Here is a 72,089-nt window from a genome sequence, read left to right as displayed (position 1 = left end):
TATTTTGTGCACTGTTAAAATTAATCCTACAAAATAAATCCCTCCGACTGTGTAGTGTGGAGTCTTATTCGATTCTTGATGCTCATGTGCAGAAAGTGATAATTACTATTAAAGCAGGTATATGGTGATATGAGAAAGTGTTGAGAAATGTTCAATAATGGACAAACAAATGTGCATGACAAAGATTGGTCATGACGTCCATCACTTGTCACAGTTTGGGTGGGAGGTTTTTGATCATCCACCCTATAGTCCAGACCTTGCTCCAAGTGTTTTTCACCTTTTCGCCAAGCTCAAAGTGTGCGATTCAATTGTTGCGTGTTTTGTAGCTCCCCTCTAAAGAGCCTGGTGAGCTATTCAATTGCTTTGCACGTCCAGCCCCTTATCGAGGACTTCTATTTACACCCTCCTGGAGTGCGAGCAGAAATCCACATAAAGTAGGGCTTCAGGATGGGGCACAAGTGCCAGGCGTGCCCAGCACATAGCACAGGGAAAACAGCTTAACACAGCTAATCCTGTGTATAAAGGCACAAGAAAGTTGTCATTGTAATAATTAGGGGGGATATTCAACTGGTAGCTCTTTAGATGGGATGTACAATATACACTAACAATGGAAGAATTCCTGGACGGAAAATGCTTTGGAAGTGATGATGAGTTGAAGCTTGCAGTCAACAACTGGTTCAATGGACTGGAGGCAGCCAGTGCAGCAAAGGGACTCTAAAGCTTGTGGACAGATATGATAAAAGTTTAAATGAATGAAGTGATTATGTGGAGAAATAGACAACGGTACTTTGTGCTTAAAGAAACAAAAAAAATAAACAAAAATTGTTTTATTTTATTTTTTCTACAGATCAACGGTCTTTTCTTTCTGGATTACTCTCATAGATATATAAGTGTTCACTCTGAATAATTGCCACGGGAAACTGCTATCCTTTTACCAGTCTGTAGTAATCTCTCTGTATTGAAAAGATGTCATTATGGAGCATAGTAACCAATATGCTTTGCAACAACTGTATCTGCCAACAATGTAGCATATTATCAGCAAAGTAATTACTACCTCTCTCGGGTACATTATAGCCATGTTGCAAAACCTGTGGGATAATAGCTGTCAAAGCTTCAAATAGTATCACATGCTATTTATTGCATTCTATGTGTTTTAAACATATGCTAATATTATTTAAAACAATCAAACAGACCCACGCATCTGTGAAAACAAACGCATTCCAGACTGCGAGCCGACTGCACATGCATCCAAATCGCAAAACATTATGTGCGCATTTACCACATGATGTGTCTTAAGTCGCAAGTGGGTGCATGCAGAGATTAAAGTGAAGTAAGCCTTTCTGGGTGGCGACTTGGCGGTATGTATTAAGATGTTTCCGATTGGAGTGTCATGTGAGTGTAGCGTGCACTTATTTAAACCTCCATGTGATTCTGAGATATGTGTAAGAGTAAGGGAAGCCTGTTTCTGATACATCTCTTGCACTTAGCATTGGACTAGTGAAAGTACTAATGATGACGGTTGTGTGTGTGGATGCTAGAACAGTGGGCGCGATAGGTTTGCACTTTCAGGCGCACAGATTAGCGACTTACTTTGGTTGATTGTCATATTAGCAATGCCATGGCCATAGGGAAAAGATGCTGCAGAATCGGCTGACTTGGAAATCACCCTCTATATTTTTAGCAAAAATGTATGAATGACACCCCTTTATTGTATGCCAATAAAATCTAATTATTAATCATAACGGGGTTCCAATCTCTCAGTACACTAAGTAACACACTCGTCGTTTTTTCCTTCTTAATTTGTAACTATTATACACTGTTTCTCTCCATTTTCTCTCATCTTTACCCCTTACAATTGGGCTTCCACTCTACTTCACTGAGACTCCCCTCCTCAAAGTGACTAATGATCTACTTTTGACTAGGTCAAAGTGTAACTTCTGCCTGCTCCTGTCTACCCTCTGATCTTCAACATCCTTCACTCCCTTGGTCTTTGCCTCATTGTCCTTTTCTGGTTAAAATCCTATCTCACATTCCTTCAGCATCTCAACCTCTAGTTCCTGCTCCTCTTCTCTCCCTCTATTGGCCTCTGTCTGGGTCACACAAGGGTCTGTTCTTGGCCTATTACATTTATCTCTTTACACCTCCTCTCTTGGTCAAATCATTTGTTTCTTTAGTCTCCAATATCATCTCTATGCTAATCACACTCTAATCTATCAATCCTCCTCTGACCTTTGTTTCTCTCTTCTCTTCTGTGTCTAAATGCTAATCTGTCATGTCTATTTTCTGGCTGAATGCTACAGCAAACCCATTATCACCATAACTGATCTCAATATTGTATCATGACCCCACCTCTTAGGATTAATGCTGTTGCCATCTCAGCAGTTGCTCATGCTCACTGCCTGGGGGGGGCATCATTGATTTGCTCTCAATTTAACTCTCTACGTTACGTTCCAATACTGTCACCTCCACCTTTGTTACATTGCTAAGATTTGCTCTTTCTTCTCTCTGGTTCCCACTATGAACATTGTCCATCTTTGTTTCCTAACCCTAACCCTCCCTTAGGGGTGCCTAACCCTAACCTCCCCCCCAAGTGCCTAAACCCCCTGTAAGTGCCTAAACCTAGCCCCCCTTCCCTGCAGCCTAAACCTAAGTCTCTGGGGGGTGCCTATCTCAAACCTCACCCTGGGGTGCATAACCCTAACCCCCCCTTCCCCTGGCCTAGCCCTAACCCTCCCAGGGGGGTGCCTAACCCTAAGTTCCCCCACGGGAGCCCCTAACCTAACCTTCCCCTCGTGGCTGTCCACGCCCGGCACCCGGCTAACGTACGATTGGGATGCTGGGCGTCAGGCTCCCGGCCTAGGTAAAATGACAGGCATCAGGAATTCAATGCCTATCATTAGACCCTTGCCAGGATTAGACAGTCAGGATGCTGACGGTCAGCATTTAAACTGTTGGCATTCCAACTGTATACCCTCTCTTACTCACCTTTTCACATTTGTTTACCCCTCATCAGCACCTCTTTAATGCTACACTGTCATTCCATCTACCACTATCATATACATTTCCTTTCCAACCCCATCCTTATACTAATCCCTCCTCCTCCTCCTCCTCCTCCATCTGCCCCTTCTACCCATATCCTTCCACATATTATATCCGTTTCCTTCCAAGCCTGTCATGAACTTTAGCTCTCACAAGCATGGCTATTTCTGGAGGTGGGAGGATTGCTGGAGTTTTTAAGCACTCATATCTCAGTCACAGCATCTCCATTTTTGAAGCGGCTGAGTCTAGTGCCTCATTGCTCACTGGCATATTTATATTTTATTGTTTATATTTTGTTGATGCTGCAGAATCAGTGGTACCTTATAAATATACAGTGCATCTGGAAAGTATTCACAGAGCTTCACTTTTTCCACATTTTGTTATGTTACAGCCTTATTCCAAAATGGAATAAATTCATTTTTGTCCTCAAAATTCTACACACGATACTCCATAATGACAACATGTAAAAAGTTTTTTTGAGATTTTTGCAAATTTCATTAAAAAAAAAGAAATCACATGTACATAAGTATTCACAGCCTTTGCTCAATTGCAGCAACTACAGCCTCAAGTCTTTTTGAATATGATGCCACAAACTTGGCACACCTATCTTTGGGCAGTTTCGCCCATTCCTCTTTGCAGCACCTCTCAAGCTCCATCAGGTTGGATGGGAAGCCTCGGTGCACAGTCATTTTCAGATCTCTCCAGAGATGTTCAATCGGATTCAAGTCTGGGCTCTGGCTCGGCCACTCAAGGACATTCACAGAGTTGTCCTGAAGCCTCTCCTTTGATATCTTGGCTGTGTGCTTAGGGTCGTTGTCCTGCTGAAAGATGAACCGTCGCCCCAGTCTGAGGTCAAGAGCGCTCTGGAGCAGGTTTCATCCAGGATGTCTCTGTACATTGTTGCATTCATCTTTCCCTCTATCCTGACTAGTCTCCCAGTTCCTGCCGCTGAAAAACATCCCCACAGCATGTTGCTGCCACTACCATGCTTCACTGTAGGGATGGTATTGGCCTGGTGATGAGCAGTGCCTGGTTTCTTCCAAACATAATGCCTGGCATTCACACCAAAGAGTTCAATCTTTGTCTCATAAGACCAGAGAATTTTGTTTCTCATTGTCTGAGAGTACTTCAGGTGCATTTTGGCAAACTCCAAGCGGGCTGCCATGTGCTTTTTTACCAAGGAGTGGCTTCCGTCTGGCCACTCTACCATACAGGCCTGATTGGTGGATTGCTGCAGAGATGGTTGTCCTTCTGAAAGGTTTTCCTCTCTCCACAGAGGAATGCTGTAGCTCTGACAAATTGACCATTGGACTCTTGGTCACCTCCCTGACTAGGGCCCTTCTTCCCCAATTGCTCAGTTTAGACGGAAGGCAAACTCTAGGAAGGCGGTTCCGAACTTCTTCCATTTACGGATGATGGAGGCCACTGTGCTCATTGGGAACTTCAAAGCAGCAGATATTTTTCTGTACCCTTCCCTAGATTTGTGTCTTGAGACAATCCTGTCTCTGAGGTCTACAGACAATTCCTTGGACTTTATGCTTGGTTTGTGCTCTGACATGCACTGTCAAGTGTGGGACCTTATATAGACAAGTGGATGCCTTTCAAAATCATGTCCAATCAACTGATTTTACCACAGTTGGCCTCCAATTAAGCTGTAGGAACATCTCAAGGATGATCAGTGGAAACAGGATGCACCTGAGCTCAATTTTGAGCTTCATGGCAAAGGCTGTGAATACTTATGTACATGTTATTTCATTTTTTTTTTTTATTAAATTTGCAAAGATCTCATAAAAACTTTTTACACGTTGTCATTATGGGGTATCGTGTATAGAATTTTGTGGACAAAAATGAATTTATTCCATTTTGGAATAAGGATGTAACATAACAAAATGTGCAAAAAGTGAAGCGCTGTGAATACTTTCCGGATGCACTGTACTATGATCAATGATGAAGAACATCTACTGCCAGTTGGATCATTTCTGTACATTTCATATGTGAACTTGTACATAGGCAGTCTAACCTGATGTACATTAGTATCAATTACTGTAAATGAAATGCTTCACTTCAACATCAAGAAACATTATGAGATTTTGTGAACACCCACTTTGAAGAAATTTGGGCTACACCCAAAGCTGTCTATGGCCATGTTCAGTTGCAATGCAATAACATATATGGCATTAGTTCCAATACTTGGGGAAGAAGGTTCAGGGAAAGCTGTCTTCAAGCAGAATTGCTGTATACCTTAAAGACCAGCAGTATTTTTGTCCCCTAGTGACCAAACTAAAGTGTATAAATTAGAGATGTGCGTCGACCCACGTGTTTTGGTTTTGGTTTTGGATCTGTATCTCCCCTGGTTTTGGATCTGGATTGGTTTTGCCAAAACCTCACTTCCGTGTTTTGTTTTCGTGTTTTGGTTCTGGATTTTTTTTCTTAAAAAATAAAAACAAACTGCTAAAATCACATAAAATGTACAGTACAGTATTAATAACCTCAATAACATTTATTTCCACTCGTTTCCAGTCAATTTTGGTTACCTCACAGCTCACAATATTGATTTTTTCATCTAGTTAAAGGGCCAAAAGGTTGCATTCAGCTTGCTGGCTCAAAACTGAATTATATAATTATTAATAGAGTTGAAGACTGTGCAAAGATGATGGTTGGTATACCCTTGATGATTGAAAGCATGGGCCTTCATAGAGGACAAGGAAGTTGACGGCCTTGCATTATCATGATGACTGCTGGCGGCAGCTACAACATGTGGTACTTGGCCTTGCTCTCCTGTCATGTGAAAGCCCTCCATATTTTCTGCGGTCTTGAAGCAGTGTCACAAGCACCAATAGTGTAGTCAAGGTGCGGTTACAAAATTCACACATGTGCAGTCGTGCGCACACAGAAAAAAAATATACAAAAGACACATTTTTTTTTTTTTGGGTCCAGAACTTGGGCCCAGAGCACAGATTGGTGATGACTGGAGTCAGGCAGCACTAGGTTGCGTTTGCTGTATCTTGTGTGGCTGAGCCTAACAAGCACACATACAGAAAATAAATAGACAAAATACACTGTTTTTTTGGGGGGGGTCTCGGGTCCAGAACTTGGGCCCAGAGCACAGATTGATGACGACTGGAGTCGTGCAGCACTAGGTTGCATTGCCGACTTGCTAGATCTTGTGCGGCTAAGCCTAACATGCACAGACACACAGACAATTATTAGAAAAAAAAACAATTGAGTTTTATTTTTTTTCAGCTCCAGAAGTTGGGCCCAGAGCACAGATTGATCACGACTGTAATCGGGCAGCACTAGGTTGCAACTTACGTTGCTGGCTGGATCTTGTGCTGTACTGCAGTTAAGCCTAACACGCACACACACACACACACACACAGAAAAATATAAAAGACACTGTGATTGATTTTTTTTTTGACTATATATAGATATTTTTTTTGTTTTTGAGTCCAGAACTTGTGCCCAGATGGACACAGCACCAGCCCAGATGTATCTGCAGTTCTGCACCAGCCCAGATGGACACAGCAGACATGAAAAACACCAGCCCAGGACACAGCAGACAGCAGAGAGAGCCGGACGCTATTTGCGCTCGCTCATTCAGAAAAAGGGGCTGGCTATTTAAATTGAGCGCTCGCTCTTTGCGGTCTGTTGACGCCTCTATGTCTGAGTGAGCGAACGAAATATGCGCTTGCTATTTTGTAAAGACGCCCCCTGGCCGCTCGCATCATACGTCATCTCCACTATTTATTAGATTAATCGAGTACATCGAAAGGCATCTGAACTGCTCGCAGTGCTTGTGGTTGGATTTTCCTACCGCAATCATGCGAACAGTTCAGGCTAAGAAACAAACAAGTGACGTGGTCGATGACGCTGCTTTGTTAATTATGCACACCCTTAAAACACCCGTTTTGACCTTTTGGCACGCCTGCGTTCGGATCACCACTCCCCATTTTCAAGCACCTTCTCCTGTTATCACCCACATACACCTCATTCTGTCACTCAAATTAGCAGGCATTCGCTATTTTGCGAGCACACAATTTCCGACCGCAATGAATGGTTCGCGCATGCGTATTACGACCCATACGCATGCGCAGTTGTGCGAACATCGCTCGGACCGAACGAGCGTCCGCTTACGAGCGGCTCTGAATCAGGCCCAGAGAGCCCAGATGGATCAGCAACAGCCCAGACGGACACAGCAGACAGCACAGTGAGAGCTGTCACAGGCACCAGCCCAGAATGGATCAACAGTCACCAGCCCAGGACACAGCAGACAGCACCAGCACCTGTCCTAGCCCTACACTACCCACCCTCCCTGTTCAGTCTCCACAGCCGGAGTGAAATGGCATCCGTCGCGTGGTCTCTTATATACTACATTGATCATAGAGACGAAAGCTCGCTAACTGTGATATTTCGTCTCTATGGTTTTGCCTCGATTTGAGAGATCCGAGTAAGGCGGGAACATCTGAGCCAGCTTGGATCCTCCTCGGATCTGCTAAATTCGGGTGGCTTCAGATCTCAGGAAACCGAACCCACTCATCTCTAGTTTAAATCACTCTGAGCTTCTCTTAAACAACACACATTTTTAGCATACAAGTTTAGGAGCAGTCTGTTGCTACCTAGAGGATATTAATTTAATGTTTAGCATCCTATAACACAGACACTTGTTTGAAAGCAAAGCTTATTTGCTTTTTGCATAGATTTCTAATCAATATAAATAGTTGGTACTGTGCTATTGTTTTGCACAATACACCATAGCTGAATGAACACAAATCAAAAGCACACTGAATTATATATAAATACAAATGCAATGTATTGCTGTAATTACCAAAAGGACATTTTTTAGTAATCAGTAGTAATTACATATTTTTTATCTATAGCATTAAAAATATAAAAATTAAAGTACATGAAGAAAACTTAATTTTATGTCTTCCAAATTACATTAGGGTTTCCACATGTGACCATTATATTATTTGGAGATATGAATTGTTATTGTTTCAAATATATGAGCTCTTATTTGTGTATCCATAAATGGAAAAAAATATGTTGAATAGATCCTATTCACCTTAGATGCCGTATTTAGGGGTAAATTAACTAAGATTCAAGATTGTCCTGAATGTTGATGAGTTTAATCTCGCTGGAACTCGCCAAAACTCGGGTGATTTTTTCACTTTGTAACTCTCAAATTTACCAACAGCCGATTTGTGTAAAATAGAGTTGGCCGATGGTGAAGCAGAACAAGATATCTCCCCCCGAGTAGCACGTTTTGAAGGAGATTTCTCACCCGAGATTGCAGAGTTTTCTAACTCTCCTGAGCAAGCAGCCTACACATATCAGTGAGATATGTGTAAGCTGCTTGTGTGTTGTACCTGTAAAAAACGGGTTAATTGTTTTAAAAAAAAATTATGTAGGGTCTCCCCCAAAAGCATAACCAGCCCCAGACTTTTCAGCCAGTCCTGTTTCCAAAAATTATGGGGAACAAAACGAGTAGGGTTCCACTGTAATTTAGGAACCAGCACCTGGCTGCAGGGCCAGTCCTGGTTTTAAATATAGGAGGATTAAAATTGCGTAGTGGTCCCCCTATATGTAAAACCAGCACCGGACCCAAACCAAACAGGGTGTAATGCCACAGCCAGGAGACCCTATTACCGGGTTTCCAGGGCCAAAAGCATTCTCACCTCAAGCCGGTCAGGCCAAGCCGATGATCTCAGGGGAGGTGGGTCCCCCCTCTCCCGAAACCCTAGGCTTGGTCTGAAGCCCGGGGCTCTTCCCTGCACCCCTGGGCTGTGGGTACGGGGGTAATAAAGTGTTAAATAGAAGTAAACTATTGTATTTTACAGTGGAACCACAGGTGCCAGCATGCCTGGCCTTTAGCACTTGTGGAACTACAAGTGCCAGCAGGCTGCCGGCACTTGTACCTCCACTGTAAAATAAATAGTTAATTAAAGACACAACACACACACCGTAGATAGTATACATTTATTACACACATACCTCAATCACCCAAACTTACTTGTACCAGCCATTCGGACCACATCTCCAAGATAGAAATCCATGTGAAAGTACCTCTAAAAAAGATCCTATACTCACCTACATCCTGGCGCTGCTCTCCATAGCATCCAGGGTCTTGTCAAAACAACAAACCGACTTAAGCGAACCATGACGAACAGGTGTAAGTATATGCTGTTACACCTCGCAAAATGACAGATGACCAAAATCATCTTTAATTTCTCATGGGCTGCTAGCCAATCAGCGGCTGCTCATTCCCTGGGACCCACATGGAAAAACCAGGACTGGTCCTGGAGCCTGGTGCTGGTTCCTAAACTACGGTGGAACCCTACTCGTTTTGTTCCCCATAATTTTCGGAACCAGGATTGGCTGACAAGTACGGGGCTGGTTATGCTTTTGGGGGGGGGGGGCTATGTCAATTTTAAAAAAATTAACCCTATTTTAACTATTTACAGGCAGAAACATACACAAAACACAATGATTTGTGTATGTCTCTGTCAAAATCGCAGCTCAGGAGGTTGAGAGTTTAAAAAGTCAGTTTGGCAGAGACTTTGCTCCAATCTCAGCCGAGCTTGGTAGATTTGAGACATGTATATTTCAGGTGAAAAGTACTTCCAAGTTGGCACGATGGTGAGTTGATTCGAGTTTGCAATCTCATCCAAGTTTGCCTTTAGTAAATTTGCGAGATAAAAATCATGCCTAAACTCACCTGAGATTGTCATCTCAACCAATCTCGAATGTTAGTAAATTTACCCCTTAGGATCTAATAGCAGTTAATGATGTTGTAGTTCTCCTGTGGCTAAAATTAACCCTCTGTATGCCGTGTTACAGTGATATAAGAGGGCAAGGGGCGTCTGTAGCTGCACTCAGTGTACTGCCCATGCACACTGCATCTGCAGTTAAGATACAACACAGTCTATTGCCACTGGTGCTTACAGAGAGCTGCCTTATATACCACTTTCAAAGTGAAGTCTGTCTGTGGTTAGGCTGCCTGCAGCTGCAATCGGTATACCTCTGTTTGGCCGGCTTGATTGAAAGCTGTGTGGAGCGTGCTCAGAGCTGCTTTCCTTGGCTGCAAAACCCTCTGTCCTGCTGTGAGTGGGGGAGTCACCAGCAGCTTCAATCAGACTACTGCTTCTGCATCCAATAATACCTGCAAAATGTTGGAATGTCCTGATCCATCTCACTTATTTCAGGTAAAATAAAATATGTAGGCAGGTCCTTTCGATCTACAAGTAACTTTGAATCTTTGTTACATACATCCTTCCGTCTGTCAGAGGGAGGAGTCATGGAATATTTAAGTATTATATGTTGCAGGTCCTCGGTGCAGAGATGAAAACACTGAGGATCTATTCCATATGGAAGTTTGAAGTTACACAAGCTACATGAAAGTTTATTTAAGGTGAATGCCTTGCTGGAATATTCTAGCATACATAGGCTTTGGGTCTCAGTAGGGACACAGACGTGTAACGAAGTTATGTACCCAATCACCTCATGCAGTGGTTCCACAGAATGAAGCTATACCTAATTGTACTTTATGAGATGTAATTGAATATGGAATGTACATTGTAAAAAAAAAAAAAATGACTGATTGTGAAACTTTATTTATGATAGTGATCCAAACACCTTTCTGTCTTGATATAGATAAGCAGAGGGATGTGATCTAAAGTTTTCTGCCAGGCAACCATGTTTCTCATCTTTCAGTCTTTCAGCTTTCTAATCACAGCCCAAATCAATTGTTCATACATATGACCATTAAGTAACCATAGAGGTTTATTAACAATAGGAAGAAGACCCATAAATCTGGCAAAAATTGTGTTTTCAACCTATTTAACAAGCCCCATAGTGGGCAAGAGCTATTTTTAATTACAATTTTTTATTCTTTATTGAAATTGTTACTGGAACCCCACATCCCGGATTGCAGTACACTGTGCATGTGTGACCCAGCATTGTTGAGTCATACGTGAGTAGAGAGGAGCAGGGGTTTATTTACTATGCAGTAGCTTCCATGTTCTGCTATTTTTAGGCACAAAATGTAAAATGCAGTGCTATTGATAGTATTACTCTGGCTGCAGCTTTTTGAAGCCACTGCTTAGTACATAATGCCCTTGAACTGAGCAGCGAAGTGGTAAGAGTACGTACTCCTACCGCTGCCAGACAGTATTGTTGGTGGCTGTTAAATGTGATAGAAGATCCTGTAATTGCTGTAAACGATGACAAAATAAAATCTATTCTATTGCTGCATTATTAGAGCTCATACAGCATAAGAAGCCATGCGATTATTACTTTCTGTTTCATTTGCACAAATTATTAAATTTTAGAAAGTAAACTAAAATCATTTTATATGTGCTTTTATTTCTTAATTCCGTAAATGTGCTCTAGGTTTACTCACAATGCATGGGCATTACAATCAGGTTAAAGAACTTAGTGATAAAAATAGATTAAATATATACTGCAATAAAGCACATGGCATAAAGCCTATCTTCCCAACAAATAGCTGCAAATTATTATCCAAATGTGTTCATATCCTATCATTGCATGCATGTATTAGCTGCAAACTCAAATCCCATTCCATGACAAAATGAAATGTGTTTTGCCCTTGGAATATATTGTTATAGAATATCACTTACATCATGTTCATTAGCGTTAACACTAAAATGCCACTGGTTATGTAATGTAAGCTGTGTTGTGACACCAAATTCTCTTTAGACTAAGTTACAGCATAATAGAATAAAAGGCTCACCACTTAAAGTAAAATTACTGTGCAAATGGACTAAGTTCATAGTAGGAAGAATATATTTTAACTGATCACAGAGGCTTAAAAACTCACACAACAATATTAATAAAAAAGAAAGAAAGAGAAACCAACCATCTGTCTGATTCCATAACAGCAGTATGATCACTCTCCTGAGCTGAGTATGGTTTTTTTTATTAAGAAATCAAATTTAGGTTTAGGAAGTTATGACTAAAAGAATATATTCTTTAAAGTAAAATACACATGATACACTATTTAATGTATAGTCTTCCCCAGTAGAGTGCAGCTAAATATGATTATTTACATTGTAATATACTGCATTATAGTATAACATGTAGACAATATTAACTGTCAACTTTAAATACATTTAAATATTTGTGTAGGACAAAACAGATAGCATATTCACCCATGTACATCAGGAGATATGGCTTGATAGTGTTAGTATGTTGCATTTACCATCTAAAATTCAATTAAATACAGATGCATATACAAAATAAAATTCTAATTATGTTGTTTTCCCCTTTAAAAATCAAACTAGTAATGTTCATTGCTCGGACCGCATGCAATAATAATAATGCAAATAGATCATATAAATAATCTTCATTTAGTATTAGTGGGAGGGATCAAGATACATGGGTGTGGATTAACAGATAGACAGTAAAAAGGTCGACAGTGTCTAGATAGACACCAGATGTTAGACAGTCAATAAGTCGACTGGGACAAAAGATCCACAGGGACAAAAGGCGACACACTAAAGGTAGACCTGTAAGAAGTTCGACAGGTAGAAATAATCGACAGTGTCAAAAGGTTGACATGAAAATTGTTGACACAAAAATGGTCAACACATGAATTTTTTACATTTTTTAGCCCTATTCCTATCCCTAACCCTCCCCCCTAACCCTCCCTCCTGGTGCCTAACCCTTACCCTTCGGGGTAAGTGCCTAACGCTAACCCTCCAATAAGAGCCTAACCCTAAAATAAAAAAGGATGTGTTGACCATTTTTATGTTGACCCTTTGACCCTGTCGACCATTTGTACATCTCAATCTTCCTACATATCTACCTTTAGTGTGTAGACCTTTTGTCCCTGTGGATGTTTTGTCCCAGTCGACCTATTGACTGTCTAACATCTGGTGTCTATCTAGACATTGTCAACCTTTTTAGGCCATCAGAAGTGACTTCCAGTATTCATCAGTGTGTACTTTACTTCGCAGCAAACATTGAACACCTGCATTATATAAAGTACCCTTCCTGACAAGCACATTTGTGTCTGCTTTGTGGTCTGTATGAGCTGCATTTATGTGAACTCTCCATTAAAGTACTCTACCTATGCTTATACACTGGCTAATTGAATCCTGCCCTAAGCATAAGGAGTTGTACCTACATGTGGATGGAAGTCACGCTGTTTCTGAGCTAAGGGCCTGATTCAGAGCTGCTCGTAAGCGGCCGCTCGTTCGCTCCGAGCGATGTTCGCACAACTGCGCATGCGTATGGGTTGTAATACGCATGCGCGAACCAGTCATTGCGGTCGGAAATTGTGTGCTCGCAAAATAGCGAATGCCTGCTAATTTGAGTGACAGAATGAGGCGTTTGTGGGTGGTAACAGGGGAAGGTGCTTGAAAACGGGGAGTGGAGATCTGAACGCAGGCGTGCCAAATGGTCAAAACGGGCGTTTTAAGGGTCTGCATAATTAACAAAGCAGCGTCATCGACCACGTCACTTGGTTGTTTTTTAGCCTGAACTGCTCGCATGATTGCGGTAGGAAAATGCTACCACAAGCACTGCGAGCAGTTCATACGCCTTTCGATGTACTCGATTAATCTAATAAATAGCGGAGATGACGTAGGATGCAAGCGGCCAGGGGGCGTTTTATAAAAAATAGCGAGCGCATGTTTTGTTCGCTCGTTCAGACATAGAGGCGTCAACACACCGCAAAGAGCGAGCGCTCTATTTAAATATCTGGCCCCTTTTTCTGAACGAGCGAGCGCAAATAGTGTCCGGCTCTGAATCAGGCCCTAAATCAGTTCTTCAAAAAAGAGTAGGAAAAGCATAATACAACAAGAAAAGAAAGACTACAAGAAACACTTGGAAATTGTGATCTGTGCTGGCGGGGGTGTTACTAACTACTGACAGACAGGGAAATGGTAAATGTACAATAGATGTGCAGAAATCTTATGTTTAAAGTTGTTCCCTGCAGGGGTTATGTTAAATACTTTCTGTAAAATATATGCAACCAGATGCCGGGTGTCCACACTTATGCATAGCAAATTTACATGTATGTACATAGATTCTGATTCGCATAATAAAATGTAATGATGGGAGTGTACTGTGAAGATCCAGCATTTACCTCTGATTGTAATGAGATGAAAGGTGGAACTCAATAACCGACTGTGATATGAAACCAGAGAGCAAAGTATGTAAATATACAATGGCAGCAGATTTACCAGAATAACTGGTAGATAACAACTTTATTAAAATTGCAGGTGTTATTTTATTTCTATAAAAAATAGTAAAATGGTGAATTCAATAGTTTTGCGCTGTCGCAGCTCCCGTCTAAAGTGACTGGGAGCTTTTCAATTCTTTGTACCGCTTGGGGCGTGCCCATTAGGAAAGCACGCCGAAATCCGCCCAAGTTTTCATAGGTTTAGCTGCTTTATTCGGCTAATCCCAGTGCATTTGGCCTTGATATCCGTGATAAGTAATGGGTGCCTGCAGCATTCGCGCCCAGCAGCACAAACAATTGAATAGCCTCTGTCACTTTAAATGGGAACTGTGAATGTGAAAAAAACTATTGAATTCCCCCTTCGAGTTTGCAGGCAAACAGAATACATTTTAAAAAGTAACAAAAAATATGTTAATGCTGCAAAATTATATTATTTTTTTGCATGTACTTATTTAAATGTTGAGGGAGTGGCTAGACAGTGATGATCATTATTGATTATGAAAGGATTACTGTTGATTATTACTAGTCATTGACAACCAGTTCCTCTCCAAGTGTTGTGAAACCACAAGCCCCAGCATGCGCTGCCAGCAAGTAATACAAAGCACATTTCTTGTACATAGAATATAATATATGGGAAAGATTTCTGGACTGTACAACCAGACTATATATATATGATGGGAGGTGCTACCTGATGAGACTAATTGCAGGTACAGAAACAGACAAATCTCACTTCTGAGGGAAAGGAGACACCCTTATTCTGGACTAGCACCCTTCCTTATTGGTTTCAAAGCATGGAGTATGGTAATGTATATGCACACTGTATTAGGCACAATTCTAGGTAAGTCCTACAAGTTATATACTGTAGTGCAACTTTGGTTCATTTTTGGGGTGTGGGTCCCCCTGGATTGCGTTGGTTAATCTGTCTCAGGGCACCGCATTATAACACATTTTCCTTTATAACACATTTTAACCCTTCACTGTGTGTGTTTAATATATATGTACTTCACTTTTTTATTTTCATTCTTTATATGCAGCTGCAGCTGCTCCTAACTATCTCTTTACACTGCACTCTTCTTACTATGCTGGTGCCCTGGGGTGGCTTGGCTGGGGCAGTTTTGGGGGGTCCTGCGCTCTGGATTTGAACCCTAGTATGTTAGGGACCTACCCAAAAGAGGTTTCCTGGATATTGTGGGCAGGCCCATAACCTTGGCCATGATTATGCTAAAAACCTCTATTGATTGCAAAATTTTATTGCATTTATATATATTATTAATAATTTGGAGTTGTGCACCTGACATAGAATATAATGTAAACTCATATTTTTTATTAACAGTTGGTAAAAGCAAGTTGTCAGGTGACCATGATATCTGGAAAGGAATGGGTTAATATGGCCAGAGAGTAATTAGACACACACAGCAATGGTGTTAAAGACACCATTGCAGGGGGCAGCATTGTATAAATAAGTATATAACTACTCCTTTCTAGATTTTTCTACTATATTAGCTACTAATATCACTACACCTCAAGTATTAAAGAAGTTTTGTTCATTGTTTATAAGAAAGGTGCAGATGGTGACATTTCACTGCAACATTGTATATATCTCTTTGCCATTGCAAACAATAGGCACATAGATATCTTTGATGAGAATTGTTTCTATACTGTCAGCATACATTTGTACAAAGCAATATTCAGAGTTTAACTCTATCACATGTTTTATTCCTCACATGTTAGCATAGTATCTAGGGCCCTCATTCAGAGCCACTCGCTATTTGCGGTCGTTCGTTCTAAAACAAGGGGTGGCTATTCAAATGAACCGTTCGCTGTTTGCGGTCTGTTCACGCCTCTATGTCTGAACGAGCGAACAAAACTTGCGTTCGTTTTTTGAAAAAATACGCCCCCTGGCCGCTCGCATCCTACGTCATGTCCGCTTTTTATTAGATTAATCGAGTACATCGACCAGGGTATGAACTGCTCGCTATTCTTGGGGCTGGTGTTTGCTACCACAATTTTGCGAGCAGTTCTGGCTCTAAAATAACCCAGTGACGTGGTCAATGACACTACTGTTTTAAATATGCACACCCATAAAACGCCCGTTTTGACCTTTAAGCACGCCTGCGATCGGATCTCCACTCCCCGTTTTCAAGCACCTTCCCCTGTTACCACCCACATACACCTCTTTCTGTCACTCAAATTATCAGGCATTCGCTATTTTGCGAGCACATGAATTTCGGCCGCACTGAGTGGTTCGCGCATACGTATTACGATCCATACGCATGCGCAGTTGGGCAAACATCGCTCGGAGCGAACGAGCAGCGACTTGCGTCCGGCTCTGAATCAGGGCCTATGTTGCTAATCATAAATAAAAATTATTTTACATTATGAGCCAAGTTTAATGTAGCTATTGCAGTAGATAATATATATATATATATATTATGTATATATATATATATATATATATATATAGTGCAAAATGTAATAGGATGAGAGTCTGGAGAATGTGAGAGCTTAGCAGTAATCTCTCACACTCTTTAAACTCGCCAAATGTAATAGAGTCTGAGAACATGCAAACCTGCATGTTCTTAGACTCAGAAAACTCTCATGATTTAAACTCTATTCCAGATGTTTTCCCATTTTGAAGATAAAGCTCAACCAATTTACTGCTAAACTGTCACATTTACTAAACTCTCGCCCTATTACATTTGGCCCATAATATTTTATATACAGTACTAAAGTTCACCAACCATTTTTCTTAATTCATAACCACTATTGATAGTACAATATCAGGAATTGTTAAACATTTTTCAGCTGACTTTTGAGTAAAATCCACATCTTCTGCCAATGCTATGCATTATTTTATTAACAACCACGGATAGGAAAACAATAATTTTTTTATTTTAATGTTATTTATAACATATTCACATTCAAGGGTGGTTCATTAAATAAGGTAGAGTAACAAGGCCTCTCATTGCGTAAGTTTATTCTACTAGTACATATACGTTAGATGTGCGCTGACCCCCGTGTTTTGATTTTGGCTTCAGATCTGGATTCATCTTCATGTTTTGGTTTTGGTTTTGCAAAACCACCCTCAAGTGTTTTGGTTTTGGTTTTGGTTCTGGGTATTTAAAAAAAAAAAATACTGTATTAACAAAAAAATATTAAAAACAGCTAAAATCATATAATTTTTGCAATCCAAAATCCAAAATTTGGATTTAAAATCCAAATTCCTAACCATGGGAAGATCAGAACTGCGACTTGAATCTATCCGGATATCTTCAGGAGATTATAACCGAGACTTGGATCTGTCCAGATTCACAAAATTCGGGTGGATTCGAATTTCTGGAGAATTAACCGCACATTTCTAATTTATACAGTACGTATAATCTATAGTATGGCTTTAGCACAGATTATATTTCCACAAAGTCCTCATACTTGTCTAAGCATTTGTTCCAAAGGTACACCAAGGCATCTCTCCTGTCATAGAAGAAATCGGTATCAAGCATACTCAGCATGAATGCTTTTTTCTGTACCCCAGTTGCTCATGAATGATGTAGTGCACAGTACCCACTGAGATGTTCAGGTTATGGCTCAGAGTGGATAAGACCCAGAATCTGGGATAAATCAGAGAAATATGTAACTGTACAAGGGATTGGGGAACAAGGAAGGGGTCACATGCACAGCAGATCAAACAATATATCGCAATAATAAATATACCTACAATAATATAAAATTTGCTCAAAGGAAGGTGCTTCCTGGAGTAAATAATATACTAGTAAGCACATCATTAATGATAATCATTACTAATGTTACACACCCCTTTTACCTATTATATTAGCTACTAATATCACTACACCTCATTATAACTTCATTCGCACACTGCTTACCTTTTCACATATGATCCAGTCAGTGTGATGCTAATTTCCTATCAATATTTAGGTATATAAATAAGAATGACAACCTTTTAGGATGCTGACTTTTATACGTATTAAGTTACTTTTACTTATTTTTGTTTTTTACAGTCATAATTACTAAATAAAAAACACTTAACAACAGCTTCTACATACAAGACCACATATGTATTAGAATTAGGCAACCGGTATAATACGTGAGTACTATGATAACTATGGTACTAATTCTCACATTTTATCAACAGTTCATATCACAATTGTATTTTTTCTGTATAAACTACATATTATGTCCAATTGCAATTGATTAACCATCAAACAAATTGGTGCCACATAAACTTACCATCTAGTTACATTTGCTCATTGTAATCATCCAATACTACTATATGAAGATACTGTTTGTAAAAATGGATACATCTCCCTAAATGTGAGTATTTCATAATGTGGTATTAGAGCAGGAGATGCCATATGACCAGCCTAATACACCCCTACATTATGCCCGTTTCATATAGGCTGTAATTGCTATCACTCAACTCCTAAGTAAATGTATTGTGACGAGCCTGATACACACTCAGCACCCAACACATTTGGGACAAATATGAGGTTTGTGGTTACAGCATTTTAGACTGTAATTTTTTTACACTCGATTGTATTGTTTCTATTTTGCACCCCTATTTTGTCCATTCACTCCATATCCCCTTTTTCATTTCCACAATGGAATATCTCCTTCATCCTTTTTTTTATTTATTTACACATACATATTTTTTCTTTTATATTCTTGTGGCATTACCAATTTTTGGTAATGCCACAAGATACTAATACTAATAGTTTGTCCTATTCTCAGTATGAGGTGGTGTCTAAACAATATTTCTGCATTGTGCTATTTGCTGAAAAATTATTATATTGGCAAATTATTCTCATTACCAATACTGCCCTTACCGCTTTTCTTGCTCTGATTGTGTTCTATATCATATATTATTGCTTGTTGTTACCTATTAATTGATAGACATTAAAAGCTATATTTTATAGCTCATTTTGCAAAGAAGTGTACCCCAATAGTGAAGTACTTTTTGTCTTTACCTGTTTACTACTGTAATATATTATTTACTACAGAGAGCACCTTCCTGTGAGCACAATTTATATTATTGCAGGTTTATTTATTATTGTGGTATTTTGATTGATCTCCTGTGAATGTGACCCCTTCCTTGCTCCCCAATCCATTGTACAGTCATTTTTTTACACTGCAATTTAGTGTTGACCTAGCACATGACTCTCCCAACTCTAAATCTCTCTGCACATTTTACTTTTTCCCCAAATACATTACAACTTGGCTTTGCAAGGAGCAATGTTACTCTCTTTTTTTGATTTTCTCCCTCCGAACCGTAGCTATATCTGCATATTATTTTCCATGAAAACCATCTGTACATTATTTCACTTAAGACTAATAAATACCTATATCTTTATATTGGGAATTCAATTATTTTCACGGGGATGTAGCTTCCATAGTGCTCAGAGCTATTCAATTGACTGTATCGCATGCTAGCTGCATGTTTACCGCTTGGGCAATTGAATAGCTCTGGGCACTTAACCCTGGAGCTAGATCTCCACGAAGAAAATTGAATTCCCCACTTAATGTTATATATTATATATTTTAATAATTGCATGATGGGTAAAACCTTAGTTTCTAAATAGGGCTTAAAGTGGAAAAAACTCCACCTAATGGATAAGATTTGTGTGAATTTTCTGTTTTGCAAATGTGTGAATTCCCAATTGACAAACAAATTAAAAAAATTTCTGCTGTCATATAAATGGTCTGTCACAACTCTCGGGTGGATTGTGAATGCGGCCCATATTTAGGGAATTGGCTAGACCTATGCCTGAGGCGTGGAGTCTAATGTGCCGGCGGTATTCACTCGCAAGAAGAACCAGATATCAGGAGCAGTACAAGGGATCAGACAAATTTGGAGCCACAAACAAGCCATGGTCAAGATCAGGATAACAGGTAAGTACTGGAACGCTGGAGATGGTATGGAGCCTATACTCTGGTACCTGTCTGGTGCCAAAGACTTCCTTTAATAGAGTAAATTCAAATCTTGTACCTTGAAGAAGTTTTACACAAATGCCTTTTTACCATCTTCCAGATCCTAAAGAATCGATTCACTGTACCGCGTACGGTTGGAAGTGATACTGGCTGAAGGCCTGGTAACTCGGGTAACACTGGATGCAGACCATACTGAACAAAGAATGGAGTGTGTCCCGATGCCTCATGGTACAGGTTATTCTGGGAAATTCAGCCCAAGGTAGCAGAGAGACCCAGTCATCTTGATTGGCTGAAACATACATCCTAATGAATTTTTCCAATTATTGGTTTACTCGTTCAGTCTGGCCATTACACTGGGGATGATAGGCCAAAGAGAAGCTCAGGTTGATGCCAAAGCACCTGCATAATTCTCTCCAGAACTTAGAGGTAAACTGTACCCCTCGGTCAGAAACAATGTCTTTAATAAACCCGTGTAACCTAAATATTTCTCTTACAAAAATCTCTGCCATCTTTGGTGCTGAAGGTAGACCTTTCAAAGGAATAACGTGAGCAGCCTTGGAGAACCTATCCACCACCACCAGAATTGTGTTGAACCCTTGGCATGAAGGCAGATCAGTCACAAAGTCCATAGAAATGTCAGTCCAAGGGCAATCAGGCACTGGTAGTGGCAACAGGGAACCTGATGGAGAGTATGGTGGAATCTTGTGCTGAGCACAAATATGACAGGCTGCCACAAAGTTCTTTACATCCTGATGTATCATCGGCTGTGATGAATGCACCCACTGAAGTAGTTTAGCTGGGAGTTCTGAGGCTATGAATGTTTTCCCCAGCGGAATCTTGACCCTCTTGGTGGCTGCTATGAAATAGGCAGGGTTTAGAATGGCCTTATCCTCCTTTACTTCTTTCATTTCAGCAGAACTAAATGCTCGAGACAGGGCATTGGCCTTGATGTTCTTATTACCCGGCCGGTAAGTAATCACTAGATTAAATCGAATGAAGAATAATGACCATCTGGACTGATGATAATTTAGACAGTGAGCTGTCCTAGGGTATGTCAAATTCTTATGATCGGTGTAGACTGTTATGGGAAATTTAGCTCCTTCTAACAAGTATCGCCATTCTCGTAGAGCCAGTTTGATAGCAAGTAGTTCTTTATCACCAACAACATAATTCCTCTCTGATGTAGAGAACTTTTGGGTGAAGAACCCTCAGGGGTACCACTTATTTCCTTTATCTTTCTGTGACAGGACTGCCCCAACCCCAACCGTGGAAGCGTCCACCTCCATAAAAAATGGTTGGTCACAGTTAGGTTGTCTCAGGATGGGAGCAGCGATGGAAGAGTAGTTGCTGATGAATTGGTGGTAGAAGTTGCAAAAACCCAGGAAGCATTGTATTGCTTTCAATCCAACTGGGAGGGACCAGTTGACAACAGCAGCAAGCTTCTCTGGGTCCATTCAAAGGCAGGAACCCAAAATGATGTAGCCCAGAAATGTTAGTTTATTTTGTTCAAAAGAGCATTTCTCAAGTTTGCAAAAAAGCTGATTTGCTCAGAGTCGTGAAAGCACCTCACATACATATGGGGTTTAACTTTCTATATCTTCAGAAAATATTAGGATATCATCCAAATATACTACTACGTATTTATACAACAGATCCCGGAAAATATGATTCATGTATTTTTGAAAATACATCTGGAGTATTAAAGGTATCTTCCACTTGTCTGCAGATCGGATTCTGATTAAATTGTAGGCCCCATGAAGATCTAGCTTAGTGAAAATCTTTGCTCCCTTAATCCGATCAAAGAGTTCTGAATTCAGAGGTAGAGGAAACTGATCCTTGATAGTAATGGCATTCAGGCCCCGGTAATCGATGCATGGTCTCAATCCCCAATCCTTCTTTTTAACAAAAAAAAGACCAGCTCAAGCAGGTGATTTAGACTCTCTGATAAATCCACTATCCAGGTTCTCTGTAATGTATTCAGTAACTGCCTGGGATTTGGGAAGTGAGAGGGGAAAAATTCTTCCACGAGGTGGGACTTTTCCAGGCAATAAATCTATAACGCAATCCCACTCCCGATGAGCAAGAAGCATCTCCGCGGCCTTTTTGCTGAACACATCTCTGAAGGACTGGTATGGTGCTGGAAGCTGATCTTCTGAAGAGACAACTGAGGACCGAATGATGCGATGAGGTAGTTTGACAGATAATAAACAGGACCCTCAGCATTGAGAACCCCATGACAGGATTTGAGGATCTCTCCAGTCCAGAACTGGGGCATGCTTGCGAAGTCAAGGAAGACCCAAGATAACAGGACTTTCGGCTGACGGGAGGATATAGAATGTTATTGATTCTTGATGAAGAAACCCTATTTGCATGGTGATTTCTGTTGTCCGCGAGTGAATAGTAGCCATGGGAAGTTTATTTCCATCCACGCCAATGATGCTAAGGGGTTTTGCAGCGGTATGCTAGCAATACCTAACTCTTGGACCTTTTTAGCCGTGATGAAAATGCCATCAGCACCCGAATCTAAGAAGGCTTTGACTTCTTCAAAGGAAATTCTAACAACCAGGGTTACATTGATGGAAAACTGGGAAGTAACTTTGTCTTTTGGGGTGTAATTCAACACACCTAAACTGACCACCCCTCGATCATTTAGGACTCCTCATTTCCTGGATGCTTTGGACAGCCAAAGAGAAGGTGGCCTGATTCACCACAGTACAAACAAAGTTTATTTTTGAACCTCCTTTCTCTTTCAGCGGCAGGAAGGGAAGATTTCCCAATCTGCATGGGTTCTTCTGGAGACTCAGTAGGTGCCATGAATCATGGATCCAGCTTAAAAGTGAAGGGATGAGACTGTTCCTTTTCTCGTGCTCTCTCTCTGTGGTGAAGGTCTACTCGGATACACAAGGAGATCAAGTCGTCCAAGAAAGCTGGCAATTCCCTGGATGTGAGGACATCTTTAATTTGATCTGACAGTCCGTGCATAAATGCGGCAACCAAGGCTTCATTGTTCCATCCCAACTCTGAAGCAAGGGTTTGAAACTGTACGGCATACTGTCCCGCAGATTGGTACCCCTGTTTCAGCTGCAAGATAGCCGACCCTGTGGAGGATACTCGCCCAGGCTCATCAAAGACCTTCCAAAAAGCTCTCAGAAACTTGGCACTGTTGTTGACAAGCGGATCATTACTTTCCCACAATGGAGAGGCCCAAGCCAATGCTTGACCTGACAATAGCAAGATTATATAAGCCACTTTTGTCCTGTTTGAAGGGAAACTTGCTGCCTGTACTTCTAACTGGATCAAGCACTAGTTCAGGAACCCACGACAGCCTGTCGGATCCCCATCATACTTTGTTGGATTTGGAATCCGTATTGGTGCGGAAGCCCCTGCGGCTGGTGCCATAGTAGATGGACCTGGGTGTACCAGAGGTGTTTGAGCAACACTGACTTGCTGCATCAGTGTCTCCAAACACTGCATAATCTGAGCCTGGTCTTGTTCTTGCATCTCGACAAGTAAGTTCTCGAGCAGGTCTCGTGGTGACGGATTACCAGTAGCATCCACATTTTTTGGGCCTGAGTATTCTGTCACAACTCTCGAGTGGATTGTGGATGCGGCCCGTATTTAGGGAATTGGCTAGACCTATGCCTGAGGTGCGGAGTCTAATGTTCTGGCGGTATTCACCATGGACCTTCACAAGAAGGTATGGACTTGGCTGCATCCGACAGGTCACGGTCCTCAGGTGCTGGTGAACACTGGATGAGGTGAGGTGCAGAAGAATAAACATAGTCAACAAGCCGGGTCAAAACCAAACAGATGAGACAGTACCAGGGAGCAGACGTAAACGGGTCACAGGGAGTAGCCGAAGTCAGAACCAGATATCAGGAGCAGTACAAGGGATTAGACAAATTCGGAGTCACAAACAGGCCAAGGTCAAGATCAGGATAACAGGTAAGTACTGGAATGCTGGAGTATGTTATGGAGCCTATACTCTGGTACCTGTCTGGTGCCAGAGACTTTAATAGAATAAGTTTAAATCTTGTGCCAAACATGACTTCACGTTTGGTGCATCTGTCACTTTAAATTTCTTTGCAGGTCATTGTGCGCACTCCTAGGAGAGCCGCGGCCACCTGCACTTCCAGCCAGCATGAGTGGGACCCGGAGCGAACATCATGGCAGCAGGTGCAGGGGACTCCCCACCCGCTGCCTGCCGCCATCGGAGATTCCAGTGCTGCTGGGCCCGGTAAGTGGTAGCCGGTGTCTGGTGCACTGTGACATGGTCGCTATCAGGAATGACATGGTATATACTATATATAAACTCATATCAAGGAGTATAAATATATATAAACAGTTATAATGTGATAAAATTAGTGTAATGTAATAAATATAACTGTTTATATTGATATGAGTTTATATATAGTATATATCTTGTCATTGGAAGCATTTTTTAATGAAGGTTACTTATATGCAATATGTGTGGATGCTCATAGATGTAACTCTAATGGTATAATTATTTATTTATTTATCCAGAATAATCCTGCTTGTCCTTTAAAACATGGTGGCGTCCACTAATGTGTTAAGACCACAACAAAATGGCGCCCGCTATAGATAGCAACACACTGGGCTTTGAAATACACATTCATGGCCAAATATTATAATGTTAGCTCTGTTGAGCACTAGATGCAGGTGGTACTTCTGCCCATAGTCACTGCATGATGTGTATAAACTTCCGCCCGCCGGACCCTGACTTCCGGTTTCGCGCTGGACATGGACTTCCGATTGATGCTGAAAGCCATGTACAGTGTGATTAAGGGCCTAATAGGTTGGGGTATAAATACCCTTAATGGGCACCTTGTTTACTACCCCTAAGTAAGCCATCTATTGGCGAAACGCATTGGTTTACATTCACCTCTACACACTTCTACCTACTTTTATAGATTCTGAGACCAGACTTTATCAGATAAGCCAAAAAACTCTGTTTGTTCATTGTCTACTGTTTATATTTGTGCTGAGAATAAATGTTTATAATTTACACTAAAATACTGCACTATGGAGTCTTATATTTACTGAGGTTATGAGCTGAGACTGCACTAAGCAGGGGTTGGAGAATAATCACCCAGGAATATCGTATACTGGAGATAAAGACCTCTGCTGATATATTAATAATTAGCATCTATCTGGTACACATAATTCAAATCTAAAATTGTGTTTATAGAATTCTAAACTACTACACTAGTAGGCGCTTGTTCTTTGCCCCATTCACTGAAGGTTTTCTGCAACGTATCACCCAACAGTGTTTTTGAAGAACTGAGCTACCACCCATGGAGGAGAGTGGGAAGTGTGACTTTATATTGTGATTCAAGACTGTGTTATTCAACAGTTCTTCAAGCAAGTTTAGCCACTTTATTACTATAAGTAAGTGGCGCCCATACTCTGACTCACTATATTACCATCTAAAGAGATGTCGACGTTAGCAAATCAAACTTGGCTAATGTAAAGATTTGTCAACTATTACAAGTCATTTTGTTTATTACAATGGACACTTCTATATGTATGAAGAAACAATATTATTTTAAGACTTTTTTGCTATGCTGGATTTATATTTAATATCAAATACATTTTTTCAAAAAAGTAAAAATTTTTTATAGATTGTATTCAGCTAAAGGTAATTAGTTTTTTCATATTTGTTAGGGTGACTTGGATTTAGCTTGATTGAGCATTTCTCTACACATCATTTAACTTAAGACTAAGGACCTCATTCAGAGTCGGTTGAAGCGGCCGCACTGTCGTACGGGAAAAGGGGCCGGATATTCAAATGATTCCCTCGCAAGTTGCGTCCCTAAGTTCGGATCGGTAGCTGGCCGACCAAGGGGAGGAAGCGGTCGGAATTAAAATAAATACGCCCCCTTCTCGTACGCATTGCACGTCATCTCCGGGCATATAAGGATTAATTGAGACCATCGGGAACCATCGAAACTGGTCGTAGAGCTTAAGGTTGACCATACCCTCTCTTAAGCTCTACGATCATGTCAGTGTAAAAACCTCCCATGTCACATGTGCCAAGATGCTACTTTGTTAATTATGCACTCCCATAAACCGTATGCACTCCCATAAAACGCCGTTCGCATAATTAGGCACGCCTGCGTTCGGATCTCCACTCCCTCGTTTTCGAGCACCTTCCCCTCTAACCACCCACAAACGCCTCATTCTGTCACTCAAACTACCGACCTGGTTGTGTTCAAGGAGAGAGAAATTTCTGATCGTAGCGGCTAGTTTGCGCACGAGCATTGCGAACTTTACGCATGCACAGTATAGCGAACATCGGTGGCGTACGACCGTGCGGCCGCAACAACCGACTCTGAATGAGGTCCTAAGTACCTACAGTATATCATTATATTGTTAAAGCTAATTGCTTGACTGGCAAAATCATAACATCTAAATAGGGCTTTAAAGTGGAACCAATGTAAGAAAATGCAATGCACTTGTTTTAAAACTCCTGAAGAAAGTGTTTTCTAATAGTGAAATGTTTGGACAGTACTGGAATGTGTTTACATTGTTATTATGGGGTCCTTTTATTATCACTTAATTTCTACAATAGCAGGTGAAAATTTATATTTTTACCTGCTTTTGTATAAATTAAGTTTTGGGCCATTTATCACAAAAGTAAAGCAGGCGATAGCACAGATACAGTATCTCCTGCTTAACTTTCTCTCCCGATGTGGCCTGCTGTCCCCATACACTAGTTTGGGGACCTAAATTCATCAAGCTCTGAAAATACAATATTTTTGGAGCTTGACTGCTCTCACTGCATTCACCATCTAGGAAGGCAATGGGGCAATATTTTACTCATGTGAGTGCCAGACCAACGTGTTTTGATTTTGGTTCTAATCATTATGTTTTGGTATTGGCAAAACCACCCTCAAGTGTTTTGGGTTTGGTTTGCTTTTGGTTTTGGATCTGAATTTCTTTAAAAATTAATAAAAACAGCTAAAAATCATGTAACTTGGACCTGTTTTCGTTCCTATCATATTATTATTATAAGAAAAAGAATATTAATTACCAGTCATTCCCAGTCAATTTTGACCATCTCACAATATTGTTTTCACCCATATTGGCTGCAGCAAGCTGGCTGGCTAAACTAAGTGACAGAGCAGTTGCACAAAGAAACAAATGGCAGTTTAAAAGAATATGAAAAACAATTTTAAGTCAGTGCGTCTTACTTAAAGTTCACTTCTAACAAACATACACAAGAGCCTGTTTGCACTGCATTGCAGCTAGTGTCTGACAAACAAACACACAGTGACAAAGATACCTGCAGTCTTTTACATGCTTTCCACCCACTCCATGTGCCCACAAATTTCTCTAATGGTAACTAATATATAGTATTGCAGCAAGAACTACAGCCCATACACTCTCCTGAATTAGGAGGAAGGGACTGACATGCAATCGAAAACACGCAAGGTCCATTTTTGAGATCCCAGATCCTTACTTGGCGAGGAGACTCGAGCCGTGACTTGGTTCTACTCTGAGCCCAAAGTGATCCAAGCTGGGACTCTGTTCAACTTGGAACCTCAAAGTTCGGGTGTGTTCGGTTTTCATCAAAATTTATCTGCTCATCTATAATATATAGTGTATACTAACATTGGGCTCACGTCTGTACCATATGCCTGAACTGCTTCCAACTGTCACTCCACAAGTGTAAACAATATCATCACCCACAGAGGGACTACGTAGAGAAAGGCAGCTCATCACTGCCTCACTGACAGCAGCACATTTCTGAGAGTAAAATTACAACTTTTATTCACTTACACTACCATTTAATGTTTAGTCATTAAAGATAAGTAAAATTAAACTGCCTATACTGAACTACTTTTTCCTCCTATTCTTTATCTGTTTAATCTCCATGTAGAACTATTTTGTCACAACAGGGGCCATTTTATAAGATAGATATACCACTTATGCACTGATATACGCCTGCTGTGACAGCACACCCAAGCTTTGACAGCACACCCAAGAGTGGTATATCTATCACACACATGTGTATATATACTGTATGTATATATATATATATATATATATATATATATATATAATTTTTTTTTTTGAGATGTAGTTTTCTTTTTTTATATTGAGAATAAGATTTTACAGATCATAGTAATTAATACTATGATCCACATGGTTCACTGTATGTTGTATAAATATTTACACAACATTTAAAGTAAGGTAAGCACCTATCATAGTGCATGCAGCCATTGTATAGAAACACAATCACATATCTTCTGTGTTCAGAGCCACATGCAGTACAATGGCAGAAAAAGCATTACAGGGCCCACTGTAACAAGAGGACCCAAGGTGTCACACTTTATTTTTCACTATGTGCATCTGGAAGCAAAAAATAATAATGAATGGCTGTAAATGAATCTATCAATACACTTTAGAGTTGCTTAATTTGGATGTTAATGACAAAAAGACATTGCACACCTTATAAATATGCATGCTGAAGAGCGCTAGTTAATAATTTATTCAATCCTAAAAGCTAGGTCTTCTGTGTTTACAATGGGCTGTTGCATGAGAAAGCTTATTAATACTGATAACAACAGCCGTATAAAAACAATGCATTAGCTTTTCTAAATTTAGATATTATAGTCAGAGTTAATTAAGTCTGTTAATATTTGTGCTATCACCCAGACTGGTGTCATTTGAGCATAATCATAAACAGATACTGAAAGAGATTTGTGAATGCAGGAGAAAAAGCCATAATACATAAGTAAAACATCAGTCTTGTGTTAACATAATTTAAGCTGCAGTGTTTGCTTTATGCTCAGGCTCTTTGCCGTACATTTGCCTCCTCTGTTCCTCCTGCAGAGACTGCAACATATTAATTCTGCATTCCAACCTCTGTCTCCATTCTTCTCTTAGTCTGAAATAGGCCAAATGTACAAAAGAAATAAGAAAATTAGTATTTTTTACATTTTCAATTATTTCACATGTTTATTATAACATTATAATACAAACAAGCAGCATAACATTGGATGTCTGAAATTTGTTTTATATAAAGACAGGTTTGCTTGACAACACAATCTTCTTCTTCCTGCATCAGTTTGACAGCTCTTTCATTTATCTGCCAGTTTGCGGCTTCCCACTTGCCTCCTGCTCGCTAACATAATCACACAAGTATCTCAGTTACTTCAATAAGATCAGCATACTCAGCAATTCAGTAGGCTGATTGGTTACTGGTTATTTTATCGGTACCAGCTTCAAAGCTGGGGCAATGTGGATGAGCAACAAATTAAGACTGATAACAGATAAGTGGCCACTAATACAGTATCATACGCACACTTTACTCAGAGAATCATATTTCTTAGAAAGGATGGTGACTACAGGCTTGGCACTTGTCATCTGTTGTTAGAATAGCATGCTCTCTTGTGTGAGCATTCTCATAGTTTTATACATCATAACTTTATATTGTATTGCTATAATAAGAGGGATAAAGAAGGTATTTTGTGACCACACCTCCTATATAATGTAATGCCAGCCCATTTTAGAATATGAGTACATTCAAAGTCACTTTGCAGGTCTGTGAACTGTATGACAGTAGCTTTGTGGTGTTATATGGTCAATAAACACTTTGGGGTTTTATATTTTATATCTTTATTTTACAACCATTCTGTGTTTTTTTTTTTAAAGAAGACTTGTTGGTTTATCCTTGCCAGATATAATTATTCCCTATATTATACAGCAGTTTATACTTGGTTCATATGCACTTGTAATGTAATATATTTGTAATGTAGGGTTTGCATGACAATGTATTACAGTGGGTGCTTCCTTATCAAATAATGCTTCAAGGGAAAGACTAAAATGACAACCTGCTATCAGCACAGTTGATTGAAAACTATTTCTCGCCACCAGGCTTTGCATTAAAGTAAAGTGATATTGTGTGTGAGAAGTGACAGCAGCTTAAAAGGTATCCTAGCACCAAAACATATTACATATTTACAAGCTTTCTTGTCAGCATAAATTTGTGCATGTGAGGCTTGCAGGATGCTTACACAAATGGATATCATGTAGCAAGTTTATCAGCATGTTCCTCCTGGTTGTTAATGATGACAAGATGTGAAAGTGTGTATATTGCAGAAAATTCTAAGCACATACACTCATTTAATTAATACCTGTTGGTATATTGCTCATATGCACTTTATATGTATATATTCACATACAGATTGCTTTTTTTTTTTGAGTAATGGCAACGTAGTCCGCAGGATAGCGCCACAATAACATAGCCCCATAATAACATAGCCCCCTCTTTTCTACATCAGTGGAGGGAGTTGGGAATAGTAAAGACCGTCCAACTAAAAAACTCTGGGATTGGTTGTCAAGTGCGGCATTCACACAAGCAATAGCTGATCTATTGTACACACAATATTTATTTAAGTAAAGGCTAAGGTCAATGTTTGCTTAGACGTTGTCCTGCAGCTACAGAGTAAGAAGGAAAATAAAACAAGACACTGAGGGGGCGAATCGTTTTGTGGGCGGTGATAATTAATGGGCGCCCAGTGTTGCAATTCACTTGTTCTAGACACTCATTAATTCTTCGTGCCCAATTAGACTGGGTTTAGCCATGTAAAATTGCTAAACCCATCTAAAGTCCTGGTTGGGGTGCCCAAACTGGCACCCTAACCGTGGGTTTATTGCACATTTTTGCTCACACCCTCCTGTCGAGCGCCCAAAACAAACAGCCACAAAAAAAACAATGAAATCGCCCCCAGAGTAAAAATTCACTTGCTGAAACATAAAGTGCAGCTTACAGTTGTCACAAGCCGTGGCAGCGGCTTGTTTCCCACTGGCTCGGGACCTACACTGACTCACAATATTCAGAATCCGGTTCCGATGATTACCAAGCACCGGGGATGCTGCAGAGAGTGACTCATACTCCCATATGCTGCTGATTGGCTGCCCCTCCTATTTGTAGCTTCCAGATTCATTCCCCCTCGCCGGATATAGAGTTTTCTCCTACAGCTCGGTCTGGTTGTTCCAGCTATCCTCCGTGATTGTCTACACTTCAGCCGCTGCTTCTGTTTACCACTCTCCGTCTCCCTCCAAGCTGCCTTCCAGGCTTCAGCAGGTAGCTCAGTTATTCAGACTGTTGTTCCACTCTGCTCTGATTGCTGTTAGCTTGCTGTCTATTTTCACCATCCACATGCTGTGCTCAGTGTATGCAGGCTCAAGCCTTTGGGTCCGTGCTTCCTCTGTGTAATCAGCAGCTACAGCTTTCTAAGCCCTACTGTGTGTAATCAAACTGTACATTTACACCTGTACTATTTTCAGCCTGTTGTATCCTGCACTCCTGGCAGGCAACTCATCTAGCCAAGTTATCCTGCCCTCCTGGCAGGCAACTCATCTAGCCAAGTTATCCTGCCCTCCTGGCAGGCAGCTCTTCTAGCCAAGTTATCCTGCCCTCCTGGCAGGCAACTCATCTAGCCAAGTTATCCTGCCCTCCTGGCAGGCAACTCATCTAGCCAAGTTATCCTGGCCTCATGGCAGGCAACTCATCTAGCCAAGTTATCCTGCCCTCCTGGCAGGCAACTCACCTAGCCAAGTGATCCTGCCCTCCTGGCAGGCAACTCATCTAGCCAAGTTATTCTGCCCTCCTGGCAGGCAACTCATCTAGCCAAGTTATCCTGCCCTCCTGGCAGGCAACTCGTCTAGCCAAGTTATCCTGCCCTCCTGGCAGGCAACTCGTCAAGCCAAGTTATCCTGCCCTCCTGGCAGGCAACTCATCTAGCCAAGTTATCCTGCCCTCCTGGCAGACAACTCATCTAGCCAAGTTATCCTGCCCTCCTTGCAGGCAACTCATCTAACCAAGTTATCCTGCCCTCCTGGCAGGCAACTCATCTTGCCACTTTATCCTGCCCTCCTGGCAGGCAACTCATCTAGCCAAGTTATCCTGCCCTCCTGGCAGGCTTCTTTACAAGCAAAGTTTTCCTGCCTTTTTCTGGTGAGATACTTTTCCATTCTTTAAAACACTTACATAACAAAAGTACCAGTAAAGTGGTCTATTTACAGCTCCTAACTACCATCTCACAGGCTGTGTTTGAAAAATGACAGTTGGGAGCTGATTGGCTGGCACCTTATCACTTTTTACTCTGTCTCCTAACACTGCTTAGTAAATAGATCCCCTAGGTTACTGCCAACCTTCAATTTGGAACTACAGTACCGTATGTGGCTTTTCTCCAATTCCAGGATTGTATGTAGCATTAATTATAGATGAACAAATATTTATGTTCAAATCATAGACTTTTTTCACCTTCGCCCTATAGAATATTGTAAATATAATACAATGGTTATTGCATTTTATTTTAGATTTTGACATTTAAAAATGAAATTTAAAATAAAAAATTTTAATTTTGTTTCTCAAAGTTATCTGAAATGACCAAAATGTGATGTACAGTATAGTAAAATTAAACAGTAGCAGTGTTTACATGAAGTAATTTCATACATAGAGCATACTGTATTGACTGCAGTGTCCAAATGAAGCGATTATATGTATAGAGCATATGGACTGCAATGCTTAAATGTAGCAATATGAACAGTAGTATTTCAATTAAAATTAAATATATGCACTAACTTCAGGGTTAGTGATTATGGGGCTGATAGCAATTTGCACTCAACTACATATTGCTGGCAGATCTTGCTATTTTTAGAATGTGCATGCTCTGTAGCCCAGTGTATTCAACTATTCAACTATGAGCAATTACAGGGGAATTAGAGCAACCAGGGGCGGATTGGCCGTTACCTTCAGCGGAATAAATCATAGTGGGCCGACTGGTGGGGCCACTTGTTATCTGTAGCCCCGCCTCCAGAATCACATCGCAGGCTATCCCTGCTTTGTGTTTGCCCGTCGGCTGCCTGTCACAGCTAGTAAAGCGGTCAGCCGGTCTCATGCGAAGCAGCTTTCCTTTTAAGTCCCCACCCAGGGAAGGGTGCTGCTTCATATGCCAGGCAGGCACCACAGAGGTGGAGCGGGTCCACGGCTGGTGGCACTGGCAAGTAATTCATGGGTGATATTGTTTGCTAAGGGGAGATGATAATCTGTCTGTGGGGAAAGGGGCTATTCTGTGCTAAGTGAGGATGACTTGTGTGTGGGGGAAATGGGCTATTCTGTGCCAAGTGGAGTTGATCTGTCTGTGAGAAAGGGGCTGGGGAAACACAGGATAATGGCCCTATGGCCCTAGGGAGATGCAGAATAATGCCGCTTGGGAGACGCAGATGGTACCAAATGACCAAATATATTTTATTAATATAAATTTGTTTGATATGGGAATTTCCCATTTTGTCCTGCCCCAAAACTTCTGCTACTATGTATTATCTGGTTGAACCTCTGTTGCATGTTGATGACATTGGCTTTATTGCCACGCAAATAGGTGACTCAAGACACTGCCCGGCCAGTAACGATCAATTTTTTCAAAGGTTCCCCGCTGCAGAGAAATCATATAGGTAAGAAAATGCTCATTCACATGCTTGCTGTGCTTATTCACTGGAGAGAGGGACTGGGGGCAGGGCTTTCAGCTCCTGGATTGGTGGGAATGCCCCCAGCATGAGAAAATGGAGGGGAGTGGCTTGCAGGCATGGCATTTCACATTAGACCAAACCCCTTGCAACCAGGCCCCATCCATTTCGCGCATGCGCCTGTGGCATAGGGCCTCTTCCTGAGTTTTTTCCAGGGCCACATTAAATTACCAATCTGCCCCTGTGTGCAACTGGGTCGCATCTGCACTTGTGGCTGAAGGGGTGAAACTTAATGGCAATGGAGCTTTCATGTGGGTTGGGTATGGGATGCCGGCGCTCGGGATCCTGGTGGTCAGAATCCTGATGCCAGCATCCTGACAGGTTTAGGATACCGACAGTTGTTGGTCAGTATCATAAACCTCCATCTCTCCCTACCCTAACCCTCCCCCCGGTGCCTGAACCTAACCTCCTCACCTAGTGTCTAAACCTAACCTTCCCCTCCCCACACCCTAAACCTAACTTTGCCCCCTTAGTGCCTAACCTTAATCCTAACCCTCACCCTAACCACAGTACTTACCATTGGGATGCTGGTGGTCGGGATGCCGGTGCCGGGATTCTGACAAGTGTCGGGAATCCAGCGGCTGCATTCTAAGTGTTGGCATCCTGACTGTTGGGATAGTGATTGGATCCCCTTCCATACATAGGATAAGTTGATTGAGGGCATGTTGCAGGCATTTAGTCAGAATTGTGGGCTGATTTTGGCTGGATCTCTTGCACCAGGTTTAGGGCTAGTGCAAAAGTGCACAAATAGTGATGGTAACTATTGGATGAATAGGGGCTATGCGGCCGCAAAGATGCATGTAATATATAATATAGTGATATATTCAAAAGGATGTTTATTTAGGGAGGATACAATGGCAGAAGAATGCAGATAATCTTGGAAATGCAGGTACAGTACACCACTTAGAAATGCAGATAATCATGGTAAAGCAGATACACTTGGAAGTGCAGATACATTTGGAAATACAAATAACTTTTAAAAAGCAGGTACACTTGGAAATGCAGATAATAATCCAGAGATCATAATGGGAACAAGTCAGGAACAAATAAAGTCATGCATAACTGAACAAAGAAAATACAGAAGCAAACCTAAAGAATGGCAGAAGCTCCTTAGTTTGGCAGGCAAAAAACACAGGAGCTCACAGGAACATAAGTCCAGAAACATTGATGACCCAGCAAGGAGTGCTGGGATCAGGCAGATTAAATAGCTAGGTGTCAGGTATATTCCAGTAGTCAATCATCTAAAATCTGGCCACAAAACAGAGCAGCACCTCTGGAAAGATCCAGAACTTCAGCTCACATATCAGGAGGCCTGGTGACCCTTGGTGGCACCGAAACATATTAACAGGAAAAAGCAAAACAGAGCTCTAACAGTATGTAGTGTAAATTTTTGATAGATCAAGGATTATTTTGAAGGTAAAAAAATAATAACTACAAATGTCCTCATCCTCAACAAATGTAGCTGGGAGAACTATGCTTATAAAAGTTACCTAAAGCACAGACATAGTAAACTATAGAGTTGGTTTCTTCAGCCTATATAATACAAGTAACAAAACAAAAAGTGATATAGGGGAAAATGTAATGGAGTATGATTTTGGCAGCGAGTTCAAAATAATTTTGCCTCTACACTGTTGGATTAAGTAAATAGCAGTTTGGATTGTTAAATCACAAATCTGCTGCGGTTTAGCACAAACTATATGTGGTTTTATGAATACCACTGTCATTCTAGACCAGTGGTTCTCAAACTAAGACCCCAATGTTATCTATATAACACAAGTAACAAAACAAAAAGTGATAAGGAGGAAAATGTAATGGAGTACAATTTTGGCAACGAGTTCAAAATCATTTTGCCTCCAATCTGTTGGATTGAATACATAGCAGTTTGGATTGTTAAATTGCAAATCAGCAGCGGTTTAGCACAAACTGCATGTGGTTTTGTAAAATCCACTGTCATTCTAGACTACTGGTTCCCAAACTATGAGTCACGACCCCAATGTGATCTTGTGATGGAGTTGCATGATTTTTCTCTGAACCTGGCTCCTGGATGGCAGTAATGCACCATGAGTTGTTCGGTCATGCAATGTCAGTGGAAAGTAGTCAGGTGGACCTGCTGTAGCCGTGTCACTTGACTTCCTCCTCTGTACAGCAAGGGGAGGTAACAGTAGAGGCACATCCAATAGGGCTGTAGGATGAGGAAAGTGTGGCCTCCTACCTTACTGTGCAGGCTCCAGCTGCATTCAAATCCAGCTCCTGCAGTCAAGGCAGAAGGAGTAAAGTTGCCTTTCTACCCTTCTGTGTGGGCACAAGCAGCAGGCTCCAGCAACAGGCTAAAGTAGCAGACTCTAGTATCCAAATCTAGACATAACAGTAAGTGTGAGGGAGTTTAAGCAGTCTTATATAATATTAGGGGAGATTTAATGGTATTGGAGGTTCCTGATAGGCACATACGGAGCATATCTGATGCCATGTGTGGGTCTGTGGGGAAGTCTTATGCCATGTAAAGGATGTTTGGTGATGTCTGATGCCATGTGTGGGTCTGTGGAGAAGTCTGATGCCATGTAAAGGATGTTTGGGGATGTCTGATGCCATGTGTGGGTCTGTGGGGACGTCTTATGCCAGTAAAGGATGTATGGGGGTGTCTGATGCCATGTCAGGAATATGTGGGAATGTCTGATGCCACGTAAGAGGTATGTGAGCATTATTTTTCTAGCAGCACTGTTCTGTGGTTAATCACTTGGGTACTGTAAACATTTTGTTGTCAGAGGGGTCCCAGAGAAAAATAGTTTGAGAAATGCTATTTTGGAGGGTCCACAAATATCAATTTATGCTCCCACATCTAGGGATGCCTGGGCCAATGCTGAATAGTTAAATATATAAAAAAAAATGCCCTCTTTAATGTTTCAAATAATAATAATGTCCCTTTTTAATGTTTTTTTTTATTATTATTGCGCCCCTTTAACCTTATAAAACATGATTGCACCCCATTTAATTACATCCTTATTTTTAATTAGTAATATGTGGCCCTACATGTAATGTGTTATGTTTTTAGAATTTCAAATATTTTCTGTAATGTTGTAGCAATTTTACTTCTTTCTTGCTTTTCTTTTTGTTTTTGATGAAGTCCAAGAGGTTGAAAAAAACCCTGAAAGAGTGCAATGAACTGCTTGCTAGAGCATCCCGAACAAGAATAAGCTTTTTTTGGCAAGTCTGTCTACTTTATAGATACTGTAGGAAGCCATTCAGAGTTGTCTTTCAAAAGCCAATCAATAGAAGTCTCACGTATACAAAACAAAACTGTGTTAACTACATCAGTTTTTTTAGTCTAAATTGCAGTTCATATCACAATTGGAAATAGTAGTAACCAATGGAGTTTTCCTCTAAACATTCTAGAAGGACTGAGTACCAGAGAAATTTTTGGGTCAACATGTACTGATATGCAAACTGATGAAATTTGCCTGTATTTCGCAATCTGCGAAATCACCCATCTCTATGGGAAATTCCATTCAAGTAAGATTATTGTCTGTAAAATATTGTTTATTGCAATTCAAAATAATAGGTATAGCTAAATAATTGTATTTGGATAACTTTCTATTTAGCACATTTCAGCTCAGGCATTCATATACTTCTCAAAAAATCAATCATTTCTGAAAGGAAAAATGTTTTTGAGCTCGGCAATCACTTATATTTCCATTTGTTATAAATATATCAAAATCATTTCAATTTATAAGACAGACTACACTTAATAGGCATCATCAATATGTATATTGGAAGAAATGTCTCTCAGCTTCAGACAGGGAAAAATCTTCATTTATCAATTATAGAGATCAATTTTCTTTATCAATGATAAGTTTTCCATTTAATAAATATTGTTGTGTTTGCAATTTCTGTTTAGCTGAAGTGTCTGTAGCACATACCTTCAGGATTTATATATCTGTTTTTTTGCTTCAAAATAATGGATTTTCCAATATCTTCCAAACTAATTTTGATTTGCAACATAAGAAGTGTACAATACTTTATTAAATAAAATATTTTTTTTACAACATGTTACATATACAGTGTATTCTTCTTCAGGGATAGGAATGTGTTATTTATTTTACATTTTTTAATTTAATGATAGTTTGTTCTCAACACCAATCCAAGTGATTTATCTGAATTACATGCTTAATTAGAACCAAAAATCATCTGTGCCATTATCATGAATTAAATAGTTCCAGATCAAATTTTAGTCTTTATCATTAATGGAGGAAGCCACAAAATACTTACTTTGATAGAGCACTTTTGCTTCTCCTTACATCTTCAATTTGTAGTTCGAATGTTTGTTTTTCAATTTTCTTCTCAAAAAAGTTTTTTAACCCATCGGCATCATGGGACATTATCTCTCGACGTCCCAGAATTTTTTTGGCATCCATTCTCTAAAACAAAAGCAAATATATATTTATAGTAGCAATCAAGAAAATTACAAATATTGCAAAAGTAACACAAAAGTTTCTGTAATAGTAATTAAAAAGAAAGGTCTGTGTATTTGATGAGCATGGCCCTTTGTTAAAGTAGCCTTAATTTTAATTAATCAGCCTATATCTGGAAATTCACTTTGGGTGTTATTTAATATTGCGCCTAATTGACTACTTTGCGCATAACTAAGAGCATGTCTATTTTCTGTTTTTACATACAAGGTTACAATCTATAGGAAAATAGGAGTTAGTTACTTCTGGTAAGTGCTGCATATTGTATAATGTCCAGCTAGATTGCGATATGAAAAAATGTTTAGTGTGGTTATGTGATCCAGTAACACAGCTACATATTACATAGCACTGTCATTATCCTTTGAGGCAATCATGATACAAATTGATAACATAAAATTACATAAAACAAGTAAAAATCATCCTGCTCACAATAGCTTAAAAATAGTTGTGAGAAACAAATGATGCATAAATTAGTAGAATAATAATTGTAGCTGGTAGTGGGAAAAGTATACATAGCTATGCATGGCTACTATAAGGCACAAGCAGTATCAGATGCCAACAAAGCAGTGGTTGACATTTATATATTGTGAACCATGGTGTGGTACAATTGGTATGAGGAGATGCACTGGAAAATGCATACATAAAGCATGAATTAATCTTTGCGGAACAGTCAGCTGCTGGCAACCATAAGTGTCCTAGTTTTAGAAAAGGTTTCACTCTTGTACTTCACAGACACTACTGTGGTGATCCACCAGCTTAGACTAACTGTTTTTAACATTATGCTCACTTTTGTATTCAGAGCCAGAGTACTTGACCACCATGCTTGCAGAAGTTGTGGCACCAGGTACTGCCACAAAGAAGGCCACTGAGATAACCAAAGGAGGAACAGAGAGAGTAACAACAACTGCAGTTGAACTAACTTTGACCTGCACCTGAACTAAGATGGTAATCCAGTGGATCTTCAAAACATCCCTGTGCTAGGTGTGATGATCACACACCTTGGTACCACCTTAGCCTACTGCTTTCACTGTTTGATAGAGAAAACAAGTAAAAGGAAGGTAGAACACAGAGCTGACCTTAACTACAGCCATCTCTAACTTTCATTAATCTTGTTTCATATAAGTCCTCACATGCTCTCTCTGTATGGTAAGTCCAAAATAGCAATCAAATGTAGCGCTCAACGTGTTTCACTACATTTGATTGCTATTTTGGACTTACCATACCTTATTTACTTGGATATTTACTCTGACTCTGGACTGAATTATATCAGCGATTGCAGCAGTTTACTAACATCCGGAGGACCCATTTCAGCCTACACCATTGCGGTTATCCTGCTAAGGACTGAATGAACGTCTGGTATTCCAGAACCAGTAATATTGTGCTGCTCCATGAGTCGTATTATTTAGTTCTAGTGCTGGTACCCTAGTCCTTTTCTTTATATTCTATTGGGGCTGACACCCCTTTTCACCAGCTGCTCTCATACAGCGCTTTGGCCCTTTTACATTTTTTCTATTCTCATCCTGCCTGACCCCACAGCACAATTAGACATAAATGACTGTTTCCACCTACTGCAAATCCTCAAGACCTTTGACCTTCAAGATATAGTATTGGGTCCAATCTCTCGTTCTCTATCTCCACATGCCTCTACCTCACCTCTTTCCATTGGTGATCTCAAGGCTCTGTCCTTTGACCGCTTTTCCTCTCTCTGTACAATACTTATCTCAATGACCTAATCGCATTAAAAGGTGCGAGTTTACATAGGCAATACTCACACACATTTGCATAGTGTAGTAGCCTCAAGCTCAAAAGTTTGCAGGCTCTTACATTTGCGAGTCCCGGCACCAACTCGCACCTTCAAAAAATGTGAGAAGGTGCGAGTTGGATTTTAACTAAAACTTGAACCCTATTACATTTGGCCCTTAGTAGTTTTGCTGGTGAATCGGTGCATAATGTAGTGTACACTGTGTATGTATTGTGAAGTGTGCTTATACAGTATTAAGTTATACAATTTAAATTTTAGGGCCCACAGATACTAAACAGGTCAATAGTGAATTACCTGCAGTGCAGCCACTTGTGTCTATGGCATGGTGAACACAATTAAAGACATCATTCACCTTTATGGTAAATGTGAGACACATTCTTACTGAATGACAGAATATACCAAAAGAGAACATAATGTAATTTAGGAGCTTCCTACATTTAAGTGTGTATAGGGCATTCTTGCTTACTCTCCCGAAAGTGCTGGGAGGTTCCCGAATCCCAGGTGCTGCTCCCGGCAATGTGATTCGCGCTGAATCACGTCATCATATCAACGCCCCTCACTTTGCAATGCAAGTAATCTCGATATTGTATAATGGGGGTGGGGCCATGATGAAGCGATCGAGCAGTCACGTCCTCCGCGCCATGCCACTCACACGCTCCCTCACCACCCTCTTTAAACCACCATGCCCCCCCTCCCCCGCTGTGCCCACCTGGCTGCCCTTTCCCAGGGTGGTATAAGGAATGATCAATGATCTCTATAAAAATCAGTATGCAAATAAACTTATATTTTAAACAACTCTGTACAGAGAACAGTTGGTCATTCACATAGTCCCTGCCCCTTTGGAGCTTACATTTCCTACTACATGCACACACATATACACTAGGGATAATCTTGTTGTTAGAATCCAAATAACCTATCAGTACGTTTTTTGGATTTCGGGAAGATACCGGAGTACCTGGAGAAAAACCAAACACAGGGAGAGCATGCAAACTACACTCTCCACTATGCAAATTGTGTTGCTCCAGTTTAAAGATATTCACTAAAGGGTAGGTCTAATATTTGAACAGAGAGGCAGCTGTCCTAAAAAAAAGTGAACTGTTGAAAACTATGAGGACTGTACATACAGACAGTACTCAATATAATGAGCAAAGCAGAAATGCAGTGTGCAGCATCTGTTGAATGATTACCTTGATTACCTTGAGTAGCAGACAGTGCTATTCTCATAGTGACCACTAGGTTACTATTTTCATGACTGTGACCTGTGCGTTTAACTCCCTGCAAATGCTGCAAACAGTAAGGCACTGCGGGAGCAGTGGTGGATACTGTTGTTATGGGGCCATGAGAACCCTGCTTGTCCTGCTAATCTAGACAACACTGCTTTTCTCTTCATGTATATGTATATATACATTGTTCATGTTGCCATTACACAATAGGCCTGATTCTGGTCAGACACTATGCTGCTATTTATTGCAAAAGGCCGATGTTTTTATCTTGCGCATTTGTCTGTGTCATACCAAGAAATGTGTCCCGATTTTAATCATACAGAGTCAACAAATTGAGATGTGTAGTATAACAAATGTAAGGGGTGTTCCTGGACAGTCACTGGGAGGCAGGGATGGACTGAGGCTGCAAAGCAGCTCTGGCATTCCCTCTGTGTATGCGTGCAAAAGGGGCATGGCCTCATCTCAAGGGGGCATGGACTTGCCTCAAGGGGGCGTGGCCTCGCAGCACCCCCCCTCAGTATTCCTGGCCCAGCAGAGCGCCGGGAGGTGGAGCTGCACTGCTGGGGTTTGACAACGGACTGGCTACTGGTCCTTCTAGCAGTCGCCAGAAGTGCCAGATGGGCCCTACTGGGAGGTAACAGAGAGGAGGCTAAATAAACACACGCAGATATTGCGTCTATCGGAAGTGTCGCAGGCGTGTTGCTGAAAGCGGTTTAGTACAGAGACGCACAGCTGCTCACATAGGAGGCCATACTCAGATGGAGACACTACACTTGCCATAGGGCTGGTGCAAGTTTGATGGAGTGTCCAAAGGCGCACCTGACGGTAATGTAGCATCTATACATGCTGGCAGTGGGCGCATCAGTCCTTGAACGTTTGGACGCACGTATGTACACCAAGGAAGGGCTCTGTAACAGCATTACAATAAAGTCACAGATGCGACTGCCCAATGTGTCTTTAACAAGTACTGTCTGCACCTATAAAATTGAGCTCAGACATATTTGTGGTGCAGTCAGCAGTTATAAAAGTGTTAGTATGGTAGATCACATTATCTAAGCATTATAAAGTCAGCAGATATGCTTACAGTATCTGTATGGCCTCTTTAAATATTTTACTAGCTCACAAAGCTAAATTTACAAGCAGAAACTATTAGTAGAAAAGCACAGGGATTTTTTTTTGTTTTTAACTAGAGAAGATGTATTTCAAGGTGTCACATTAAGGTCAGAGTGTCTTGTAACTGTCAAACACGGCTTGTAATATTACAGCATTTTCTATTCCTAATGTTTGAAAAGTGCATGTTTACTTTCCCGGGCTGACCTTTAAAAAAATGCAGAAGGGTCTAATTAAAAAGAGACGTTGATGCTGTACCTAACTTAATTGGACTAACTGGATGATTAATCTAGTCTATGTGATAATGCTCATGGTGACCTGCAAGAAAATGTCATTGTTAATAATTGTGATAGTTTACACTTAATTATTAGCTGCTGTAATTCTATACATATTATGAATAGATATAAACTGTAGTCACTCCAGTGGAAATACTGTAACGTGACCCTGCTATATTTAGCTGCAAAATAAAAAATAAAAATGGATTTTTGAAAATGTTTTCTTGGTATGTATAAAAACATCCATGAATATTATGACCAACTATTGTATGTGCCTTTTAATATGACAGAATTTTGTGTTAATAAATACACATACACTTTCAATTAATGGATGAATTTGGTTAATTTTGGCATATTAAATCACAGTACAGTATGGTTTATTTAATGGAAACCTTTGTGAGTATTGTTTATTGATTATTGTAATGATTGAAGTGCAGAATTTTTATTAAAATATCATTATGTTTTACTAAACGTTTTACAAAAGTAGAAACAGCACATAGCCTAGTACTTTATATGGCTACTCTGTCTCTAGTTTGGTACTTATGTACATAATGTAGTGATATTTAAAAAATTAGTTTTTACTTACCCCTATTATGTTGTAGTCGCTATACTTTATATATATATATATATATATATATATATATATATATATAGTGACATTATTTTACACTCAGATAATGTTTATTTATTTAATTTCATATCTGGATCATAGCTCCACCCAAAGGAACCCACACGAACAAAAGGAGAATTTACAAATCCATTGCAGATACTGTAGCATCCTGAAAGTAGCTTCACTGATGGTTGGCAGCTTTGTTAGAAATGTGGGTGTCCCAGAAATGTTCTTATTTATAATAACATTGTTGATATTAAATTGGTATCATTACATTCTTTATATACCGTACAGCTGCCAGAATAAGTACATAACCATTCTATATTGTCCCTTTACATAGTAGCAACTAATTGGCCCAATTATTATTTATTGGGTTTCAGACCTGATCATTACAATTTTGTATCGCTGCTATTCGCGACAATAACAATTCTGTACCATCCATATGTATTAAAAATCACATCCAGGGACCGTGGCAGGAACTCATCACTGCAATGTGTAAAGTAAAGTGATATCTGCTGCAGAAACCCTGTAATACATACAGGGGATACTTACATTTTGTGGATGTCCCCCGAAAAGGTCTGTTTTCAGGTTATTTCCCAAAAAATTGGTCAAAGAAATCTGCCCCTAATTCTCCAAAATGCTAATCTTTAAATCATTTACACATTGTAAAATACAGAAGAATATACACATCAACTGCGGCTTTTATTGCTTTGTAACTTTATTATTTTACTGTGAAAATTAAACAATTGCGCAAATCAAGGGGGGGTGAATATTTTTTTTGCTATGGGGCCTCTATATGTCTTGTTGCTACACCCTTGTCTTCCAGCTTACACTAAAGTCTGGGTCTGTTCAGTTTATATAACATTATAACATATTGTAAAGCGCAACGGAATATGCTGCGCTATATAAGAAACTGTTAATAAATAATAAATAATTAAATAAATAATGGGTCTGATTCAGACGTGGACACTATGCCAATGTTTGCGCAATTGGCTGATGATTTTTGTACTGCGCATGCCTCTGAGTCGCACTACGCATGTGTCATAATGGTTTACTGTTGGCGGTCGTACTGAGTATTTGGATGCAGATTGATTGAAAGTTATTCTGTGTTTAAGGATGGTAGCGTTTGGGGGGGGGTAAATAAACCCGGGCATGTGTCGAGCACCTAGCGACTGAGTCTTTGTCCGCAACTTCACCGTCCCTGGCGGCTTACATTCTGAGCAGCTATAGGATTGCTCAGAAGTTTGATGGTGCATCTTTTTGTATGCAAGTGGCGGATTAGAAACGCAGCTGGTGGGCGTCTGTGTACACATTACAGAGGCTGCAGCATTAGCATTACTTCTCACTACTGCTGCGTAAAAAGACACAGCCATGGCGGGATTAGTGTCCACCTCAGAATCAGACCCAATGATCCAAATGTAACCAGACAATTATCAGTATTGTGCTGGTTTTGTGTCCTTACTGTCTAATACATGGGAAGGCGTATTGCAGTATTTGTGACCAGCTTAAGGACATTGCCTCTTTCCTTCCTCTATACTATATTGTCTTCTTTAGGTATTTATACTGTTTGGTACTGTAAGTACACCTTTTCAGTAGTAGCAAATATAATATACACAGCCAATTTTTTAATAAGTCATTTCAACAATATAAAGTGAACTTTTATCAATATTATGATGTAATAATACTGTATTAAATAATACTTTAATAATAAAGTTTAATCATTTAAAAATATTGTGCATTAAGACTATTGTGAGCCAATATCATTATCAGCTGCATGTATGTAAAAGTAAATATCAATATTTACTGTCACATACATGTACTTGGAATGGCCATTAAGGCAGCTAAATTAGTATTAGAGTCCAACAAACTTATATCCATATTCAATTACAGGAGTTTTCGCCTAAGCGCAAAAAAACCAGGAGAAACGTTTTCTTTATGTATAGGCAGGCAAATTGGAAGTGTAAAATCTCTATTTTGGGGTGCAAATGTGGGGATTTGGTCCAGAATTTTTGGACACCCCCTAATGACTAATCAGTCAAAATTTTTTTTATTTTTTTTGAGAATGACATGTCATTTTTGGGGCGAAAAAGAAAAAGGAGTGTTGGAAAATAGGTAAAAAGGGGGGGCAGGTACTTTGGGGGGGCTATATGGAAGGGACAGGTGTTTTGGGGATTGCACAAGGCTGCAGCGAGTATGTTGTTAAGATATTTTAAATCTTCACTTTAGAGACTTCAAAATCAAAATATGCTAGTACCCATTTTCATGTACCCCAAATTTGACCTCGGTACTTATTTTTCTAAAAAAAAAAAATCTTTCTATCATTTTTCAGTACTTATGCATATAAGCAATTTTGACATTTTAAGAACACAAAACACTTTTATTAGGGCTATTAGGACACTTCTAAATTGAATTCTAATGCTAGTGTAGCTTTTTCTGGGGTACAAACTGATTTCCTCAAAATCTTAGGGACTTTTCGCCAATTTCGCTTTTCGACAATATCGTCTGTTTGCCTTTTTGCGTCTTTTGGAATTGAATACGTAGATAAGCGGGAGCGCGCAGGGAAAAAGTATCACCTAAAAACACGTGAAGGCGGCGAAAACATCACTGCTCAGCTTTTTGCGGCTAATTGGGCCTTAGCTGGGAATCTATATCATGTTTTCATACAACATTGGAAAGGTAACTAAATTGACCTCTTACTGTATATCACACAACCATTAACCAAGTACTGTATCCCCATATTGTAGCATATATGTATGAATTATATAAAAATGTGTGTGCTACATAAAATATATTATTTTCAATTCAATCTCTATAAATGTAATTATTATTGGGTAATGCTCACCCTAATCTTACGCTATGTAACAAATCTAACCCTTAACAATGATCACAAAACGAGTCTCGTGTTCAGTGTCTTCATAATATTCCACCACATTTTTCAGTTCTAATAAGCTGTATCCTTTCAAATGATTTTCTTGGGAGCCTCACAATGTTTTTGCTGCTGGGGATGTTTTCTTATTTGTTTCAGTGTAAGCAGAAGATTCTACACTGAGATTGCCTGAAGGCTCCTAAAGATTTTTCATTTTGCATTACAATGATGGTTGCCATAGAACAATATATGCTGGCCAATGTAGTATTGTAACAGAATAAAAGAGCAGGTTACCCAATAGATGCTTACATTGTTAGAATGATGTTGATATTAAAAGCTAGTAGGAATGCAGCTATGCTTACTAAACTATTCTTATAACTTTACTATGTAGTTTGTGTTTAAATATCTTATTTTTATAGTGTGTATGTAAATGTATACAGTATCATACAGTGTATACGAGCTACATAAAATAGTAATATGTAATGTATTCTTAGTATGCTTTTTAAGCTCTACTGGGGCAGGGACTAGGTTAATATATAAAATAAATAATGTTACATAATGAATTACTGAAACAATAACAGACGGCAAACTCAGAAACATTTACAAGCAAGAGGCATAAGTGCATGATTCACTGCCTATGACTCAAAATATTATGTAACTGATATAACTGTTGGGGCCTTTCTACCACAATCCACATTTCAAATGCAGTGGTGATGTGATATTTTCGTCTAAATTCGCATTGCGAATTTAGGAAATGTTACATAAATGTATTAAAATTTGCACGCAGGGACAGAGCTTGCGAGAAAGCTATGTCTCTGCGATTTCCCTCACCGAGAAGCTCACCGATCACCAGTCCCTGGCTGCAGTTAAGTATAATGTTTTAATTTTCTATTATAACTATTTTATTTCTTTGTGCTCAGCCTGTGGTCTATCAGACACACATGGCTGATCACAGAATCCTACTCCGGGCTCTGCTCTCCCTATCAGCAGCCAGGAAAGGCTGAGCTGGAGTAGGGGAAATGGGGGGAAGCCTGCAAAGGCCATCTGCATTATTATCGCAATGCTCGCTCCCGGTGCTCTCATTATTACTTTCATAAAAAGAAAAATAATATAGCAAACACAGCCAGGGCAGTTTATTACTGATCAAAGCCAATGATGGTTATTTATCAATGAAAACACAGTGTTTTTCTTTTTTTATTTCATTTTATTTAGGGGCCTATTCATCATCACTTATTTTTTACAAAAGCAGGTGAAAATTAACATTTTCACATACAAAAAAATAAATGTCAGGGCCATTCATCAAGTTCCGAAAAAGCATGCATTTTTTTCGGACAATGATGGTGACATTGATGGTGTTACTGAACACCATCCTGAGATGGCATTCAGCCCCCGATAATCTTCACAGGCTGCTGTTTACACATCAGCCTGTGAAGATCTACATGCCAGCCAGGGCAAAGGGATCTATTAAGATCCCTCCCTGCTGTGTCTGCACTGCAGAGCCCCAGAGCTAAGAGCTCCCAGGCACCGCAGACATGTGGCCACACTCACCGGCTGAAAAATACAGAAGAGATGAGAGACAGGTGAGCGGGGTTAGGGGGGGCGGATTGGACACCCACGGGGGGGTCATTGAATACCCGTGGGGGAGTCATTGGGGGGGAGGATGGTAGGCTTGAATGGACACTGGAGGACACAGGGGGTGGGACAGCGGTCGGATCGGATCGGACACTGGAAGCCGCGGAGGGGGAGGTGAGACACAGTAGGGGAATATAGAATGAGGGTAGGGTTAGAGACATGCAGCAGTGAGGAAATCCTTATGGATTGCTCAGATGTATGGGGAAAAGTATAATTTTTCCAAAAAGCTGATTCCACAAAAAGAACAGCTTTTCGGAAGTGATACTTTTGTTAGGAAGGCATGATGAATGCCTCCAAAACAAATTTTAAACTTGCAGCGAGTTTAGAACATAATTATCACTAGTGATAATTATGTCATGATGAATAGGCCCCTTAATATCTCAAAATATCTTCACATTTAAAATATCATATACAGACATTTGTTCTGCAATATGATGTTTCTTCAAACTGTTATTCAGCTTGAAATTGATCTACCTTGAATGGTCCATAGGTTCTATTGTACTTCAGTACTGATGTTTGCTTTGTCTGTTTATGCACTATATGAAATAATCTATATTAGAAGAATTGAGAGATTCTAAACATTTTTACCATTATCACCAAAACTATGCAATTTTATTATTCATGTCGGTTTTATAAATGTCTCTCAATACAGCTTATGGTTGTTTTTATAAGTTACTACATATATTGAGCATATATGCAGCAGATGAACACTAACTTTGCTACAAGAAGCTGATGCAAATATTATAAATAAATGTTTTTTTCTGGTGTTTCTGGATATGATATAGTGTTGGCAGTTATGAATCTTGGCTTTATGTAACAAATTAATTCTGTATACCACTTGAAGCAGTAGCATATACAGTTTAAAGTTGAAAATTATACAAAATGAAGAATAAATCATGTTGTTTGGACATATAATGTATTTACATTATGCCTTGCCTATCTGTGTGGTTGTTCCAGCTTTGATAAAGGGTTCACTTAATGTGCTCAAATCAAAAATGTAATAGCTGAGATTAAAGATTATGTTGTGTGATTTAATTTGCTTTCCTGACTCCGCGATATAATAGGATATGCACTGCAAAACAAAAGGGCTGTGAAATTGATTGGTTATCCGTCAGGCTTGTGAATATAAAGCAATATGCCCTTTCTCCTAATGGCCTCTATTGCAACATTACCCATCGCTAGTAGGGCCGCTAGTGTTGTTAATGATCTAGCAAGCAAAGGCTGAACAAGGTTGTTGTAAATGTTACTATAAAAGATCATGTCCTATAGCTGAACTGTATATTGTGTTGTACATGGAGTATAGGGTATAAAATGTCTGGAAATGTGCCGTCTGTGACATGCCAGCTGGGGAGTAGTGACTTCTGAGGTTAGAAAATGGTTCCATGTAAATCATGTTTATGCCTGTCGCCAGTTGTCTGGTCATTTCATTGTAAATATGCTGGACATTTTTACAGGCATTGAGTTTAGAAGCCCATAGACATTTATGTCTTCTCTTTTTTTTAGGTAATGATTTCATAATTTGCATCATCTAAAGCCTTATGCATTTAAATGGCAATTCTGAACATCTACATATTTAAAAAAAGAAAAAAAGATTATTAAACCAAGTAATGTATAATTAAAAAGTTAGTCTAGAAATTCAAAGTTGAGATGTGCAAGAAGACACACTTAAGTTAATTACTTTTGCTTCACATATAAAAATAAGAATCTATTTAGTACATTTTTGGCTTAGTGTTCATACATTTAAATATGCTTTATAAAATACTTCTTTCTCCATTGCTTTATGGATTCTACACTGTTGTAGCCACTGAATATCATATCTAGAAATTCAAATGCTAGTAATGGGGTTATTTGTGAAATGTGATTTATGTATTATTAATCTTGTCTTTCATTTATATGGCACCACCAAGGGTCCACAACGTCATACAGTGAACTATTACAATGAAACCTGATCAATATAAAAAGTATAATCAGACTGTAAAAGAGGATACATTACACAGAGAAATAATCAAAGGACAAAGGGCCCTATTTACTACATCCGCATTTAAACTGCAGCTGCAGTGTGATATTTCCAACTAAATTCACATTGCGAATTTAGGAAATATCCCATGTATGTTCTAACTCACTTCTGCATGCAGGGACAGAGCTGGCGATAAAGCTCTGTCCCTGAGAATCCTGTCAGCACATCTCCCTGTATTTTTCATACCACAACCCCCCCCAATTGCAGTCCCCCCCCTCTATGCAGCAGCTGACCAGGGTCACAGTGCAGGAGCCCAGAGACCAGCTGACCGAAACCCCAGAGGACACATCTGGAGCACCGATCACCGGTCCCTGGATGCAGGTAAGTGTTGTTTTTAAAAAAAATTTTTTTTGCATTGATCAGCTTGTGGTCTATTTAGACCAAAAAGTTGATCACAGGGGGTTAGCCCCCTGCTCTGCTTTGCCTGTCAGAGCAGAGCAGGATTTAGGGAACTGGGGGAAACCGTGGATAACGCCATCTCCAGGTGGCGTTATTATCACATGCTTCCCCCAGTATTTTTTCACAATATATTTTTAGTTAATCTGGGCAGATCATATTTCTCATTACAACTATGGGAAATGCGATCTACTTACTAAAAATATGTGATAATTAGGGTTTGGAGTTGAATTTTGCAATTTCTACTCCAGTTGCCCTTTAGTAAATTTGTGATACCAAAATAATGTGCACAGGGTATGAAAACACCTGTTTTCACATTATTTTAGTAAAAATATTGTTAATAAATAGGCTCCAAAGAGAAAGATAGAGAACAGTATCAGTCCATGACCCAGTGCCCTGGGGTTGACACACAGAAGGGATCATAAACTTTGAGTGTGAATGGGAGCACAGAAAGGGACAGTGCAGGGAGAGAAGAAGGTAGTGGAGAACCCTGTTTGTGAGAGAGTACATATGGGCATATCTATAATGTGTGCAAGGTGTGCGGTGCACATTTGCCCTGAGTTAAGGATGACCCAAAGGGGATGGGTATGAAATGGGAGACATATGCATAAAGGGACAACAGAGACATTGGTACACATTGAATATTGTAGATAGAGGGGTGACAAAGTCAGACATATAGTGGGAGTAGAAGTATACACAGAGTATGTGACAAACATGGGAGTGGTGGACCAGAACCAGGGGTGGACAGGCGAGGTGAAGTGACACTAGTTACATTGGATTCTGCTGGTAGCCCAGGATTCCGCCATGGCACCCCATTCACCTTTGGTGTATTGGCAGTAAATCATCAGGGTTCCTTAACCTATTCTCACCTTGCCACACAGGAAGAGGAGAAGGCGATTGAAGGAGAAATTAAGAAAGGGAGGGACAACACAAGTAGTGCAGCCTGTATAAATGGCTGCATGCTGTCTCCCTAAGACTCAAACACAGCCCTCGGCCCAGTCTACAAACATGGTGGCCCAACTAATTTTACTTGGTAGTGGACCACCCGCGGCACCTCTGTGAGTGTGCTGAGGTCCCCAAGAGTGTCACAGCTCCTTGTTTGGAAACCACTGGACTATGGAAAAATGATGCTTCTAGCTGTAACTTACCTTTTTTAATTTTTGGAATTGTCCCTTGTCTCCCCATGGCACAGACACATATAGTGTATCATCTTGATAATGCTGCTGTCTAGCTATGTGTATGGTTGCACCAATGTGAAAATATTATAGAGCTTTTACTGTAAATACATATTAATGAACTATCTTCCATGTTGTTATATATCTCTAGGGGATTGCACTTTGCTCAGGAAAGATTTATTGATCAAGTCTGCCATATGTCTCAATTAGATGAATTAGCCATTAGAATTATACTGGGAGATGTTTCTCAATTAAAAGCCACTATCTAACAGACATGGTAATCTATGTTTTGATACATTGACATTGTTACCATGCTACTATTCATGCAGTAACCTGTATTACTGTATTCTGATATCTGCATGCTGGATTGACATACTTAAGGCATGTCCATTCATGGTTCAGACACAGCTCTTAGAAAATAAATATTTATTTTTGATCAGTGATTTGTAGGATGGTAGTGAGCATGAATTATTTGTAACCTAGATCTGAGAAACCACTTTGCTGAAGTGCACGTGTTAATTATTAACTTAGTCATATTTACTGAACTGCAGGTAAAAATGTAACAAGTGAAGCCACAACATGATGGATGGGATCCGGAGAAGAAGAGCATTGGAGGTAGTCTAGATCTGAAAAGGACTAGGTATTTCTCCATGGTACCACTACTTCAAGGCAGTATCTACTACCACTCTCACAAACATTGGTGGTAGGGGGTGCCAGTGTTGTCTCTTGCCTATAGAACTAAAATGTCTAATTATGGCTCTGCCAATTCCATTGTCTTACCTGTTTGCATGCATTCACTTGTGTTCAAAAACACTAGTAAAAAGAAGTGTTTTATCTCCAATGGGCAGACAACCTAAACAATGTTTACAGCCTGGCCCTGATAGTAAAGATTACTTATAGCTGCAATTCACAGGAATAAGGAATTTTCATTCACCTGAACGTATTATTACTTTGTCGCCAGGACAGGGGCTTAGCATGTGCAAGCGGAAAGCAACGGGAGGGATCCTGCGGGTCCATCTCCAGGTAAATACTGCGAACTGTAAGACATAGGCTACTACTACGGGACCTGAAGATGGTGTTAGCTACAGGCCCAAGCTATGGGGACTGCTTTGTGGTAGGAAACAGAGGAGGCGCTGCAGATACTGGAGATATCTGTTGTGGTCCCTTGTTAAAAACCTAGCGATCCCTTACTCCCTGACAATTAGTGTTTTTGGGGGATATTCTGAAAATATACTTCAATAAATACTGCCTACATATAGTACTTGTTTCTGGTGTTATTCTTCTACCCCATTTTTTTAAATTTAAATACAATAAAAGGCTCTATTACAGAGAAAACGTACGCCATAAGTCCAGAAGGCTAAATTTCCACAACACAAAGCTCTCCATCAAAAAACACATTCTCAGTGCTTCATGTGACACAGATGGGTGGGGATTTTTATGGTAATTTCTAAAGCACAGACTTCGAGAAACACACAGGTTACTACTTTTTTGTCAAACGACAATCAAATAAAAAATGTTGAGTACAAAACACAAAATTCACAACACTTTCCTGACTTCACTGTACTAAAAAAAAAAAAAGCTGTACTTTGTAAAAAACAAAAACAAGGCTCATTCTCCTCACACTATAACCAATATTTTGTACTGACATTATTTGCTTAAGATTGTTACAAATGAATATAATATTGTAACAATATTAGAATATTAATAGTTACCTCAGATTTATGAGACCTGTACAAGGTCTGGATTAGTATCCATATACTGTACAGTACCAGATGCAGTATGCCCTATGTTCATTATTTAGCAGCACAGTTAGTGCCACCTAATGGTTAGATAAGAGCTTTAAATCTTTTTGTGCTTTTAATGAGATTGACATTGATATTAAAGAGGGATAAGCAGGATCTTGGATACAGTACAACCATGTTACGCAACAATGCTAAAGCCTGAACTACTGTATTTACCTGCAAGTATAATTATAGTCCACACCAAATCTAATTCTGATGTATGTCTTTTAGGATGAGAAAAATAATCTTTTTATCTTGTATGAAATAGGGTAACCCTCATTTGCATTAAGGTAAAATGAGACTCTGCATACCTTAGGTTACCCGGCTGTTGTATATGATGTAGAGTATTCAATGGTTACTTCATTCCACCAGTGCCATTAAAGTTATCATATAATATATATAAAGCTAGTCAAAAAGAGTATTTTTAAAAAATTTACATACACAGTGGTATAGTATATATTTACTGAGATTATGAGGTATTATAAATACATGTACCCACATCAGGGGATATTATGTACATGTTAAAAGGAAGCAGCATATGCTGGTCTACACAGATTGAAAAGATGAATGCAAATTTGTAAAACTATCAATTCATGTTCATTTATATTGTCCAACTGTGTGACATTATTTATACACTGGATTCTGTCAAGTTACAATGAAACATGGAGATCATAAAAGTTTGTGTTACTGCTGTTGTTGGGGCAAAGGTAATTAAGACTAAAAATAAGAATATGTGCAGAAGACAATCATTATAATAGAGCGAATGGCCATTTTACTGTAAGAATGGATCCAACAAATATGTATCACAAGAGAAAATGTCCCAATAAATTTGACAAGATCTGGTCCCTGTGGCAGGACTCCCATTATGCCCTTCTTGATCCTCAACGTCTCTGGTTCTTTTATTGTTTTTGTACCTCCGCCAGTCACTGTATATTTCATTCTCAAGATCAGCATTGTTAATGTTAACTGTATACATTATTTCTCTGAATTGTCTTAATTTATTTTTGAATATTCAGAGATCTACTATTAGATTACCATTTGATCAATTTTTACACTTATTTTGATATTTTATGACACATTGCTCATATTTGTGTATGTATTTAAAAAAAATGTTCTTCTTGTAAAAGAAAACGTAATAAACAATACTTGATTAAAAATAAAAAAATTAGACCAACAAGCAGATTAGCCTATACATTGTTATACACATGAATCAACAAAAACTGTTACCATTCTAACTTAATGTTCAAAAAGTCTATCAAACAAAAAGAAGCTTGTAAGTATCAATAAACGTGCTATAATATAATTGCACACACTCTTTGCAACTCTTTTGTAATTAAAGGCATTTAGTCTTACTGTTGCGTTGTTTTGTCTTGATGATTCTGTTAAATAAATGTGGATGTGACACTGCTCTGCCTCTCTGCTAGCTATATGTCTTGAAACAGTGAGCTAGTGGGAGTGACCTCATCTGCCACCTCTGGCTGCATGGGTTTGTGTGACAGGTGCTATTTTAAAAGAACAGACAAGTTCAATTTGATTTAGCTTCTGGAGTGGGTAAGCCTGCTGGGTGCATGAGAACTGATAGCACTTTCACACAGCTGACAGCGATGTACAGTATTGTATTTTCCTCACCGCTGAAATTCTTCATTTAAATATGACTACACAGAATACAATCACTTGATATATAAAAGAAAGAAATGAGCAAGTGAACAAGTACTAAGGATACTGAAGTCTAATTGGACTGTATGCTCTTAATCTGTTGTTGAACTGCAACTCCCAGAATATTCTAGTAAATCTTTGTGGTTTTTGTATTGCTATACAATCACTAGGGAATCACAGGTTAATGAAGCCTGTTAGTTTTATAGCAATGTAAGATTCTATTTCAGATCCTTTGTGTGGAATGAACTATGCTGTATTATTTAGATGTTGTTGTTATTTACAATTCTGTGCGTGAGTCTGAGTAGTAAACTGATAGAAATATAATTTAATTTTATACAGTATTTCCTGTGGCAGGATGTTGTGAAATGCTGTACAGAGCTGATGAAACCAGCCAGGTGAAAATGCTTTTCCAAGTTGTTTTCCAAATGCAGCCTATTACATGGATTTTTTCACTCACCATCAATGTCAAAGTTGGCAGAAAAATTAAAATTCAATCTTCAAACTTATTAGTATGTGGGTTCTGTAAAATAGTGCAGTCAGCTAGTATATATATATATATATATATATATATATATATATATATATAGTGCCAGATTAAGGTCCACATGGGCCTGGAGCTGAAATTAATGAAAGGCCTATTGTGTGTCGCCACAGGGGATGTGACCAGCACAGTGGGGGAGGAGGTGAGATGGCTAGTGATGTAGGGGAATATACACACATAAATATAAAATTTTATATATATATATATATATATATATACACACACAAACTGCAGTCGGGACGCACTTACTGTGCAACATGGATTTCAATAGCCCGATGCCTTCCTAAAGAACCCTGCCATGCGGAATCCACCATATACACCACTGTCGGTGGCACTCAGGTCATAAAACAGCACTTGAAACAGGTAGTAAATATCGATACGTTGGAATACTTCTGTGTCAAGAGCTGTTTTATTACCTGAGTGCCGCCGACAGTGGTGTATGTATATATCTCACACAAAATATACCATTATATAATATCTGTGTGAGCATGCATACATGTGTATTTAAATAAAAATACTATGCATTTGAACAATATCATAAGGGAGTATGACCCCTTTGTAGTAGATTATCAGGTTGTGAACTAAGACGACAGCATACACACTTTGAATTGAACTGGTTACAGAGCATTTACTTTTAGAAACATGTTCAAATCACTTTTATAAGCTGCATTCCTCTCCTCATAAAGGTCAATAATGTGTGTTATTAAATATTTTTAATAGGATCTTAAACACATTTGTTCTTTTTCACCTTACTTATATTGTACTCTGTATGCATCAATTCCCACACACAGGGCTGCCAGAAGAAATTGCGGGGCCCAGGACTGACAAAATAGGCAGCCCTCCCCCCACCCGGTGTTTCTGCAACCCCAGCCTGTCACACGCCATCTGCAATAAAAACAAATCTGTATTACACTGAGGTTGGCAGGGCTGGTGGGTTGGTTCGGAGAGTGGGTGGGCCGGATCGGGAGTGGGTGGGTCGGATCGGGCAGCGGGTGAGCCGCAAGTCAGGGGCTCGGGATTGCAGGGGGCCCTCCTCTCTGTTTGGGCCCGGGACTCCAGTCCCGGCAGTTTCCCCTCCTCATAGTGGCCCTGCCCACACATACACACATAGAGTAATGACATTGAGAGATTACACATGTGATATTGAAATGTTATAGCCATGAAAGAAAATAAGTGTTATGTGTTGAAAATGACAGTGACAAGGTTGAGGCGCATAAGATAATTCACCTTTAACTAAGCAATGACATTTCACTGCTCTCTTCTCTAAACATGTTAACAATCTACAGAGTATTTATAATTACCACTCATCTGTGCGGGGGCAGACAATGTTTTAGGGGAAATACCATCCTTTTTTCTACCAATATACTAGCAGTGTTCTATCTCTGGTCCTTATACCAATCTTGAGAAATCCATATGAATAATTAGTTTTATATGTCACTGCATAAGAAAAAAATAAATAAAGTCTGACAATTACCCTGGATATACCGTGAATGTAATAAAGAAACAAGCAGTGTTGAAATACATACTTGCCGACTTTCTGACAGCCCACTCCAAGAGGGGTCAGCCAGGTCAGTGATACAAGGGGGTGGTGCGGACAAGTAGACTGTGCGGGGGGGAGAGGGGCATGATTGCTTCATCATGGCCATGAGCTCTGCTATACAATGCTGTGATTACCAACATTGTAAGATAAGGGTGGGGCCATGTTGATACAATTCAACACAAATCGCATCATCAAGCCTCCTGGGCCACTCACTTAGAGAGTCAAGCTTAACAAAGGGCACATGGCTGCCCAATGCTACTTTACCATGGAGTGCTGTTTTTACGATCTATTTACATATAATGTTAACACAGGGTTCTCTTATAGCTGTATACATAACTATTTCTTTTAGGGCTTCACAGAAAGAAGAGAAACCAGCAACAGGGTATTCATGAAGATCACTGCTGCAGTGCAATGCAGTGGGAGAGACTGGGAGGAGCACATGGCCTGTAACATAGAGCTCACCATGGGTGATTCCTTTAAGGTCAGTGATCACAATCTGTGTGTTACCATGGAAACTCACGGCTGTTCTGAGATACCTGAGCTTGGGCTACAAGAGAATATCTTCCTTAGAATTGTCCTTCACTGTGGTCGGGGTAGGAGGCGGGGACTGGGGCGGTTGCTGAGGTAACAGAGGGGTGATAGTATCTGCAGAGCCCGGCAGCTGCTGGAAGATTATTTTTTTAGCACCCACTGGAGGAAGATCTGACACAGTTGCATTCAATGCAACTGAATAAAGGAAAGTCCAGCTTGGTGTGTTTGCATCTGATGTTACCACATCAGGCAAGTGGTTAAAGCAGAGGTTCCCAAATGGTCCTCAAAGCACCCTAACAGTCCCGGTTTTAAGGATGACCATGCTTGGGCACAGGTGACCTAATTAATACCTCAGTCTTTTGATTTAACCATCTGTGCTCAACCATAGATATCCTTAAAACCAGGACCGCTAGGGTGCCTTGAGGACTGAGTTTGGGAACCTCTGGGTTAAAGTATAAAGGGTTGCTGCTGCCACTTGACTTTTGCTTGACCAATCAAAGACATTTTTCTAGCCAAGTGGGCTTCAACGGAATTTTGGTGTGAATCAAGTATGGAATATCCAACTTTTATGAAGATCCAGATACTTTCAATATCCCTTTGATATGTCTATAGAAAACATATTGTCTGGTGTCACCTTAGCCTGACCTACTGTGAAGTAATTCTGGAATAGGATTGATGATGTGGAGATTATTTCATGATTATTAAAATAATAATGGTGCTATTTGTATCTGAGCACCTTTTACTGGTGTTAGAGAGTCATCTGAAAATAGGCAAATCTATGGGTATGCAAAACTTTGCATAGCTCACAATCCTGTTGACACACTCTTGCTAAACTCGGCCTACATGCAAAAACCCCATTTACATCCTTTCAGCCACAAGTGAAGATGACACTAGTGTATGGGTTGTGTATGAGTTGTGTATAGCTCAACATCGCTCGTAGCTGCATGTGCCAGGTTCCAGAGAATGCACAGAGCAAATCAGGGCCGGCTCCAGGGTTCTGAGCACCCTGTGCTGGACCCTGAGAGAGAGCACTAAGGTCGCGCGCAGCAAAGAATTTGGGAGTATGGCTAATAACCATAGGCCACACCCTGCTGTGTGACGCTATTTGGAGGCATGCCCGCATGGCACGCCTTCAAATAACATCAGGCTGGGGGTAAAGCCCAGCACTCTGTCACTGGCTGGGCTTCCCCAAGCCCTCTCCTGTCAGTGAATGGTTGCCACGTGGCGGTGGGGGTCCCCAGCCTCCCGATTTGATACTGTCCCGCTGAAATCGGGATGCTGGGGAGGGGTGCTGCCCCTCTACGGGGGCGCCCTTGTGCGACCGCACTGGTCGTACACCCCTAGAGCTGGCCCTGGAGCAAATACATGCACGATCCATCAGCAAATACTGACTTGCATTAGACTCTGTATCAGCCCCAAAATGTGTATCAAATCTGACAATCAGGGGACCAAAAAAAAGATTCTGGGAATTGACTTCAGATCTAGATCCACTGTTTACGCACTTCTTGTTCTTGGAAGAACCTACTGTAAAAACAAATACTAACTGCATTACATTCATGTCTGAATCCTGATCACAATAACAATCGATCAATTATTTAGTATTAGCCACGTTTATTTTTTATTAAGTTGTCATGACCTTAGGATGCTAAATTCACAGTTTTTAAATTGGACTATGTTTGCGTCCCCATAATCTCTTTCTTTTCAGGGCAAGTTATGTTATTGGTTTATCTGTTATTGTATCATTGATTTCTCTTCCATAATGGGTAAAAGGGTTAAACTAGAAATTTTTGTCATCTCTATTTTAACTACTATTATAGTTACATGAAAAACTAAGTCGTTCACAAAAAGACCACATTTAATGGTGACAAGCCAGTGTCCGAGAACAGGACACTACAGTTTAAAGCAACAAATAACTGGTGTTCAAAGCAACTAATTACAAATTGTATGAAGGATTTATCTGAAGGTCAGCACAGATCTGCTAAATGTGCTAGATCATTATCTACCCTGGATAAATTTCAAGATTACCTGTCATATGATGCTGTGCCAGAGTTTAGTGAGCACTTTGAAGGTGATTTGCACATAACATCAGAAGAGGATAGCTTAACCTATGAAAATATAACTAAATATTACTAAATATAATAAATTCACTATTTGTATTTTTATCCCTTGTGTGCTGTCACTTCTCCTCCCAAATATACATTTTCTCTTATACCGTAGCACAAAAATGAAAATGTTGTCGTAAATAACAACAGTTCAAATTTTATTGTGCTTTTTGTTATCAATTGTTACTGGCTGTTTCTCTACATATAGGCCAATCATGAGAATTTGCCCAAAAGCATCAATATTAACTCAATGCAGTCAAAACTAACTGCGCACACAAGTCAATAGCGGTTTTTCAAGTACACATTGTGAAGGTCTTTATTGGGCATGTTTGATCATAACATAAACCCTGCTACATGGAGGCTTACATTCTATATTTTCAACACGTACTGTATACATACACATATTTTAACAAGAAATATTTACTAGCAAGTATGAGCAAGATCCAATTGGTTTTGAGTCTTTTCCTTGATAGATGAAGTTCCGAGGCTGGAAGGCCGGCACATGAAGATCCCGACAGAGGTAAGTAAGACCCCTAACCCTCCCCTCTCCCCACCCCTAATCCTGACCCTCCCTTAGGGGTGCCTAACCCTAACCACACTCCCTAGTGCCTAACCCTAACCTCCCCCCAGGGGTTCCTAAACCTAACCCCCCTCCCCCCACCCTAAACCTAACCTACCCCCCGGGGGTGCCTGACACTAACCCTCCCTTCCCCTAGCCTGACCCTAACCCTCCCGGGAGGATGCCGAACCCTAAGACCCCCGGGAGCCCCTAAACCTAACCCTCCCCCCCGGGCTATCACCTCCCGATACCCTGCTTACCTACGTTTGGTATGCCGGGCGTCAGGATTTTGGCATGGAGCTAATGATAGGCGTCGATATTTAGATGCCTATCATTAGTCCCATGCCGGGATTTCACTGTCAGGAAGACGGCGGACGGCATTTTCGATGGCTGGCTTCCTGACTACATATGAATTACCGCCGGACCTAAGCCCAGGGGATGAAATACCGACATCGGAAGGCCGCCACATGAAGATCCCGTTTTTGTTCTAAAGGTGCTATAGCAAGTATCCCACAGTACAGAATTTCTGTTTGTATGAAGAACACATAAGTTTAGTGCTGTATTTATCCTTATGTATTATGGAAACGCAAACCTTAAGCCAGAGTCTGATCTTGTTTTTATCTTCTTGTATTGCTTGAGCATACAAGTAAAGGAACAAACATTCCACAAGTCATCTGAGGATAAAGAAAAGAAAATAGAGGAATCCTTTTTCAGGCGTGTGTCATTGCAGATAATTCTCAACATAAAATACACTAAGGGGCATATTCAATTAGCCGCAAAAAGTCCCGTAGTTATCGCATGCTGGACTTTTCGCTGACATCGCTAGTTTTACATGGGAAAAAGTATCGTGCTTGTCCCCGCTTATCTCCATGTTCAATTAGAAATCGTCGAAAACGGGACCCGGCGAATTCGGACCTGGCGAAAAGTCTTGTCAGATTTGGGGAAATCAGCCTGACACCCCCCAAAAGATGCACTGACATTGGGGATCACTCTAGATACCCCCGAATAGCCCTACTGAAGGTATTTGGGGTACTTAAATGCTCTCAATAGCTGCTAATTTGCTTCTTTGCAGAAGTGGTGAAGAATAGCATTTAGCAGTTTATTTTGTAGAAAATAAGTAGTTCCAGCAAATTTGGGGTACATGAAAATGGGTGCTAGCATATTTTGAAGTTGCTAAAGTGAAGTTTTAAAAAGTTTAAAAAAATCCACCTGCTGCAAACACCTGCAATCTTAAACACACTTGGGGCATACTTGGGGAACCTGCTGGAGTCTATTTCACTAGTTTTTAAGTTTGTCCTGCAACTTTGTTTTTTGTCACCCCCAAAATGAAAGTAATTTTTTGGGATGTTAAGTTTTTGTTTTTTTTGACACAGTTTACCTATGGGGGGCTGTCCCAAGGGTGCAGGGTGGTTTCCGCAAGTTTGCACCCCAAAACCCCAATTCTGCACTTTTTTCCGCCTAGTTTCACAGGCGAATCTTTTTCGCCTATTCCAATTCATTGACTTTCCGCACCGGCGAAAAGTCTTTGGAATTGAATATGGGGATAAGTTTTCGCATGGTGAAATGACGTCACCGGCGAAAACTTTTAGCTGAAAACGACTTATAGAAGCTAATTGAAAATGCCCCTAAGTAGCTATATAATAACCAGTATCTGATTGGTTGCTATGGGCAATACCTCCACTTTTATTTTGTAGAAGTGCAGGGATTTGCAGAGTGGTGCATCATTCTGGAGTATATGGGGAGCCAGTGCAGGGATTTGAAGAGTGGTGCATCATTCTGTAGGATATGTGCAACCAGTGCAGGGATTGTAGAGTAGCGCGTCATTCTGGAGGATATGGGGAACCAGTGCAGGAATTTCCAGAGTGGTGCATCATTCTGGAGCATATGGGGAACCAGTGCAGGGATTTGCAGAGTGGTGCCTCATTCTGGGGAATATGGGGAGCCAGTGCAGGGATTTGCACAGTGGTGCCTCATTCTGGAGGATATGGGGAGCCAGTGCAGGAATTTGCAGAGTGGTGCATCATTCTGGAGGATTTGGGGAACCAGTGCAGGAATTTCCAGAGTGGTGCATCATTCTGGAGCATATGGGGAGCCAGTGCAGGGATTTGCAGAGTGGTGCATCATTCTGGAGGATAAGGGGAGCCAGTGCAGGGATTTTCAGAGTGGTGCATCATTCTGGAGGATATGGGGAGCCAGTGCAGGGATTTCCAGAGTGGTGCCTTATTCTGCAGGATATGGGGAGCCAGTGCAGGGATTTGCAGAGTGATGCATCATTCTGCAGGATATGGGGAGCCAGTGCAGGGATTTGCAGAGTGGTGCTTCATTCTGGAGGATATGGGGAGCCAGTGCAGGGATATGCAGAGTGGTGCATCATTCTGCTGGATATGGGGAGCCAGTGCAGGGATTTGCAGAGTGGTGCATCATTCTGGAGTATATGGGGAGCCAGTGCAGGGATTTCCAGAGTGGTGCATCATTCTGGAGCATATGGGGAGCCAGTGCAGGGATTTGCAGAGTGGTGCATCATTCTGCAGGATATGGGGAGCCAGTGCAGGGATTTGCAGAGTGGTGCGTCATTCTGGAGGATAAGGGGAGCCAGTGGAGGGATTTGCAGAGTGGTGCATCATTCTGGAGGATATGGGGAGCCAGTGCAGGGATTTGAAGAGTGGTGCATCATTCTGTAGGATATGTGGAACCAGTGCAGGGATTGCAGAGTGGCGTGTCATTCTGGAGGATATGGGGAACCAGTGCAGGAATTTCCAGAGTGGTGCATCATTCTGGAGCATATGGGGAACCAGTGCAGGGACTTGCAGAGTGGTGCCTCATTCTGGAGTATATGGGGAGCCAGTGCAGGGATTTCCAGAGTGGTGCATCATTCTGGAGCATATGGGGAACCAGTGCAGGGACTTGCAGAGTGGTGCCTCATTCTGGAGGATATGGGGAGACAGTGCAGGGATTTGCAGAGTGGTGCCTCATTCTGGAGGATATGGGGAGCCAGTGCAGGAATTTGCAGAGTGGTGCATCATTCTGGAGTATATGGGGAGCCAGTGCAGGGATTTCCAGAGTGGTGCATCATTCTGGAGCATATGGGGAGCCAGTGCAGGGATTTGCAGAGTGGTGCATCATTCTGGAGGATAAGGGGAGCCAGTGCAGGGATTTGCAGAGTGGTGCATCATTCTGGAGGATAAGGGGAGCCAGTGCAGGGATTTGCAGAGTGGTGCATCATTCTGCAGGATATGGGGAGCCAGTGCAGGGATTTGCAGAGTGGTGCTTCATTCTGGAGGATATGGGGAGCCAGTGCAGGGATTTGCAGAGTGGTGCATCATTCTGCAGGATATGGGGAGCCAGTGCAGGGATTTGCAGAGTGGTGCATCATTCTGGAGTATATGGGGAGCCAGTGCAGGGATTTCCAGAGTGGTACATCATTCTGGAGCATCTGGGGAGCCAGTGCAGGGATTTGAAGAGTGGTGCATCATTCTGGAGGATAAGGGGAGCCAGTGCAGGGATTTGCAGAGTGGTGCCTCATTCTGGAGAATATGGGGAGCCAGTGCAGGGATTTGCAGAGTGGTGCATCATTCTGCAGGATATGGGGAGCCAGTGCATGGATTTGCAGAGTGGTGCTTCATTCTGGAGGATATGGGGAGCCAGTGCAGGGATTTGCAGAGTGGTGCATCATTCTGGAGGATATGGGGAGCCAGTGCAGGGATTTGCAGAGTGGTGCTTCATTCTGGAGGATATGGGGAGCCAGTGCAGGGATTTGCAGAGTGGTGCATCATTCTGCAGGATATGGGGAGCCAGTGCAGGGATTTGCAGAGTGGTGCATCATTCTGCAGGATATGGGGAGCCAGTGCAGGGATTTGCAGAGTGGTGCATCAGCTATGGAGAGGCAAAGGAAGATGATCTTGTTGTATTATTTAGTATAGTTTGAATTGGGGACAGATGGTTGAGGAGAATGTCTTGAACAATTGAAAATGTGAAAGTTGTTAAGACAGCTCTGGAAAAACCAACTGTGTGCCCTGAGAAATTGAAATCACAAATCCCCGAGGAGAGTGCAAGTGTGTCCGCGGTTGCCATGTGTGAGCCAGACCTAAATACTAGTGTACTGGAGGATCCTCCAAGATCCAACATTTGTGTGCCCTCTGTAAATGTGGGGAAGGGCAGTCAACATCTTGCAGACGTAGTCATTGAGGATGCTTCTGTGGAATTGCACATGGAGGAGGAGGATATTTTGGTAGTTGAAGGCGCTAAGGATGATGAGGATGATGATGAAGATGTTGATGCCGAGGATGTCCTTTGTGTAAGTAAGGCAACAGCTGTTGCCCATGGACAAAAAAATCTACTTCTCACGTGTGGAATTATTTCAACCCCAATCCGGACAACAGTTGTCAAGCCATATGTAAGCATTGCAAAGCAAGAGTGAGTAGAGGGAGGGACCTAAACCACCTAGGAACCTCCTCCTTCTTATGTCACTTGGAGCGCATTCATCAAATATCAAAGTATATGTCGCCAAGTTCCAAAACTCAAAACGTAACAAGTCCAGTGTTACCTACCTGCTCCCTCTCTGTGGGATCCAAGCACCTTCGATCTCCAACACCAACACCTGCATCATCATCAACATCCTCATTCATGATCAGAAGTAATTTAAAAAAAAACAATTGACTATTAAACAGTCCTTTGATAGAGGAAGTAAGTATAACAGCTGTCACCCAGTTTCACAGCAAATCACTGACGCCATGACGGCTGTGCTAGTATTAGATGGTGAAATAATAAAAAATGAGTATGATAGGGTGGAGGAAGTGCAAAAGGAGGATGAGGGAGAAATTTGTGTCCTATCTGATGCTAACGTGGATGTTGATGATAAGGATGTGGTTTGCGTAAATCAGCCACAAGTGGCAGCAGTTCTTGCTAATGATAAAAAGAAAGCCAGAAAAGCAACGTCTTGGGTGTGGAATTGATTTAATCTAAATTCTGACAACAGTCGTGAAGGCATCTGTTCCATTTGTAAAGCCAAAGTTAGCAGAGGAAGGGACGTTAACCATCTAGGCACCTCCTCCCTGTTACGTCATTTGCAGCGAGCTCATGCAATTTGCTTAACAAAATTATAATTTGTAAATTAATAACAAGCAGTCCAGTATCAACTATCAGCAGCTTGGACCAGCACATGCAATCTCCACCACCAACACCCTCATCATCAACCTCCTCCTTAATAACTGAAGGTAGTCCTTCCAGAAAATGTTTTGTGGGGGCCCAAACAAACCAAGGAGTTCAGCCACGAAAGTGTCAGTCCTAGTGGCTAAAGTGCTTGGTGTGTTAAACAGTGCATGTCCTTTTTAATATCCCACATAAGAGTGGGTGGGAGGGACACTTCCATCTTGCACCTCTTTCCTTTACATTTGGCACAATTTGGGGCATTGCCGACTGACATTATAGTTTATTAAACTGGCATGCTGTGTGGCAATGTTTCATAGATGTCCTATATTTTTTTAAACTGCCGTGCGTTTGTGCTGCTGCTCTGTTGCTTACTTTAGCCAGCCAGCTCGCTGCAGCCTTTGGCCTGTATTGGTGAAAAATAGTGAAATAAATATTGTGAGCTGTGAGGTGGTTAGAAATGCCTAGAAATGCCTGAAAATGATTGTTATTAAGGTTAATAATACTGTAGGACAGTGGTTCCCAAACTGTGTGCCGCGACACCCTGGCGTGCCTCGGGACACTTGCTGGGGTGCCTCAGGTTGGTGGACCAGCACCAACAAAATTATTTATGATCAATGTAATGTAAATATGTATACAGATAGAAGCACAAACCTGTCACCCACTATATAAATTAACTTAAGGATGACAGGTAAGCACAATTTTCTTCACTTTACTACTTCACTACATTTTTTTCTGAATTTCTCAATAACAAACCTTTGACTTAAGGCTCCCATACATCAGCAATTGATTGCAGCAATTGTGCAATTTGCAATCGATTGTGTATAAAAATCTTTCCCTTTTTCAATCGATTGTGGCAATTCTGCAATCTGCAATCAATTGAAAAAGGGAAAGATTTTTATACACAATCGATTGCAGATTGCACAATTGCTGCAATCAATTGCCCGATTTATGGGTGCAGTGAAAACAATTCTGATGCACTAGGGCACCGCAATTCAAAAAGTTTGGGAGCCACTGCTGTAGGAAGAAAACAAGGCCCAAATTATGTGGTTTTAGCTGTTTATATAATTTTTTGGAAAAAATACAGATCCAAAACCAAAACCAAAACCTAAAAACAAAACACCAAGGAAAAAAAATCCCAAACCAGATTCAGGTCCAAAACCAGGGGAGATCCAGATCCAAAACCAAAACCAAAACACGGGGGTCGGCACACATCTCTAGGTTTTTGGATTAAAATCACTATTGAATAAAAAAAGGGGGTTCTTTGTTATTTTAAAAAAGTGAATCACTAGCCATGTTTACATAGCTCAGAGAGGCTGCTATTCATTCATTAAAATTATTGTGAAGATATCAGGGTACGGAGTTTTTCTTTACTAGCTATTATGGAGGTATTTACAAAGTGGTGGTATTTGCAAGCGGTATAGACTACATAAGTTAAAGCACCACTAATATTATGTCCACATCTGGTATGTTTTTCAATTAATTTTAGTACTGCTTTAAATTAGAAGTTGACTAATTGACTTCAGTATGAGCTAACTGCGTATGGTAAGGATATATCCTTGTTAGTATTCCCTTGGTTAAGTTCTAGTGTATTTCAAACCTGAAACATACTTTTACATAACTGTACACAACAATTAGTTCTCTGTGGAGATGCCAGTAGGCTACAGCATCAGTCTGTTATTATGATAATTGGATATATAGTGTTATGAGACTTTCAGCAGCACTATTATTATGTTTAAATTTACTTTGCAAATTAGAATGACAGCCACTATAAAACAGAAATGTATAGAATGTGTTATATGTCAATCTGATTATTATACAACATTTGCAGTAGCTAAACAAGAGAAACAGTACATACATACTTGCCTACTTTTGAAAACTAGTTTCAGGGAGATTTTAGTTGGTTGTAGTGTGCGCCGCACGGTGCGCTGTTAGGGGGTGTGCCATGCTCCGCCCAAAGGAGTGTCTAGCTTTATTAGGGTGTGCACCACTGGAGGGGCATGTCTAGCACTGCCTATAGGGGGTCTAGTAACACCCATTGGGCGTGTGTAGCACTATTTTGTCTTTAATTCCCTTCTCATAATATTCCACCCAATAAACTAAATGTCCCTCAATGTTTTACCCAATCATATCCCCCATCCCATGTAGAGTACAAAGCTGCCTGGAGGGAAGAGTGTAGAAGATATAGATATACTGTATGTGGCTATCATACCTGGAGGGTACAATTCTAATGCAATGTCTAACGAGTGGTGGTGGGGGATGTGTTTAGGTTTTATATATTTAGGAATCTTGGTGGGTCCCGCAGGGATCTTGTCACAATGTTGGACCCACAACATTTCTAAATATATAAAACCTAAACACCTCCTCCACCACCACTCCATAGTCATTGCATTAGAATTTATACAAATAGGCGCCAGTGAATGCTTGAAGCAGATACACATGGGTCGGCATTTATCAGGACAAAAATTGCTTTAGGGCTGCTGTTCTCATGGTTCCCAGTATCTTCATCATACATCTTAGAATATTTCTCTACCTTGGATGACTCCTCTTCCAGGCTCCATTGACATCCAGACTGCAACTTTTCAGAGGGCAGAGAAGCCGGCCAGGCTGTGCTGTGTGGAGTAGGATCCGTAGGTTGCAGCATTGGCTCTGCTGCACTGTGCAGATGCAGGCCGGCAATCTATTAGGTAGCCCAATATCTATGCCTCCAGCCCAGGAAGAAGCAAAGTGAAACAGAGCTGCCTGTATACTACTACTACACAACAGTTCACATGAGGGTAGAGCTCTCCACAAGCCCTCCTCTCCCTTAACTGACAGTCAGTGGGTGAGCATCTCCATCTCCATACCACCGTGGTGGTTGCACTACTGAAAAAAAATCATTATAGGGTTGGCCAGCATGTAGTGGCAGGTGCCAAAAGTAGGGTGTCCTTCAGCACAGATGACACCCCCTGTGAGCATGCCTATGCTGCTGGTGAGGTGGCCTCCACTAAACACAACTTGTGGTGGATGGCAGCTAGTATCCAGATTCCAGACATTGGCAATCATGAGGTCCTCTCATCCAGTCCCTATCTCATCCGGACTTGTGCATGCGCAGACCGGATTCCCTAAGGGACAGTGGGCAATTCAGGGTGTTGTTAAACATTCTGGAGTAGTGGGAGACTCTGCAGTGATGCAGGGGAGTAGGTGCGGTACCGCAGATTCTGGGAGTACCACCTGTACTAGTGTGCCCTTGCATATGTGTAAATACATGTATGTTAAAATTTTTAAATTGCTTTAATATATACACAGTATAGTGGCTGTTATTGTATATTCTTTATATTAATGTATTTTGTCCACATGCTGTGCCCCCTTCTTGTGTGCTTTCCACTCCCCCACCTACCCAAAGGGGTTAATGATTTTCCCCAGCCAGACTGTTCAATGTTAATGGGGCTCATGGCAGGGACTCTCCCACCAGACTCAAGATGGGGAGCCCTGTCTGCCTGTTAGTGTGGCCAGACCATAAGAGGAAAAGGACAGTGACATGTGGGTCTGGCGGTAATACAGCTAGCACGCACCAGAGGCACAGTGGACCATTATGGAATCCTGGATTGAGAGACTGACCATGGCTGCGCTGCCGTCAGCGCTGTGTTTTCGTACGTAGCAGCGCTGCAGCTGAGCAGTGTGAGGGACCTGTTTAAATGACAGAAGGCCGCTGGTGAAGGAGGAGCCGGGGAGGACCAGGGGAGACCAGCGCCGGCCATTCCTTCAACACATGCTAGAAGCAGGCAGTCTGGAGGTGGGTGTGAAGGGCGGATCAAGGTGGCCTGGGAGAAACAAGTGCAAGCCTTCACTGCATACCCCTCATGCCAGTGAGAGGTCCGGAGGCAGGAGTGGAGGCGGATCTAGGTGGACTTCTCTCAGGAGGTGGGGCAGCTAAAATTCAGACCTGATGCCCTATGAGTCAGTTGGGAATCCGGGGTTTTGTTAAACATTCCGGGGTAGCGGGAGACTCTGTAGTGAAGCAGGAGTCTCCCGCAGCACTCGGGAGGGTAGCAACTATGAGTATATATGAATATAATTGACATTGTAGACATATTGAACAGTGGGCCTGATTTAGAGCCGGATGCTCTTTGAGAGCGTACCTTGTTTTTTTTTAAAGACGGCCTCCTGGCCGCTCGCATAGCTGTGGGTGACCACCCACAGCTTATGCGAGCGGCCAGGTGATGACCATCGCGAACATCGGGCTTGTGACGAGACCCTTGTAGTAGGGTCTCGTGGCCGCAAGCCCCAGTGGACTTCCCCAGCAAGCCCCAGTGGACTTCCTTGGCTAATTAGAGCAGGAAGTCCACCTACTGACATCACGAGTGATGTCAGTAGGGCCGCCCACAAACGGCAGCCGTTCCTGCAGAAACGCCTTTGTTTACCCAGCCACCCCCCCTGCCCGCCCCCAAAACAGGGCAAGCTGTCAATCACCATCAACAGCTGCCCCACTTTGGTGCGGGACCCGCAGCGACGGAGCGCCCGTCGCTGGCCGGGTCTCGCGCATGTGTATGCCAGAACCGGCTCAGACATGTGTATGCGCAGTGGGGGACCATCGACCCGCTTGTGAGTGCTGTGCGCTCACGAGTGGGTCTGAATCAGGCCCAGTGTTTGCTAGTTTTGCCATCAATGGCAGAGAACCAATTGTTCTCTGCCATTGATGGATGAACGGGAGACGATGGTATATTTTTTTTTGTAGGACTGCACTTATCCCTGCACCCCACTAAGCCCTGCCCTAATTTTTGTTTGGCCCGTGGCCCACCGTGCTCGCAGCAGAGGTGACCATCGAGGGGGTGCAAACCATTGTTGGTTCACCATAGATGGCTTTTGTGCCATCAATGGTAATTACTGATCGACACCCCACTGATGACCATTCCCGAGACCACAGTGGTTTACTTTGGAGTTACCTGTAGGTAAGCTAAAGTTGTGCAAGCTGGGGGCAGGGGGCACAGCCAGCGGTGATGGGGCACAGCCATAGCAGGAGAAAAATAAGATTATATTTTTACATTATATATAAATAAATTATACATATTTTAGTAAATTTTATTATACATTAAGAAGGGAGAATTAGTATAGGGGTTTGGGAATAAAGTGTGGAGGAGCAATAGGCTGCAGTAATAAGTTATCTAGATAAAAAAATGCAGACACTTGTTTATATTTTAAAGATTTTATTTTAAATAGAACAGGCAGCACTTACATGGATAGCAGGAGGAGTTGGGCCAAGGAGAGCTGCCACCAGCTGGCACTATGGGAGGAGGCGGGGTCCAGCCACCAGCTTGAACAGTGGGAGGAGATGGGACCAAGGGGAGCTGTTAACAGCATGCACAGCAAGAGCAGATGGGGCCAAGGGGAGCATTGACCTGCACAAAAATCAGTAAGTGCAGTGGGCTGCCAGTACAGAGGAGGAACTACAAGCCGCAAAATACAGCACAGCGGTGAGGGATCTGAATAGATCCCACCACTGCACACACTGCTCCATTAGCTGCCGACTGCTTGTAAAGAGATTCAGTTGACTGTCTCAGAATGGCATACAGTTTCACAGTAAGTTCAGAAAATATGGGGACTGTGGAAATTATCATTGCAGTTTAGTAACAAGGAGATATTAGTTATATCTCCTTCATTACAGCCCTAATGTATTGGTCTAACACTTAAAAAGGAGAAAAGAAGATGAAAAAAATTGTAAAAAGAGCACTTTTAGTGATGATGAATATGGCGCTAAGTGAGGTGTACAGTAACCCCTAGGATGCTCCCCTCCTACAAAAATGCTTGGTCAGAGTGGGAGCAATTTTGTGATTCTCCAGCAAATAGAGGTAAGAGTAGGCATCAGCTGATGTGCCCTTTTATCTTGTTTGTTTTAGCACTTGTCATTCACTCCATGTTATGAAAAAATGGTTGGCTGACTGGATGGCATGGATTATTTTTCTTCATTGTACAAACATCCTGACCCCACTAATAGTTTTGAATTAGAGGCTGGGCACGTCGGCACTGGTTGTAGATGATAGACACTGTCCTATTGACATTAATCTATCTTCATACTTATTGATTACAGTTGAAAATGTATGTTTCTCTGCTTATGAGCACTTGTTAGTCACAAAGTGACCCGAGACCTCAATCACAGACCCCGATACCTACTGCTGCGGACACTGTCATGGCTTCTCAGGAGACGCCCACATGTCCGCCATCCTCTGACCCTTGCAGCGGTTCCCAGTGTCTCCATCCACTGGCATCTGTATGCTAGTGCTGCAGGTGCTCCTGGTGTCTTCCATGTGGCAATCTCCGCCGGCTCCAAGGTGCTGCTATGACAGCTTGCATCAGGTGACTGCTACACCACCAATGGGGATTGCATTCCTCCATCTGATGCTTGTGGCCAATCCCCAGTAGGCAAGGGGTATAATAGGATTTTTCTGACACTCAATCAGTGCCAGTGCAATGTTGTCCATAGCCTAGATGTGTGCTATTCTGCTCATGCAAATAATTTTCCTTTGCTTAGAGACTACTAGTGCATTGACCACCTTGTTGCACTGTCTACAGTACTCCAGGACCATTCCATTGATCCAGTATTCTGGTCCCATTCCGGTGTTCAAACATTCCAGTCCCACTCCGTTAATCCAGCATTCCGTTTCCATTACAGTTATCCAGTATTCCGATCCAGAGCTACTCTGGGTTCCAAGTGATCCAGTATCCTATTGCTTCTAGCCTGGTTCCAAACAGTGGCATCACAAGGGGAGTGCAGGCCGCACCCGGGTGTCACCCGCTGAGGGGTGACACCAAAGTGCCAACTCCTCCTAAGTGACAGGAGCCAGGTGCTGCATGGTAACATTACGCTCCTGACACAGAGAGGGAGCTGGCACTGCACACAGAGTGGTCCCGAGGCAGTCCGCATTTCCGGAATCTCTGGAGTGACTAAAATGAGGGTTTGGGCTGTGAGGCCATGCCCCCTGA

General features: G+C 41.0%; 1 protein-coding gene across 2 annotated transcripts; it reads right to left on the bottom strand.

The window, feature by feature from the left end:
- Window positions 1–17,437: 17,437 nt before the first annotated feature.
- On the bottom strand, window positions 17,438–54,484 carry LOC148526686 (protein FAM240B-like). Of its 2 annotated transcripts, XM_088470272.1 has the most exons (4): window positions 54,409–54,484; window positions 38,009–38,157; window positions 29,019–29,099; window positions 17,438–17,850 (listed from the first exon to the last, which is right to left on the bottom strand). In XM_088470272.1, exons 2-4 carry the CDS (start codon window positions 38,152–38,154, stop codon window positions 17,745–17,747), a joined length of 333 nt encoding a protein of 110 aa, XP_088326398.1. In that variant the 5' UTR covers window positions 38,155–38,157; window positions 54,409–54,484; the 3' UTR covers window positions 17,438–17,744. The 2 variants fall into 2 exon arrangements, with proteins under 2 accessions (XP_088326398.1, XP_088326399.1); XM_088470273.1 differs by lacking the exon at window positions 17,438–17,850 and having other exon boundaries at window positions 28,562–29,099.
- Between the last annotated feature and the right edge of the window lie 17,605 nt (window positions 54,485–72,089).

The sequence above is a fragment of the Taudactylus pleione genome, unplaced genomic scaffold, assembly GCF_031769625.1.
Source record: "Taudactylus pleione unplaced genomic scaffold, aTauple2 ptg000095l, whole genome shotgun sequence".
Taxonomy (NCBI): Eukaryota; Metazoa; Chordata; class Amphibia; order Anura; family Myobatrachidae; genus Taudactylus; species Taudactylus pleione.
This window is presented reverse-complemented; position numbering and strand designations above follow the sequence as displayed.

Excerpts from the sequence above, each read along its gene's own strand:
- LOC148526686 (XM_088470272.1), bottom strand. The coding sequence starts at position 38,154 with ATGGATGCCAAAAAAATTCTGGGACGTCGAGAGATAATGTCCCATGAT. Across the intron at positions 29,100-38,008 it reads AGCAAAAGTGCTCTATCAAA|ACTAAGAGAAGAATGGAGAC; the intron begins GTAAGTATTTTG and ends GGCCTATTTCAG. Across the intron at positions 17,851-29,018 it reads GAGGAACAGAGGAGGCAAAT|ATTCTGGGTCTTATCCACTC; the intron begins GTACGGCAAAGA and ends GATTTATCCCAG.